Raw genomic sequence first — 68,828 nt, 5'->3', positions numbered from 1 at the left:
CGGGTTTACTAATGAGATAATTTATTGTGGCTGTCTGAGAGGCTGAGTGTACACAACTCCACCCACCCACACCACCACCCACTCCAAGCAAGCCCTCTGCTCCCAGCTGGAGGCTCCTCAGCACTGGACGTGGAAATACTCTGTTAGGTCTCCCTGTACCATCTTCCTCTCAGGACACTTGGGCAAGCAAGGGCCCCGTTTGCATCTAAATAATCCCCCCAAGAGTTTTCATTTCTTCCCTGCCCAAACTGCTAATCCATCTATTTTTCAGCCTAATTTTGATCTTTGATTCCATCAAGGAGCTTGGTTTCTGCCTCTCTCTCTCTCTTTCCCTGCTCCAGAAGATCCCTGCTTACATAGCTCAAATGTTAGGGCTTGCCTGCACTTGAAGGTTAACTGGATTAAGGGACATATAAATCTGCAAGACAGTAACTAATTTCTGAATAGTTTTGGAAAGCTTTGCTGAAAACCACTCATTTCTGAGCAACTCAGTGCCCTGGCTGGGCTGTGCATTCCCTCCTGTCAGCAGCTGGATCAGGTAGGACAAGGTTTGGAAAAAGCAGGTAGTTGTTGTTTTTTTTTTTCCCAACTGCTTGCTCCCTGTTGCTCTAAAAGCAGATAATGATCTCCCTCTTCAGAATTTGCCTCACTTAAAACCTCATGCTGTCACAGCTGTAATGTGGCTACAAAGGAATTCCCCAAGTGTTTGGATCACAAAGGGTTATTTCACAGGTAAGGAATGCGGGACCCGTCCTCCCTGGGTCTCCTTCCTGTCTCTGCTCCTCCATCAGGTGCCAGAGTGGGTCTGTCTTGATCAGCTACAGCTTCACAGGGCATTTCCTTCAGAGAATGGTGCCACCCACCCCTGGCATGTTGCCACAGAAGCCTGCTCCACACAACCACACCATGCTGCATCCCTGCCCTGTCCCTGCCACGGGCCCGCCACCAGCAGGTAGCCATCTGGAGATGCTGATGGAACCCTCCTGCCTCCTGAGCTGCAGGTTTGCACTTGGAGAACCCTAATTATTGCATGCAGGGGCAGATCTGGGCAGTGCTCTGGGTGTACCTGAATTTAAGTTATTTAGGTTAACAGCAAATTGCATGGGATGGTTGCTCGGGGATCTGGGCAAACTATTCAAAGCAGAAGAAAGCTTCTGATGAATTAGCCAATGTTTTTGTTTGTGGACAATGCCCCCCCCCAAAAACAAAACAAAACAAAACAAAACCCTAAACCCCAACCCAAACCAAACCAACAACAACAAAAAAACCAAAACCCCAAAACCCAACAAAACACCCAACCAGCTAAAACCTCTGGTTCTTACCAATGTGTTTGCTACTCCAAATTACTCCATGAATCATTCCTGACTGACTCTATTGAAGTTTCTTCTGCTCTGCTTTTGTTTTCATCTTTGAACTCTGGCAAGTCCTAATTCTGCTTGCACCTAGTGGCTGATTTCAGTCTCCCAAGTACCTGTGGAGCTTTCAGGACAGATGTTAACATGCAAGCACTACCCTTTTATCCCATAAAGGGTTGGGGGTTTGGTTTGGTTTGGTTTTTTGTTTGGTTGGTTTTGGTTTTGTTTGTGGTTTTGGGGTTTATAGAATCATAGAATAGAATCATAGGATTGTTAGGGTTGGAAGGGACCTAAAGGATCATCTAGTTCCAACCCCCTTGCCATGGGCAGGGACACCTCACACTAGATCAGGTTGCTCAGAGCCACATCCAACCTGGCCTTAAAAACCTCCAGGGATGAGGCTTTTACCACCTCCCTTTGTTTGTTTGCTTTTTGTTGCTGTGTTGGTTTTTTTTTTTTTTTTAAGCAGAATTTGCAACTTAAAACAAAAACAAAAAAACAAGCAAATTGTCACCACTAAGAGGAATTCACAGATATTTTTTTCCCCCCATAAGCAAAGGGGCACATTTTCCATAGCCCTGCCTCCCTGCCATCCCCCCAAGGGAGAACAAAGCAGGAGTGTCACAGGTAGGTGACAATCAATGGCATTGCCACGCAGCAGAGCACACAGCCCTGTCTCCCACTGGATGCCACAGGCTTTGAGCGTACCTTCCCCAGCCTCTTTAGCCAAAGGAGAGAAATGAAGTCACTGCACTGCGAGAGTCAGAGATGAGGCAAGGGAGGGAGGGAGAACTGCGGCGTCTGGCTGGAGGAGCTGCAGATGGCGAGGCCTGGCTGCAAGGGGAGGCAGGCACCACTGCAGCCTCAGTTCAGCTTTCAAGTCTCGTGCTCCCAGGATCTACATGCCATGTCTTGGATGTGGTTTGCCCCCAGGGCAATCTCAACAGCTGTGAAGTTTCAGGAGACGAACAATGTAGTTTTCAATAAATTTCACCAAGCAAAGGAAAGGATTTTTAACTCATTCATGCTGGCCCACTTTTGCTCTGAAGGCTTTTCCAGACCCCCCCAATCCATTCACATCATGAGTGCTTCCTGTTTGAATCCTAGGGCCTGACTGCTGGAGCACACCTGAGCTAGACTGCTCTGCTCTGGATTTCCAGAGGTCTCTTTCCCCATCAGAAGAGGCTTCTCTCAGCCATGCCCATGGGTCCTAGGAGGTGCAGGTACATCTCTGCATTTACCTGTGCCACTTAAACCTGCCCAGTTTGGTGACTGGAGGGTCTGAGGAATGAGACAATGCCCTTTGATGCCTCTCCCATGGCAGGGATCTGCCAGGTAGTTCCAGGGAATCCTAAGCAGTGAGCTCACACCCCTTGCAGGAGATAAGAGTACTGAGTGGGCCCTGGAGGGATCTCACACCTTTACAGGATCCCTGTTTACCTGCTGTCCTAGACTTGGGGCTTAGCATTTCCTCCTCACACAAATGTCTGCCTAGAGGCCATTTCCTTCCACTCTTACACATCTGCTTCCTGATCGGGCTGGTTCCCCCTTCTCTGTTGCAGACACACAGCGAACATCTCTGGAGAGCTGCACTCTGTGGTTCCACAAGCATGGCTCCAGGGGAGATGCCAACAGCTTCAAGGTGCCTGTAGTAAAACAACTCATAAGCAAATAAGGAAGCCAACATAAGGGCTGTGTGTAAGGCAGAGGCATCTCTGACCTTCTAGGAGGCTGTTAGCACCAACACATGAACAGCTACTGCTTTAAACTAGAAAACTACCTGCCCCCATCTCCCCCTTCCCATCGCCCATACAGCAGCCAGAGACATCTTGTGTGATTCTGCAGCCTCCTGCACAGTTCATAGCCACCTGGGGTTTAAGGTCCTTTGTCTTAGCTCTCCAAAAACATCTTAGGATTTTTAATTACCACACTGCTCCCCCCACCCTATTGAGGCTGTCCAGCCATGAACTTCTAACATCTCTTCTCAGCTGGAAACTAAATACTGGAGCCTGTCTTCTCTTTCCTCCATAGAAGAAGCCAGTGGTTAACAACCCAGAGTCAACTGGCAGACAGCACCATTTGTTAGTGGCAATCCAGCACAGGTCACAGATATGTCCTTCCTCACAACATGAGCTTGGAATTGCCTTCACTGCTGCATGAACTCCAAGCCATGAGAACCACTTTGCATCCCAATGGGAGCTAAGAACACATTCACACCAACCAAAGCTCACACCTCCCTCTGCACTGAGTCTGCTTGCTCTTTTCTGTCATTCTTCCCTCCTGGCTCACACCCTTACTGCTTTCATTCTGTCAGAGCCCACAGCACTGCCCTGGTGCCGGGCAGATGCCCTGCAGGTGCCTGTTTCTGCTCACCCAGCACCAACCAGCCCAGCTGCTTCCCTGCCATGAGCAGAGCCATCCCCAGTCCTGCCAAGATGCAGGGAGCACTCTCCATGCTGCTGTTGGCCTGTCTTGCCAAGCTGGCCTGTACATCCCGGGGATGGACACCTTTTTTCCACTCACCATGAGAACAGCACCGAGGGATGATGCCAGAGCACTGCAGAGGGGCATGAGGGTCGCAGCAGTGAGGGCCTGGGGAGTGGTACCTGTTCCAGAGAGGAGAGTTCAGTGCGTTTGTTGGGGGAAGGAGGGGAGATGAGGGGCTTGGCTGCTCTGAGCAGAAACGTGCGTGAAGAAAAGGCTCGACCCACGCCCTGAATTCCACAGCTCAGCTCCGGGGACAGGGGGAGGGAGGGAGGGAGGACAGGATGGGACATTTCCAGCAGCCCCGCAACTTGTTTGTAAAAGCCTCATCTCCTCAGCCCTGCAGCCTCCTCCCCCATTGCCCCCACGGCTCACGCTGGGTTTTATTAACGCAGTCCCCCTTAGGCTAGAGGGAATCACATCCCAGGAGACATTCCAGCCTCAGCTCCGCTTAGGAGGGGATCAGAGGCAGCCAAGGGTGGGGGGCGTTTCACCGGGAGGTTTCGTTTGCGGGGAGCTGGCAGGTTGAGAGCGCTGCAAGACAGCACTAGCAGCCTCCTTATCAGGCAGCAGGGCCTCTGCTCAGCTCTGAAGCTCTCCTTTCTGCTTTGCCGGCTCCGTGTCTCGGTCATTCCCGCCTCGCCTGCTGGCTGGAAGCTCTTCACCTGAGCTCTGCTGAGCGCTGGGGGGCACGGCTGGATATAGGGAGCCCGGGCAGGGAGTCTCACCCTTTTGTTCAGGTGATGAACGCAACTTGGCGACGTGCAGCCGAGTCTAAGCTGCCGCAGGGGCTCGGCCCGCGGTCAGCACCCTTCCCTCAGCACCCACGGGGCCTCAGCCGGCAGCTCCTCTCAGCCTCTGCACCGGTCGGGGCTGACACCTCTCGCCAGGAATGGGAGCTGGCTCCCCAGCGTCTGGCTCCTCAGGTGAATTGTGGCGTGCCCTGAGCCTATGCCAGGAAAATGCCAGCAGATGAAACTCCATCTTAAGCCAAGAGACACGAAGATGGATGTGTTTTCCTTGCCTGGCTTATCTCTCCGGCAGCGCTCCTCGGCGGAGCCCGGCGCTGTTTGTGTGCGCTCGGCTGCTGGCATGGGGGCAGGAGATGGTTAAAAAACAAACACTGTGGGTACCTCTGCCGAGGCTGCAGCCTGCGCCTGCCCTGCCCAGACCACGGAGCAGCAGGGATATGCTTCCCGGGAGCCGAATCCCGAGGCTGGCTGCTGCTGCTGCACCGGGGCTGCATGCAGGGAACGAGGGGGAGAGAAGAGCTGCACGACCCCGCAGCTGCTCAGGCACCTCATGAGCTGCAGTGTGAGCTACGCGGGGTACGGGGCTGTGGTTACCTTAGCTGCCTCCGCGCCCAGGGACCCATTCTTGGTCTGGGCTCTGTGCAGATGCAGTGCACCTCTGCAAGGTGAGGTGCAGGACAATCCTGCCACCATCTTGCTTGTTCCGAGGTTGGAGGAGGCAGCAATGCCAGCCCAGCAGCCCTGCAGGGAGTTGTGAACTCAGCCCAGTGGCTCTTCATTCGTTAAACCCCTTGGTTTCTTAAGGACAACACACCAGGCAGATCCCCACCTCACAGACCCTGCACTGCTGGGTCCAACCCAGAATTAAAGTCAATGAAGGTTTTGTTGTTGTTGTTATTGTAGTTGTTGTTTTGGTTTGGTTTTGGTTTGTTTTTTTTTCTTTAAAGGCAAAACCAAATAAATGCTGAAGAAGTAGTAGTGGATCAAGCAAAAACTCTTTGAAAATTCATTGTGAGACTGTTGCATTGGCCTAGCGAAGCTGAAGTCCATCAACCCCCCAAAACAGTCAATTCAGGCAATTTCAGGGTGGACTGCTTGAACCCATTTGAAAGCTTTTTAAAAAGATAAAAAGGGGGCTGAAGCAAAGTATTTTGCTGACCAACAGATATTTTTACATATTACTTTACACATTACTTTACCTTTCCACTTGTGAGTCCAGGCCAAGGGCCAAATTCTCCTGACTCCACATCTTCTTCTTGCCCTCTCCCCATGCCCATGCTGCTGAGGAGAAGAACCAGGTAATTCAAAGCCTGTTCAAGAAATACTCCTGATCCCTGGTATTTACAAGGGCAGTTCACTGTGCATGACCCCCAGCCTTGTTTGCATCTATCACCACCTGCACAAACACCCACTTTGGCTGCCCAGGAGAAAACAAGATGTCAGGGACAAAGAAAAAGGGAATCCCTAAAGCAAGAGGGTGAGAACAGAGACTTGTCTGATGGGGATGTGTTTCTGTTTGTCCCCCACTGAGCAATGATGCTGGAGACATCAATTCATGAGGCTGTCACCTATGGAGAGAAGAGGAAATACATTAGAGGAGAGAAATCAAAGGAGAAATCTCTCTCCTGGGGATTTGGCTCCTGGACCCTCTTCCAGCTGCTCAGGGAAATGCTCAGGAGGTGTAAAGCTCCATGCTGACTTTGCAGGGAACCTAAAATCAGGTCCTCAGCCACACAGAATACATCTGTGAAAGTCACCCCAGGGAGGTGGCAGGAAACAAAGGACTTTGGATAGACAGGCTTAATCCATTTAAATTCATTTTTTCTCTCACTTCCCCCCTCCTTTCCCTTTAGCTCTCATCAGAGACCTCTTCCCCCGCCTCCTCTCAGTCCCAGTTGCCTTACAGCAGTTTCACACCCATGGTCCATGGATTGAAAGAGTTAATCCACATCTTTGCTGCTCACAACAGAGCAGAATCAGACCTGGTCGTCCCTTCTTCCCTCTTGTACCGTCTCTTTCCACCACACACCTGCTGGGAATGGGCCTGCTGAGAGATGCAAGTCCCCATTGGTGATTCCTGTTGAGACTCACATCATAATGCTGCTTTGCCTGCCCAGTTCACAAGGTCCCTCCTTGCTGGAAAGCTTTAGAGGAGTGGGAGGAGAGCTTATGTTTGTGGCAGAAGGGCCTGGAAAACCCATAACATCTCTGCTGCTGGGAGGCATTGAGGCAGACGTGGAGCAAGGAGCGCCACACGTGGGGATGCTGTACCAGCAACATCAGCAACCAGCAGGGCCTCCCGAACACAAAGGCTTCCACTGAGCTCCTGCAGACAATCATGAGATTCCTGAACCCCAAATTTGGTTCCAGCCTGGCAGGAGCTGCAGGAAAGCAAGCAGACAGGGCCTGCACTGAGAGATGTCAGACTGTCAGTGCTCTGGGGCTGGGGTGGGAGCCCTGTGCTCATCTGCCAACAGTCTCTGTATGTTCAGCAAGCTGCAGACTGAGGTAAGGATGAGGGCTGCATGGACAGACAGTGGCTGAGAGAGCTCCCAGCACAGAGTGCTAGAAAAAAGACTTCTGCAGGCTGCACACAGGACCCTCTGCAAAAGGTGGGCACCTACCCATATTCCTGCTGCTAAACATCTACTTGCTTGGTTGGGAAATATTTGTAATCCCAAACATACCATGCACTTTCTTTTGTGTTAAGTGCCTTGGCATGAGCCAGCAGTTCTCTGACATTGTCCCATCTCTGCAGCAACCATGTTTCCCAGAACATCCCCTTCAAAAGTCTCCCTTTATTAAGAGCCAAGCTGCCTGTTACTGCCTCACAGGCTTCTCCCATGCCTCTCCCTCCTTCCTCAAGGCACCAACAAGCTCTAGCACCACAGCCTGGAAGGCACCAAGCTCCCAGAGACACCAGCATTCAAAGAAAAGACACTAAAGAAAAGAGACAAAGACAGGAAAGCTTTTCTTGCTGGGACCCAGCTGTCTGGCTCAGAGCAAGGCAAGACAGTAGGATCTGCTCTGCAGTCCCAGAGCACAGCCAGAATAGTAGGAGAAGGGTCAGTTCCACAGTGTAAAGTCTGAGTCCTATGAACACCAGCTCCTGGCTTTTTCCCTTTTGCTTGTTTTTTTTTTTTTTTTTTTTTTTTTCCTCCTTCCCTTTCCCCTCTTACAAGTGAGGCCTCAGGGACACTCCAAACAGTGCTCTGGTTCAGGGACATCTCACTAACAGCCCACTAAGCCAAGCATTGCAGCACCTTCCAAGCACAGCCACCACCCGGCTCTTTCTTCTCCCATCTGCTTACCCTCCCCAGTACTTACATCTTTGGTACGGTTCCCATAAAACAAACCATGAACAACTTGATCACAGACAAATAAAACAGTAACACAGCCTAGGATGTCAGGAAGCTTTACCCACTCCCTGCACACCAGCCCAGGCAGCTGGAGATCAAAGTTTTCTTATTTGCATACATTTCTTGAAACAATTTGCAGTTAAACTCAAGTCTACTGAGGGGATGCTGACACAGTCCAGGGCTTGTCCCATAGAAACAACAACTAAGAAACCAGATCTGTGCATTGCTGCCTCCATCTCCAGGTGGCTGAGCAGAGAAAGGCTCTGGCATCTCCAAATTGAGGGGGGAGGGCTGCTCTCTTCCTTCCCCTCCCTCAGCATCCCACACATGGAAAGTCTTCTTGTAAACTGTAAGTGAAGTTCTGGACGCACCCAGAGGGCTTCAGCAGAGCCCTCCACAGGCAAAGCAGGGATGCAGACGTATTTTGTACATAAAGCGCAGAAATTAGTGGGGACTGAGAGGTCTCGGCGGGCACTGAGAGTCTAAGAGGATTGTGGTACTTTTTGGCAGGAGAGGTTAAAGCCACTTTTATACTGCCCCGTTTAAAGCTATCTCAATCCAGACAGAAACCAGTTACAGGACTGGAAGCATCCGACGGCGAGGCAGAGTATCCCTCCCAGGGGAGCAATGCATGGCGCCGGGGACCCCCACGGTCTGCTCTCTGCGGGTGACGGAGGCCAGGGGCCGGTGCAGGGCAGGAGCGGGAGGCGGGGGGGGATCCCGTCCGTCCCGCCCCGCTCCGCCCCGCCACCCCCAGCGGCGGGGCGGAGCGGGGCGGAACGGGCGGGATGCCCCCTCCCGCGATGCCGCCGGGCCGTGTCCCCCCGGCCCCGAACAGCCGCTGCTCAGGGAGAACAAAAGGCAGGAGCGGGGAGGAGGTGCGGGGAGGAGGGCAGGCAGCCACGGGGGGGGGGGAATAAAAGGCTCAGCGGGGACCCCCACCCCCCCCACTCCGCCTCATGTCCGAGCTCTCTTCGCCGCCCCGGTAATGGCCCGTCCGCCGCTGCCCGCCGCCGCCGCCGCCTTGTTGGCCGCCGCTCTGCTGCACTGCGTGCCCGCCGCCCCCGCCCGCCGCCACAAGCCGGTGAGTCGGGACCACCCGGTGCCTTCCTCCGCTCCTCCACGGTGCTCTGTATGTCGTGTGTGTTCCCACCCCGACGAGCCCCAGACGTCCCGCAGCTCTCTGGTAACAGTCCCGAGGGGAGCATCTCCCCGGCCGCCCCGCTGCCGAGCAGGATGAGCTGCCCACCTCCCCATCCATCCGTTCCACCCCTCGAAAGCTGCCCTCGGGATGCTGGCACGGGCAGCACCTCTGGTCCTGGGTTCAGTTTTGGACCCCTCACTGCAAAAAGTATATCGAGGTGCTGAAGCAGGTCCAGAGAAGGGCAACCAAGCTGGTGAAGGGTCTGGAGAACAGGGTTGGTAAGGGGGCAACTGAGGTTGTTTAGGCTGCAGAAGAGCAGGCTGAGGGGAGACCTTCTTGCTCTTTACAACTACCTGCAAGGAGGTTGGAGTGAGGTGGGGGTTGGTCTCTCCTCCCTCGTAACAAGTGATAGGACAAGAGGAAATGGCTTCAAGTTGCACCAGGGGACGTTTAGGTTCGACGTTAGAAGAAAGTTCTTTGCTGAAAGGGTTCTCAAGAACTGGAACGGGCTCCAGTGTTGAATCCCTATCCCTGGGGGCGTTTCAAAGAGGTAGAGATGTGGTGCTGAGGGACATGGTTTAGCAGCAGACTTGGTTGTTAGAGAATGGTTGGATTTGATGATGCTGAAGGTCTTTTCCAACCGAAACGATTCCATGATTCTTCAGAGCAAGCCAGGGAAAAACAAGAAGCCGGACAGGGAGGGTTTAGGAGAGGACACGGGATCCCCCTTCCTTTAAAGGCAGCAGCAGAGCCCTGCTAAAAACACCCCGCGCCGGCTGTGCCGGCAGTTCCGAGAAGTGTTACAGGGAGAGGAGACTTGAGGGATGAATCAAATGCTTCAGGCAGGAGGGGAGCAGCAGGGCTCATTCTTCCTGCTCATGCCTGCCAGATCCCAGCACCTGGGCTAGAGCTGCGAGCAGCGGGGACGGTGGCCGCTGGAGCAGAGCAGCGGCGTGCGGGGAATGCGGGGGCCGGGAGAAGACAGAGAACTCCTTGTGCTGGGGACGCTGCTCTGTTGTAATCGCCTTATTGTGGCCCTGCGCTGTGCCGGCGTGCCATAAAATAATGACAGAGCAAATGCCCGGTAGCAGCCCGAGGGGATTAGTTCAGGTTCCGCCGATGGTTTTATTATCAGCTCTGTCATCTGAGCACTTTCTAACTTGGCTGCTAAATGCGCTGTGGGCTGGGACTTGGCACAGCACAGCCTTGGCCCCCAAGGTGCCTGTGTTGTTCCAGAGGAAATGTCACTGCCCTCGGCTCCGCTCTGCCTCTGAGGAAGGTGAGGGCAAGCGCTTGGGCGGTGACATTCTGCACCCTGCTTAGGACACCGCTCTGCAGATGTCATCTCCATCTGCACGCAGCAAGCGGAGGGGCTGGGAGGACAGAGTTCCACCTGCACAGAGCTGGAGTCTGCCGGTGTCTGCGGGGATGCTGGCTGGGCTGGTGGGTGCCTCATCCTGGTGCTGTGTGCAGGCTGTGAAGCTGCTGCTCCTGGAGGCACCTGCACAGGCTCTGGCCACAGTCTCACTGCTAGCAAGGAATTGTGCAGGATTCCCGGGGAAGGGAGTGCCAGCCTGGGTTTCACACTGTCTGAACTTGGGTCTGCTCCAGCTGCAGCTTGCACTGCTCATCTCCTTTTGCTGACTGACAGCAGAAGTTAGTGGGGCTCATCTGGTTTGGCCACTAACCCTTGAATGGGGAGAGCACATCGAACTGCTGGAGAGCACAGAGTTAATGCAGGGGTTCTGCTCCCAGTCCATCTAATCCACCACCATCACACTCCCGAAGAAGGTCCCCCGAGCTGGCGGTCTGCTGCTCAGAGATGGTTTCTTCCTCATCCCAGGCTAATGCTCTGTTGTGATTCCTAGTACTTTACTCTAGGCTGGAGTAACTCCAGGAGATGATCCTACAGGTATGTTTTGCTCAGGGAACACATTGTGCTTGTGTGTTTGAGCAGCCATCTGGAGCTCAGGTTTCAGATCCATGTATTTCACTCTTTGCAGAGGTGGTGGCTGCCTGGGTTTGGGGTTGGAACTGAACAGGTTTCACAGCCTTTCAAAGAGCAGATCTCTCATCCCCAATGGCTGCCCTTCTGGCTTCCTTATCTGGTGTCTGAAGGTTATTCTGCTGCCTCTGAGGTAAAGCCAGTGGTTGTTTTCACACAGGACATAAGTTGAGAGTAGTGTACCCCATTCCTCTCCTGGCTGGGGTACATTAGTATGGACTGGCTGAAGTGGGACAGCTAGGCTGACAGTGGCCTGTGCATGTGTTTCTGGCCTCAGCCCTTCTCTTCCCTCTCTCACTGGAGAGCTCTGCCATGCCATTGCACATTCACTTCCCTGGCTGCTTTGAGGTTTTCTGAACAAAGAGCTATTTCCCCATGTCTAACAGCATCTAATTTCCTGTCTGGGCACCTTCTGCTCTTGGGTGATGAATGAGAAAGGAGCAAAGGGGCTGAGCTGGGAAAAGAGTGTTGCACTCCTACAAGATAGACAACACTGACTTCCTCGAGCTGTGCAAGTAGATGGGGTGGGGAAGGACCATCCCAGGCAAGGCAGGATGCTGCCCTGTGATGATTTGCTGCTTTAGGAACAAGTCACAGCATCAGTAACTGACAGGGGAGGGAATCAAGGGCTAAGATTCTTTTTGCATCCAGGTTGCAGAAGGACCTGTGTTCTTTGTAGCAAACCCTGCAGATCTCCTTTCCCTTTACATTAACGCCTAAAGAAAGGAAGAGAAAACTGAGAGCAGAACAGAGGCTGTGCCTGCTGTCCACTGCAAAAACTCGAGAACAAAAGCTCCGCAGTCCTCGGGGCAGTGCAGGCGCAGACACAGAATTCCTGCATTGCTCTCGGCTCCCCTGGGAAATCGGAGCCAGTCCCTTTGCCGGGAAACTCTCTCTCTCCGGAGAAGCGGCGGGCACCCTCCCAGCTGCCAGCGTAGTCCCTCGGGAGCTGCATCTTGCAGCTGTCACCCCGACCCCGGCAGGTTCTGCCCTGGAAGCACGGTGCCCGGGAGCCGGGGAGGCTGCCTGCCTGCTTGCCTCGCCCGGGGCTCCGGCAGCTGCCGCCGCAGGAAGGGTTTGATTTGCTCTCCTTGCTTTGGCTGTTCAAACACAGCAGTGAGCGCTGGGGTAATTTTAGGCGTGTTTATCCTCTGCTCTGGGAGGGACTAAAGACACATGTAAGCAGTTAGTCTCCAGCGGCTTTGTGGGTTTGTGCTTTCACATGCAACATACAAGCACAGCCTGCGGTGTGGCAAGACTGAAGGTGTGCAGCTGGCAAAGTGGGCTGGAGAGGAAGGAGGGAGCAGGGAGGAGCGAGGCCCTGTGGGGAGGATCCCCCCCACTCCAGCTCATGCATATCCTGCCCTTCCTTGGCAGAGGAAGATGTGAGCTGTGTAGGTCTGGTTTTAAAAGTATCTTCCATGGGAAAAAAACTGTCCTGAAGAGAATTTTCACACCAGAGATGCTGTCAGCTCTCTTCTGCTAATCCCCAGCACACAGGCAGGTAGATGAAGGGCTCCTGGCTATTCTTACCCTGGGGATGGCTGAGTGCTGCTCAGCCATGAATGGAAGCACTGCTGAGGCTGCCATAGCTGTACAGCCAAATGAAAAACAGAGCACTTCAGGGTTTCACTGGAGGCCACAAAGGTGTTTTTGAGATCCTGCTGCAGATGAGACCCACAAAGATGGAGAGGTGAGCAGACCTCCCTCCTTTTAGTGGGATTTGTGCAGGAGAGAGACATTACCATCTCACAAAGGTGGCTCTGTGAAAAATAGTGGAGGGCAACTCCTCCCAGACAGCTCCAAGAGAATGGGCAGGGACACAATGCTTGTCTCATGGGTTTGGAGATGCCACCTGAGCAGAATGTGCTCCTTTATGGTAGAACATCCCTCTATAGCTCTGGAGAGGGCTGCAGTGTGCCAGGTGGGAGAAGTCCTGGCTGTTGTATTGGGGCTGGGCACTGATAGCTCATTGCTCACCCAAACTTGGATGGGATTGCACAATGAACAAAACATCTTAACCTCCTTCCTCCTCTGCCTGGAGTCCTCCTCTGCTGCATCCTAGAGCAGTTGCTTGGTTTCAAGGGGATTTCTAGGTCATAAGGGCTTTTGAAACCTTTTGCTATCCCAGCATCCTGGGGCTTGTTTGCTTTGTACTCCTGCTTCTGGCACACTGTTGCTTGGGTGACACCAGCAGCTTGGTGGTGGTGTTTTTGATGGACTAGACTCACAAACTGTCATGTAATTAAAGTGTCTGATAATCAAAATAGTCCTGCAGTGTTTATTCATTTGCCTTCTCTTTTTACATCAGAGCCTGGGTCCTCTCTTTCTCTCCATGGGCAAAAACATTTGCAGTCCATCATGTTTCATGTTCCACATTGCTTAGGAAAAATAAACATTTTTCTTCTCTTGTTGCCAACAACAACTACCACCAAATAATCCGGAAACAAACTGTCAGGCCCCAGGAGGTAGTGCCTGATGGTGCCACGGAGTATGGGAAGCAGAGAGCAACCTCCAACTGTGTATGCAAGGCCAGTCCTGTAGCAGAAGTAGTTAGTGTAAGCAAAGGATTCATAGTTAGAGGCGTTGTGAGACTCTATCTTGTTCTGGGGGAGGTAGGATAAACCTGGAGGCTTTGTCTAGGCATTGTTTGCCTAACTAACAAAGCCTTGAGCCAGGAGCATGCTTAGCTCAGGGTCTGACCAGGTCACAGACATAATCTATTTCTGCCCTGAAATTTCAGCTGCAGCATTAGAACCTTCTGAGAGCAGTCTGCTTCTGGGACAGAACCTGGCTAGAATGGGGCTGGCTTCAGTTTTACCACTAACCATCAGTTATTAGCTGCACATTCAAGTCCAAGCCCTGCAAATCCATGCTGGGCTGAGAGGCAGCCTGGCCAAAAAGCCAACCATGGTACTCTGTGCATCAGGACCACAGTGCTGATCTCAGACAGGAACATTGCTGCAATCTGTTAAGGGGCTGCAGAGCCTCTGGGGGCACAGCCACCCCACAGCAGACAGAAATGGGATGAGAGAACTGTCTTACATGAGAACCTGCAGGATAAAAGCATCTCTGCTTTCCTTCCCCACCTGCTGAACTAAAGGCAGGAGGCTTATAGGTAGGAGTTGGATAATGCTCCTGGCCAGAGAGGCAGCAAGCACTGAAGCCTTGACAAACACTGAGTAACAGAAGGAAAAAGCAGGGAGAAATGGAAAAGCAGCAGCAGAAGGTACAGGGAGGTGGCAATAATGCCCATGATAGAAAAGGAAACAACCCCCAATGACAAGGGAAGTACCCAAGACTGATGAGATTTGTGTTGCAACTTGTCCAGTCACTCCTGTCTGACAGGGAGGGGGGTCTCCTTTCATGTGTCTGCTGAAGAAGCAGACAGGAGCCCAGGTAATTAGGTGCACAACAGAGGAGACAAGTTTAAGTTCAGGGCAGGCAGCACAGGTTGGACTCAGGCAGAGGAGGGCACTGGGTTTGTCAAGTACCAGGTACTAGCCTCACTCCTGAGGTTATCTGCTCTGCTGCCCTGGCTGCTTCTCCTCCTGGGAAGCTCTGGAGGGCAAGTGCTGCCCAACACAATGAGGTTAAAGATGCTTCTGGCTCCTTGGGATGGCTGGGATACTTCCTGGGAAGCTTGGCTGGTGTTCATCTGGTCCAGGCAGACCCATAAGTGATGGCTGTTGTATCACAACACTTGAGGGCTGATAAAGCTGTGAAGAACTGAGTTGGCAGTCAGAAACCTCTGCTGTGATTTCTGCTTTCCCACTGGATCTGCTGTTTCCCTTCTGTTCCCTCTCAGCCTTTCAATCACAAAGCTGCAGGAAAAGGCACTTTCTTTACAAAGAGCTGTGGCCAGCCTGCAGCATGGCCTTCTTCATGTATAGCTTTGCTCCTCTGCTGTCCTCACTGCCCTCAGTCCCTACCTTCAGGCCTGGCAGCCCCTCTGCCCTCCTGCTGTGCAAACACTTTGCTGCTCGGTCTCCATCGCTAAGCCCTGGCCTCTTCCCTTGCCTAAAAACTGTCCCCATGCCCAGCAGCCAGCCCTGACTGCAGGTTGCGCTGGAGAGATCAGTGCACCTGGCTGCACACACTCAGCCAGAGGCTCAGATCCAGCTCTGCACTCAGCTGGTCTGAATGCCTGCCCTGGACTGCAGGCATGTCCCTTTGCTTTTGTCTTCAGTAATCCTTTTGCCTCTGGTGGTGGGATGAGAGGAGTGGGGATGCCTTTGGTAGCTACCCAGCAGCCAGTGCCCTCCTCATCCTCTCTTTACAGGTCTGTACCAGATTCAGCAGCAGCACAGTCCTAAGCAAACCCCTGAGCACACAACTGGGGCTTGGAGAACAAAGCAGGATCTCACCAGGAGAGGGTGGCTTCAGCACTAGGTGGGCAGGATGCAACCTTAAGTGAGAGGACATTATCTAAGCCTTGGGGAAGTGCCTACAGTGAGGTGTGTCCAGCCAAGGAGATCAGAATCTCCAGCCTGACGTATCTCCTGAGCATTGTTTGGCAAAGTGATTTCTGTCTGTCACATTTCCCCTTCCAGGCTGTGCCTGCAGTGGCATTTTCCAGCCCTTTCCTGCCATGGTGTTAATGGCAGTGCAGTGACGACAGGGAGAGAGCCTCTGTTTGTCCAGGGGCACAGCTGGGCAGCAGGGCAGGTCCTGCCTCCTGCCTCCACCCAGAGGAGTTTGCAGGGCCACGCTGTGTCCCCTCCCAAGGTCAGGTCTCTGGCAGAGGACAGGCAGGAGCAGGGAGGGTGCTGCCTAGGGCAAGGAGGGGCTTGGATGGCTGGAAGCTGGGATTCACGCCAGTAGCCTTGAGCTAACTGAAGAGGGGAGAGAAGAATCTGCCGCTGAACATGGGATGACTCAGGGTGAGAAGGAAACAGGCAGTTCCTCTTCTCCCTGCTCCTGCTCAGGGTGATCATGTTCAGTTTATGCCAGTATCCCCAGCTGGTAAAGCAAAAACTGGTTTGCTGGGGGACCAGGGGCTGTGCCTAATGTAGCCAAAACCAAAGAAACAGGAGTAAACCCATCTGGGTCAGCTTCAGCCCACTCACCTACATGGGCAACTCCTGAGGGTTTCCCAGTGCTTCCAGTTCCTTGGGTGGCAGGCTCTTGAGTACACCCAGGAGCAAGGAACCAAGCAACCTGCCAGGCTGTGCTTAGGTGACACCACTTGGCAGAGTCTCAGTGGGGCTGGGATCAAAGTGTTGGCCAGGACATGAACTTTATCAGCTCCTCCTGCCAGCTGTCCTGCACAGGAACTATCTGCCAGCCCAGGCAAGGTGCCAGGTGGCTCTTAGACATCTCCTCTTAGAGAGACAGGTACCTCTGGCCTGGCGGGGCTCCAGCAGTCAGCAGGAACAGCCTGGTGCAGGCTCCCCTGGGATGGGCCAACCTGTGCCCCTTTCTGCCACTAAACCACTGGATGGGTTCTCAGTGCCATGGCTGATGGCTTGGGTAGGCTTTGCTGTTCAGGATGTAAAACAGCTTCCTCTGTCTGCAGGTGTTGATGGTGCAGTTCCCATGGTATGTGCAAGTGCACTGAGGCACCAGGATTGGGTTGATGGTTTCTAAGGCAAAGGCTGGCAAGTGCCAAGCCACCAAGAGTGTCTAGCTGGCTGGGGAGGACAAGCCAGCAGTGGTAACAGAGAGATGAAAAGCTGGACACCTAAACTGCACCTTGTGTGAGCTCCCTGGCTCCTTTGTCCCTCTGTGCATCGCTCAGAGGCACAGGGCCACTGCGGGGCTGAGAGCTCGGTCGTGGAATTAATGCCAAGGGCTTCACACTTCATTCCAGCCTGCATGAATGGCTTCATTGTGGGAGCAGAGTAGTGGCAGCACGTGGATTACATGGCATCATGGCAGCTCTGGCATCCTGCCATCCTGAGCTTCGTGTCCCCAGCAGGGCAGCCAGCACAGCTGGCCTGGAACAAGGCAGCATGGGAAAGAAGGGGACCCCTAAACCCTGGGTCCTTCTGGAGACCTGTGGGATGCAGCCTGCCTAACCAAGAAGAGATGTGGCACTGCTGCATCTCCAGCATCCTGACATTTGCCCTGCACAGGATCAGGTTGAAATGTCTGTGTTTGGACCTCTGGCTTGTGCAGCATGGTGACAGAGGGACCAAGTGTCTCTTACTTCATGTGCCTCACTTGGCTCATGTTTCATGGTGGTCCCATAGCCCTGCTGTCACCTAGGGAACCAAAGGAACTCAGCTAATTAGCATTAATGAATGTTGCTGAGAGGAATTGTGTTTTGCCAACTAAGTGTGGGGGTGCTCAGGTGATATTATCCCCAAGCAAAGTCACAGGTGCAGTGAGGCAGGGGGGTATGGTCCTGTCCCTTCCTCAGGTAGTGATAGGGGCTGTTGCTCTCTGCATCATGGGCTGGGTTCAGTCACTTACCAGATCCCTATGTCCTGCTCTCCAGCTTGCAATGTGGCTCTCTGTGCTGAGAGCCCGCTCACCATGCCAGGACAGCAAGGGGACACCATGGAAGCATCAATGGTGAGCACAAGCGTGCTGGGGATTAAAGACTTCTTCCCACTAATGTCACCTCTATCCAGGGCTGGGAGAGAATAAAGGATGGATATAAACTACAGCACAGGAAGTTCCACCTCAACGTGAGGAGGAACTTCTTCACTGTGAGGCTCACAGAGCACTGGAACAGGCTGCCCAGAGAGGTTGTGGAGTCTCCTTCTGTGGAGACTTTCCAGCCCCCTCTGGATGCATTCCTGTGCAACCTGTGCTGGATTCTCTGGTCCTGCTCTGGCAGGGGGTTGGACTGGATGATCTTTGGAGGTCCCTTCCAACCCCTAACAGCCTGTGATCCTCTGTGATCCTATGATGTATGGCAAAGGGGGAGAATTTAGTCCCTAGTGATTTGCTTCATTCTTGAAGGGTCTGGTTCTCATCCACAGCTTGCAAAAGCATTTCCTGCCGGCCAGCTGCCAAGGCAAAGTGGGACAAAAATAGCCCAGTGCTTAGGGGGTGCCATGGCATGACAGTGCCTCACCAGGTGTGACCTGGCTTTCGAGTAGCAGGGCCCAAGGAATGGAGGGTGCTTGTGGGGAGCAGTTTGTAGCCTAGCAGCAAGGAACAGCCCCAGGCCGAGGTGGAACTCACCGGTGCGGGACTGCTGTGGGCAGGCATTAGCCGGCGGGATCAGGACGTCTCTTTGCAGACCCTCAAGTCACAGCTTTACTTTTCCCTTTTAGGACGTGTCCCGAAAGCATCACACCTGGAAGGAGCAGAGTCATTGGCTGTCGTCCTTGCTGAACGCGGTGGGGACCGGTGGGCCTGCCAAGGGCTTCCCGGGGCGTGTGGAGGAGCAGGCGGCTCGCTGGAACCCGCCCCGCTGCGGTGTCCCGGACCTGCCGGTGCTGCCGGATGGCCAGAACGGGCGGAACCGGCAGAAGCGGTTCGTCCTCTCCGGCGGGCGCTGGGACAAGACCGACCTCACCTACAAGTAAGAGAGGCCCGAATGAGCGTCAGGCTGATTCGCTTCTCCCCCCCCAGACCGCTCAGCCTGATGTTGCCTGCGGCACAGCGCACTCCGACGTGACCACAAAAGCTGGAGGGCAGCCAAGGGGGCCACAGGCTGAGCCACCAGCACCTCCACATCCCCTCACACACGCGGCTCCCATAAACGCAGCTGCCCGTCCCCGCTGCCCACACACATTCCAGACAGCCACTGCAGCCCCCCTCTGTCTGTCTGTCCCGCAGCAGCACCCACCCCTGCATCAAACCCCTGACAGCCTCCACCACCAGCTCCTCTTCTGCTGTGCCTTTGCCCCCAGAGCCACCCCGCTGTGGGCTCACCTCACAGTTTATGTTAAAAAGAGCTCTTTGCTCAGCTGTTGTTGACGTTCCCATAAACACCACTGCAATGTCAAGTTTTGCACGGATCACCCCACACCTTCTCAGTTGAGAATCTGCTTGACAAGCTTGAGGAGCATTTGTGCTGCCTCCCCACAGGGGCATGAGTGGAGAAGTGAGCACACTCATATGGACCTTGACAGCATGGAAATCTTCTTTCTAGCTAAGAAAATGCAGGAGATAGCTCCTCATAGCGTTAGGGGGCTGTAGGTAATGAAAAGGCATCTTCCTTTTTTTTCCCCCTTCTGTCCAACAGTGTTAAGAACATAGCAGAGAGGAACACACCCCACCAGTGTGAATGGAAGAGGAGGGGAGCTCACTCTGAGACAGACCTTACAGTCTGCTTATGTTAGAGGAGGGCAGAAGAGGCAGCAGCTGCTCTGAGTGAGCCCAGGTTTCCAGGGTGAAAAATGCAGAGACTGAGAAATCACATCACACCACTTTCCAGGCACCTCTGTGGGGGTGGACTCATGGGGGACAGACTTAGGAAATGTCACAGCACTTCACTCCAGGAAAATACAAAGCCCTCCTGGAAAGCTCCCTCCCCACCCACCAGTGAAAGTGTTTCATCACTGATGGGATTTATCTGCTGCACATCTTGCTTGGCAGAGGGTACCAGAGCAGTTCTTATATGGATTGGAGATGTCCTGGTGCTGAGAGAGGGGCAGCCCTAGTGACACTGATCCCACAGCTAGCACCTTAATGGCAGCAGTGCCCATGGGACAGCGGCTGAGCTCTCCTCATCCACTGTCTTGTTGCCATTCAGAATTATCAGGTTCCCATGGCAACTTGTAAAAGCTAAAGTGAGGAGGACCATCGAGGAGGCTTTGAAAGTCTGGAGCGATGTGACCCCGCTGACCTTCACGGAGGTGCAGGAGGGACGGGCTGACATCGTCATTGATTTCACAAGGTGAGCCTGGGGAGGGGCAAGCAGCACCCTCCCCCTGGGGCAGCCTCACACACAAGACCCCCCAAGCCTCCAGAAAGAGCAGAGAGCTGCCAGCACACAACTTAGGCATTTAATGGAGGCTTGTATTTATGCTTTCAAACACTGGGATTCTTTTTTCTTTTTTTTTCTCTTTCTTTTTTTTTTCTTCCTGTCAGTTGTGGGCTGCTTGGTATAAGTGCAGCTGTTCCGTGCTGGCTGTGCACAGTACCCTGTCTGATCATTCATTAATTTTCCTGGTATATTTACGTTTCTCTGCCCACAGGCTGTTTTCCAAAGTGTTTGTTTTGACTTTCCATCCTCAGGTCCTCCATCCTGTCCCTTGACTGAACAACGAAACTGTCTGCTGAAAGACAAATATAGTTTCTTGGTTAAATTAATCTTGGCTCCTGGCCTGAAACTAAATTTGGCAAAATACTGATGGGGCAAAGACTTCCCTCTGCTGCGTGCTCGCACAGAGCTAATACAGGCAGTGGAGACCATCCAAGCAGTGATGTGATTTGCATGCTGTGTATTTGCCTGTGCTTCCCTCAGCTCTCTGAAGTGGCCACATCTCTCATGGGTTTCCCTCATTAGCCAACAGTGGGCTTGGCTTGAGTGAGGAGCTGAGGCTTTGGCTGGATTTGCTGCTGGCTGCCCTTCCATGTCCCCCTACCACACAGCTACTTCGACTTAATCCTAGCCTCAGCAGTCAGCTTCTTAATTCTTTAAGCTCCAGGGCCAGCTTTGGACTGGAAGCTGAACAGAGGGAGGAGGGAAACACCCCTGAGAAAACATGAATTCCCAAGGGCTTGGTGTGACTGAGCTCTGCTTCCTCGGTGACCTGATCCAGAAGGGGGTTTGTGGCAATCAGAAGAGCTCTGAGCAGTTGATCTGAACTAGTGGGATAAAATTGGGATGGGAGTGAGAGCTGCTGTCCCCTTCCAGTGGCTCCCCACCTTTGTTGACCAGAGGTACACAGCCCTTTGCCTGAGGTGCCACATGTCTTCCCTGCAGGTATTGGCATGGAGACAACTTACCTTTTGATGGGCCTGGAGGGATCCTGGCCCATGCCTTCTTCCCCAAGACACACCGGGAAGGAGATGTCCACTTTGACTATGATGAGACCTGGACGATTGGGAACAACCTGGGTATGGTACTCCTTTGGGGAGGGCAGCTGTGCATGCTCCAGGATGCTTATCAGTGTGCTTGGAAATGATTCCATTGTGGTGTGCACCAGGACCCTGTAAAAGTGAGAGGCAGCAGGCATTTCTGTGGTGTGCACTGTCATCTCCCATCTCCACCATTTACAAGCCTACTGTTAGTGTTCTGGTCTTTTCTTGATGTCTTTCAGCCACAGCAAAGACTGTGCCCAGCATCAGGACTCTGGTGGGCTACCCCTGGGCTCCTCTGTCCAGCCACATGCCCTGCCACTTGGGAATTGCACCTAGCATTGGCAGGAGCCATTAGAATAAATCAGGGAAAAGATGAAGGGAACCAGAGGTTGAAGCACTGGAGCAGAGAGCTGTCTTCCAAAGTAGAGCCTCAGCCCCAATCCTTGCACATACTGTTCACCATCTGCCCTCAGACAAGTCCATAAAGGGAAACCACCCAGGCTCCAGCTCTGTCCCTGTGGCCTGGGAATGCTCTGACTATAAACAATGTCACATCAAGGCTCTTTCCCCCCCCCCCCCCCTTTTTTTTTTCTTTTTGCTAATAATAGGTCCAAGCTGGTAGCTCTCTGCTTGGGCACTCAGGGTCTGGTGTCACAGTATCTCATGAGATACTGCAGTACCCCTGAGACCGTCTGGATCAGTGCCCAAAACATCAGTTTCTGGAAGACCCACAAAAATTAACCCACATCAGCCCTTCCTCCTCCTTCCCAGTTTATCTGCAGGGACATTGAAACAATCACAAAGCCCAAAGTTAAATCCCTGTCTCTCCGAGGGTTCCCAACCATTTTGCCCACATCAGCGTTCAGGGCTCAGATGGACTCTGCCAAAGTCCACATCATGATCACCTGTACACCAACTTGACTCTACATGGGACACAGGACCACTATGTCTCTGCCTGTGCTCCTGCTGACCCAAAACGAGAACCACAGAGGACCAGAGCTTTCTGCAGAAGTGGTTTTGCTCCTGAGAGAAGAGTGGGCTCTGCCTTTTCATCCTCTGTCAGGGCTGCCTGTGCTGTTGGAAGAATTTCCTCCATTCTCCCACAAAGAGTGTCTGAGGCAAACCAGGAACTGAAAACGAGTGGTAGCTCCCATCAGAATCCAGCCCTACTCCATGGCCTCCTCCCCCACCACATCTTCCATAAATAAATGTTGTAAAAGCTCTTTACAGCTAATTGCCCTTTAACGTGCTGAAGAGAGCTTTATGATATAAACATGGATAAATCCTTGACTCAGCTCTCAGTGAGACAGGAAAATCTTTAGCCTCCTTTTACAGGTGGGAGAGCAGAAGTACAAGGAGGGCTAACGTGTGCCCTGGGGTCACCCCAAAACCATGCAGGAAGTGGGATTCCACGTGGAGGACCTTCTGTGAAGGACACAGAGATGGTCTCCAGCATAGCTCCTTCAGGCACGCTGTAGTTCACCTCCCCTGGATAATCTGACAATAGCACAGCTGATCTGCCAACACTGGAAAGCATCAAGTGAAGAGCCTGCCAAGCTAAACAGAAGTGCCTGAAAGTTTGTAATAAATCACTGACACAGAAATCTCTTTCTCAGCTGACCTACATGTGTTGATTTAATTGGGTCAGTGCCGTGCAAGTTCAGTGCTTCAACATCAAGCCAACCAGCAGCAGAGAAAGACAGAGGCTCACCTTCCCCTCCACCCTTCCCAGGCCTTCCTCCCAGCCACATCTCCCTTGTCCTGTCCCATCCTGGTGTTGAGAAGTGACCTGCTCCTCTGGAAGCCAGCAGGGAAATCCTGCCTGGAGCAGCATGGCTGGCTGACTCACAGCCCTGCCTTTCTCATCACTTGGGCTCTATCTTGGAGGATTTCTGGCTGAAGGCAAGTGAATGAATATGTTGGGACTTGTCAACAAACAGCCTCTGCTCACAAGCTTTGCTGCTTAGTATGCCTTCACTTCCAGCTTGCCCTGGAATTTACCGACTTCAAAAAAGGATCCACAGAAAGCTAAAGACCACCTGCCAAATGACACATTTTTGCACACTGAGATCCACTTCCCCTAGCACACCCTCCCCCTACCACGTTCCCCACCCTCCTTTTCTAAATGCTCCAGGTCATGTATTCATGGTCTTCCATAAATCTTCTTGAACCTGGTGAAGGGCCAGGGCCTTGACACTGGATCAGTTTTGATGGATTTATTTCTAAACGTCAGCTTCTTGAGGCGACCCACACACAAGAAATGAGCCCCCTCTGCTGTCTGTGTGACAACAGCCATCGGCAAGTTTTGTTCCCTTGCCGAGTCTGGTGCCTTCCTCACTGGAGGTGATCTAAAAGGGACCTGACACCCTGTGGCTGCAGCCAAAATCTGCTGGGTGGACAAACCCCGACCTTACCACCCATCACCTACATCTATGGGCCAGACTTCCTTCTCTGTGCAAACTTCTCTCTTCCAAAAGCACAAGGAAAAATTCTCTTCCTGGTAGCTGATGGAGGTGCAGGAGTCCCCGGTGATAGATTCAGAGATTATCGACATGCCCAGGCTAACACCTGAGTGTATGAATTCACTCACAGTGCTCCTCAACCAATGGATCCCTTAATTGTGCTCTTTGCTTAAAAAAGCACACAAGCAATGCCTGGGAATAACAAGCTGGGAGCACCGTGGTGGAGGGAGGTTTCCCTTGTGTTAGAATCCCACACTCCAGTGCATTGTCAGTGGCTGGTAATGGGTAGAAGTGAACCCGAGGCAGCTGTCTGCTCTGCAGGTGTGCCTTGCCCATGGCACACCAGCAGCCCAAACCTCTCCCACCTCTTCCCTTTGCAGGCACTGACCTCCTGCAAGTGGCTGCTCATGAGTTTGGCCACGTCCTGGGCCTGCAGCACACGGCTGTCTCCAAGTCCCTGATGTCTCCTTTCTACATCTTCCGCTACCCGCTAAGCCTGAGCGAGGATGACAAGCAGGGCATCCAGTACCTCTATGGGAAACCCAAACTGCATCCCAACCCAACCCCAACTCAGCCATCAGAGCTCCCCCAGCCAGACCTTGAAACGAACGAGATCACCAACGTGGAGGTGAGTGCACAGCTTGGCCATGCCCTCCTTGAACACCACAGCTGGGAGGCCAGCAGCAGGCTTACACACGGTGTCTTCCACCCACCGTGCTGCTAAGCCTCTGTCTGTGCCTGCGTCAGTGTGAGCTGAAATTCCCCCCACACCAACCATCAAACCATCACAGTGCCCCACGGCTGGCACTGCCACCCAGCCTGGGACGTGTGGGGAGGGGCATCAAAGTGGCTGAAGGCAGGGCAGTTGCCTGGACACAGGCTGAGTGAGGAGGATTGCTCCCAGCAGTGCAAGGAGCTGACAGGCCATGCTTTGGCAGCCTGCGCAGCCCCAGGCCTGCGGCACAGCTTTCGACGCAGCGGCCACCATCCGAGGGGAGCTCTTCTTCTTCAAGTCTCGCTATGTCTGGCGGCTGCGGGCCAGGAAGCTGCAGGACGGCTACCCAGCTCTGGCCTCCCGCCACTGGCAGGGGATCCCCAGCTCTGTCGATGCCACCTTCGAGGACCCTCTGGGCAATATCTGGTTTTTCCAAGGTAAGAAAGAGTTTGGACTGGGATCAGACAGCTTAGAAATGCATCTCCTTCACTTAAGGATATTCAGGACCCAACAAGTTCCTGGGAGGATGAATTTTCTGGGCTTTCTCGGCAATCCCATGATCCTTGCTAGTGGTTTTCTTCTCTGTTGAAGCTTTTTAGCAGATTTTGAGAGGGGAAGAGAGAAGGAGGGTCACTTTTATATTAGACACAACCACAATATCCCATTCTCCTCCTCAGGAACACAAAGATTTGTTTTGAGTCTTTGCCCTGGCACTGCTGCTGGCAGAGAAGGAGGGAAACACTTGCTCCATCTCTCCAGCTGTTCTGGGAAGCACTGCGCCAGAAGGAAGCCCCAGGCGGCTTCACCAGTTATGAAACTCCCTTACCTGTGCCCCCAAGGCCCTGCTCAGGGAAGGGATATGGTCTTCTCTGCTCCTCAGAGACTTGGATGTGGAGCTTCCCCAAAACCTTGAGACTGAATGAGCCTACAGGGAGCCTGTGTGCAGAGCCAGGCAACCTCCATTCACCACAGAGATTAAAAAACATCATTCTGGCCAGCTCTGGAGTTCAATAAACTCAACTTCATCTCCAGTGTTTTCTCTGCTGCTCCAAGTATAGGGGTGCATGCCCTGCCTGTGCCCTGTGACACCGAGGTACCAGCAGTGCTCCTGCACAGATTGCTAAGCACCTGACCAGCATGCAGGGACTTACAAGGCTAAAATTGGCAGGCTCCTAGCACAAGCTGAAATGAGATAAGGGGAAAGTATTACAAGCCTTAGGCTAATTACAGAGATTCCCATTTTAATCTAATCTGGAAATATGCTTCCAGTCTCCACTTCAGCTTGGCAACTTCTTGCTGGTTTCTGTAGCTTGCTCCTTTATAGCCACGTGCCCCCTCTGTGCCTCTGCATGCCCACTTATGTTCTCCTCCAAGCACTGAGTTTGCAGGGCAGAGGCTGGTGCCTCCAGCCAAGTCTTTTATTATAACTCCCCCAAACAGACCTGGTCTTCCTCATCCCACCAGAGACACCCCTGGGTTCAATCTAAGTGGGAAGTCAACTCCTCACACTGAGGGCACTTTGGGTCATGGAAACTGGTGGGGTTTTTGACTCTCAGGCACAGCTTTCTGAGGGAGCTTTGCCAAGGCACCAGCTCCAGCTGCACAGATCACTGCCAAATTATCAGACACCAAAATGCTTCTCACTCTTTGTCTGCCTTTATCTCTTTGCCAGATTCTCAGTACTGGATTTATGACGGTGAGAGACGGGTATCTGGTCCCACCTCAATCACAGAGCTGGGCCTCCCTGCATCCCCTGTGCAGGCAGCTCTAGTGTGGGGGGCTGAGAAGAACAAGATCTACATCTTCAGTGGAGGCAACTACTGGCGCTTCAACCCTCGCACCCGCCAGGTGGACAACATCTACCCCCGGACCATGGCTGACTGGCGAGGCGTCCCTCAGGAGATTGATGCAGCTTTTCAGGATGAGTTTGGTCAGTGCAGCAGGGACACAGCCTGCCCTGGGGTGGGCACTCAGACTGGCACCACTGCCCAGGTGGAAGAACTGGGCAGATTTAGACATTTGGTAGTAGTAGACATGGCCCAGCCACGGCACATGTCAGAGAGAGAGAGGCAGCTCCTTCCCAGCAGGTAGGGAACTGAGGCTTCTCCCATAAAAGTGAGAAGTTTAATGGTTATTAAATGTAACACTCAACAGCTGCCTGATAGAGGGAATTCAAACTTCTGACCAAGAATGCTAGCAAAGAACTCTGAGCTGTGCCAGCCCTGTCTCCCCTAATCTTTCCTCTTTCACCCACAGGTTTTGCCTATTTCCTGAGAGGCCGAGATTACTGGAAGTTTGATCCAGTCCAGGTGAAAGTGCTGGAGGGCTTCCCACGCCAGATCAGCCAGGACTTTTTCAGCTGTACACCTGCCTCCAACTCCTTCAGATGAGGGGGATGCCTGTGTCCTCCGTGCTCCTCTTTCATCACCCTTACTTCCAGCATCCATACAGAGGCTTCTCTCTGCCATTCCTGGCTTCCTTCCAGGCTCATCATCTGACACAACATGTGCCTGCCACAACAACTGACAAAGTTTTTGCTCCTTTCAAGTTCCAGCAGCCCCAGCTTCAGTTGCTATCAATGTAAAAGCATCTGCCATGTTCTTTGCAGGCAAAAGCAGCCACTTAAATGTTCATGTGGCCATGCTCTCCCAGCAATAGGATCCCAAAAGCCATCAAGCCAGCCTGGAATGGGATCACTTTCCTGCCTAATCTGGACTCCATCCTGTAGAACTGATCTGACATAATTTCCTATGTTTACATAGCTGACAGCAGCCTTTGCAGCTCCAGACCTCGGCCTGGGAGGAGGGCTTCCAGTGAGACCGCTTCCCTCAGCCTTAGCCAGGGCCTTTAAAGGACACTGACTGTACCCGTGGAGGAGTGCAGACGTGCGGCTGCTGCCAGGGTCACCTCACCGGGGCTGCACCGGTGACGGCCAGGACCCTACCGCAGCCCTAGTCCCGCTTTGATGTTGTATCACCGGTATGCCTTAGGATTTTATACCGATTTGTACATAGCCAAGGGGCCCTCTTCCTCCCACGGTGCTGGGTGCCAGTGCTGGACACTGGCCCGTCACTCTCTGTGCTCGGACCGAGTTCGGGTCCCCACCCTGGCTTGTTCACCACTGCACCGGCCGGTCTCGTCCCGCCGTTCACCGGCCGACACGGTGCAGCCCCACTCCGGCTCTTTGCACACCCCTCCAGGCTACATCACCCAATGCCAAAGAACTCAACGGGGCTGCTTCCAGGTTCTTCCCTTTTCACTTTTCAACTGGCCCCGTGTCTCCCTCGCCGTTCCCCGCCGCGGGTGAGCGGCTGGGGCGACAGCGCAGCTGGCCCGGTGCCCGACGCCCCGGGATGGGAGCAGGGGGGGAGGTGCGGTGCCGGCCGCCGGTGAGCGGTCGGTGTGCGCAGAGCGGGCGCGGTTCCGCAGCCGTTCCCCCACGTCTCCGTGCCAGCGTGTGAGCGCTGCCTGTGTATTTATGTCTGCCAATAAAGCTCCTCTTTCCTAAGCGACCCCCCGCTAAACGGCCGCTCCTGGGGCGGGCTCCTCCTTCAGCCGGCGCCGGGCGGGGCGTTCCGGTGCATGCGCGGAGCAGCAGCTGAAGTAGGCCGCGGCGCTGCCCGTGCTCGCTCCGCTCCCTGCCGCCGGCGGTGCCTCAGGCCCCGCTCAGAACGCTGGGCGCTCCCGCTGCCCCTCGCCCGCCGCCACCATGATGATGATGGCGCTGAGCAAGACCTTCGGGCAAAAGCCCGTCAAGTTCCAGCTGGAGGAGGACGGCGAGTTCTATATGATCGGCTCCGAGGTGCGCCCGGGCAACAACGGCCCCGGGGCGGGAACCGGGTCCAGGGGAAGCGGCGGGACGCCTGGCCGGGATGGGGGGGGGCTGTGGGCAAGCCGAGCTTAGGGTGGGAAAGAGGCGCGGGGGAGCTGTGTCGGGTGTGGGGGGGTTGCGGCCTTCCAGCCCCCGCGGGTCTGCTCTGCCTGGCTCTTGCGGGCGCTGCCGGGGGCGGCGGGGTGCGGGCTGGGCTTGGGGGCTTGGACGGCGAGCGCTGCCCGACAGCCTCAGCTGTGCCGGGAAGAGCGCTCCCAGTAAGAGCGGCTCTTGGAGACGGCACAAGGGAGCGGATCCTCGCCCGATGGCAGCCTGAGGGCCCCCGTTCCAGGCCCCGCTCCCTGACTGTTACAGTCTTAGGAATTTTTGTAGCCCTCTCGCTCCAAGAGATTTGGATTATTTCACGTGCCGTGAGGTACTGAGACCCGCACCTAGGCCTTTGTAGTAACCACACGAAAAGCAGCCAGTGCAGCTTCTTCGGCCGTGTGCAGATGAGTCCTGCCGGCAAACGCCGGGGGTGCAGTGTTCCAGCACCCCCAGTGTGTGTGTGGGGAGCCTGCTCCGCCTTCCTGAGCAGGAACCTGTCGAAGAAAGAATCGTTGGTGCTTCGGTGCCAGGGAGATGATCGCAGTTGCAAACTGGAAGAAAAAGGCGTAGGCCCCACAGCCTTGATGCAAATAAGGAAATGCTGGATACGTTAAGCTGCCAGTTGTCTAGGTTGAGCAGGGGCTAAAGGACCCTGCTTATGTGAAATGTGAAGTCTGGAAGAAGATCTGTGAGTGCGGTCAGCACCACACCAGACACAGGGAGAGGGGAAAAGGATTGGTTTTCTCATCTGCCGTTAGTTTCTGCTTGTTGAGTATTCTAGAGCAGAAGATAGGATTTAAAAAGTACCTAAAAGGAGGTGTTAAGATCAAAATGAGCCTTGTCAAACAAGGACTAAAAGCCTTATAGTGTAGCAGTCTGACAGTGCACTGCCAGTCTGAAAACAGCAATTATTTCAGAGTCTAGAAATAGTTCTGTGGTTCAGCAAGTCCTGCTGTGGCTGTCAGCACAGCTGAGGATCTTGTGCCAGGGGATAACAGAAGTGGTTTAGAGATGCTGAGCGAATTTGAAAGATGATTATTGGCAGTGATCACATTTTACATGATCAAAGGGTTTAAACCAAAATACAAGGCTGTCAGCATTTGTTGTATTTGACCAGTGTCTGGATGGCACAGAGGTTCAAAGTAAAATGGTAACTGAGACATCTGGGTGCCCTCCTGAGCACTGTGCACTGAAACACAAGTTGAGTAAACAAAGGTTAGACTGCTCCAATGTACAGGAAAATGAATAGAATTTTTTTTTTTTTCCTATTAACTGGATTCTTGAAAAACAGTGGGGGATTTTTTTTGCTTAATTGGGCTACTTGAAATCAGTGCTGATAAAAGTGTTGGTTTCTGTGTTGCTGCAAAAAGTGTGATGCTGTGTGGTGCCAAACACAGTGCAGTCAGTCTGTCATGAAAGACAGCCAAGTAATCCTCTTAGGAGATTCCTCTTCACAGAATCACAGAATGATAGGGGCTAGAAGGGACCTCTTGGAGATCACCTAATCCAACCTCCCTGCCAGAGCAGGTTGCGCAGGAACACGTCCAGGCAGGTTTTGAATAACTCCAGAGATGGAGACTCCACCACCAACTTGAGCAGCCCCTTCCATTTCTTCACCACCCTCAGAAGTAAAGAAGTTCCTTGTCATGTTTAGATGGAACTTCCTGGGTTCAAGTTGGTGCCTGTCACTAGGCACCACTGAAAAAAGCCTGGCCCCATCCTCCTGACACCCACCCTTTAAGTATTGATCAGCATTGATAAGAACCCCCTCAGTCTTTTCCAGCCTGAAAAGCCCCAAGTTCCTCAGCCTCAAGAAAGATGTTCTAGACCCCTAATCATCTTTGTAGCTCTTTGCTGTACCCTCTCAAGCAGTTCCCTGTCCTTCTTGAACTCTTTGACTTACAAAGAACAGAATTTGGTTCAGTTTCTACTAAAACTCTCTGGAGCACACCAGCAGGCCATGCTGGAACACTAGGCCATGTCTCCACTTTTCTTCTTGTAGGTGGGGAACTACCTGCGTATGTTTCGGGGTTCCCTGTACAAGAGATACCCCTCGCTCTGGAGACGACTGGCCACGGTGGAAGAAAGGAAGAAGATAGTGGCCTCTTCACATGGTGAGATGATGAGTAATGTTTGTCTGAAATTTTGCCTTCAAAAATAATTTCTGGTGATTCAGAAGCTCATGCACCTTGAGGGCTGTGCAGATCACAGGATGTTAGGGGTTGGAAGGGAGTTCCAAAGATCATGAAGTCCAACCCCTCTGGCCAGAGCAGGACCATAGAATCTAGCATAGGTCACACAGGAGTACATCCTGATGGGTCTTGAAAGTCTTCAGAGAAGGAGATTCCACAACCTCTCTGGGGAGCTTGTGATCCTCACAGTGAAGTTCCTGCTCATGTTGAGGTGGAACCTCCTGTGCTGTAGTTTATACCTATTACCCCTTGTCCTATCACAGGAGCAGAGTGTGTCCCCTCCTTCTTGACACGCAGCCCTCAGATACTTACAAATATTTATTAAACCCCCTTTCAGTCTTCTCTAGACTAAGCAGCCCCAGGGCTCTCAGCCTCTCCTCACAGGGCACTGCTCCAGTCCCTCAATCATCCTGGTAGCCTCCATTGGACTCTCTCCAGCAGATGCCTGTCCCTCTTGAACTGGGGAGCCCAAAACTGGATGCAATATTCCAGTTGAGGTCTCACCAGGGCAGAATAGATTGGGGAGGAGAACCTCCTTCCATCTGCTGGACACACTCCCATTGACCCTCTTGGCCACAAGATTTCCTCAGGGATGGAGCACTCTGCACCAGGTAACTCCTGGTGCAGCCTGCCACCAAACATCAACTGATCAAATGTGTTAAAAGACCAAAACATCCATCCTGGCTCTCCCAGAGTTGGCTGCATTCATCACAAAGCATAAGCCACATCTCTGAGTCCATCCCACAGCCCAGAAGGGACTGTGACAGCCAAAGGAGGGTCACCTCCTGTGTCTCTTTAGTCAGGTAGGCAGCAGGGTTGAAGGACGCCCTCCCGGTGAAAACGTGTGCCTCTGTTTAACTCTGCTTCTCACAGGGCCTGAGCATTTCTGTCTGCCAGATTTTGTTGTGGTGTGTTGCTTCTGATGTGCCTGCCACAGGGAGAGTGTAGCTGCCTCAGCATGATTTTTGGTGGGAGGCAAACAACAAGCAGACTTGGCAGTGTGACTCGTTGTACACTCTTTGGACTAAAAGCATAATAAAAACAAAGAGTTCATTCTGGACTTAACGTCTCCTTCCTCCTAGTATCCTGCTGACCTGTTGCTTTCTTTTCTTTCTTTTTTTTTTGTTTCTTTTTGTTCTCCCAACAGAAAATCAGCGATCTCACAGTCCCAGAAGATGTAAGTCTTATCTGCATGTTATTCTTAGCTGTGCTGGAGGAAGAATGTCCACTGTGACCTTTGCTGCTATTACAATATATACTAATAGCTAATCCCCTTCCTCTGATCTCTCTGTGTGGTTGCCCTAATTGTGAATCCTGATCACATGCTTCTTTCTCTCAGAACCTTAGTGGGACTTTCAAGTGCAGATGTAATTCAGCAAGAGCAATCTGGAGGTTTCTCACCCTTTTCCAAGTCTCATCAGCTTTTCTATTGATCATTGTCTCTCTGTTTCCAGCCTTTTAAGTCCACTGGGAATTTGATGTGTTCTGGGCTATTCCTCCCAGAAGGCTGTGAAGAGTTTTTACATCATTTTGGCAGGTGTAGGTGTGCAGGGCTAAACCATGTAATTGCAATGTGCAAGTCAGGGTAGGAAGGAATTGTTTTCCTGATCGACTTCCTAAGTAAAAGCACATTAGATAGATTTAAGGGCTTTTTTTTATTATTCTGAAGTTTTGTTTTTGTAGGAGTCACTTCCATCTTTAGTCATTTCATCTGTTAGGAAATGTGCTGGAGCCTATAAATAAGTTGCAGTCCACAAGGAGGTTCATCCAGTGGTAGTACCTGAGGGAAACCCATGTAATTCTAACCCTCCCTGTGCCAGTCCAAATGGAAGGTGTTTTTAGTGGACTATGGCCAGGATAGCTGTAGGAAGTAAAGATACTGAAACCTTTTGCAAATCTTTGGTCTCTCACTATGCAGCCACTCCAAGGTGCCATCTGCTTTTGTCTTTTGATTTGTATTCTCTGGGTTTTGTGGTGGGGATTGCCATATATGGATTGAGACATTCCACCTCTGCTCCCAAGAGAGTCAGGTTTGCTGCTGCTGCTGCTTAGATGGATGTCAAAACCTGATTATGTTCCTTTAGAGCTATGCACTGTGGCTGGGCTTCTGGTCACTCCAAGTAATCTAACCCAGCGGCAGAGCATTCTGCTGTGTGAGGGAGAGTGGAGCCTTCTGGCAGCTCAGAAATGACAGTAGCAAGTTTTGTCATAGCCATTTTTTTTTCCCCGTGGGTACAAACTGCCAAGGTCAGAACCTTCCTCTGCAATTCAAATGTGTGTAAGAAGAGAAAAGAAGCCCAGAGGGCTTTTGGGGCACACTCTTGTGCCATGTGGTAACCTATTGTAGTCCTTCCTGCAGGCAGCATCAGGGAGGGCTTTTCAGCGTGCAGCCTGATACTGCTACATTGCTGTGTAGTGCTGTTCCATGTTAACTGTTGGCATCTCTCCTGGTACCAGATCATGGCTATACAACATTAGCCACTAGTGTGACACTGCTGAAGGCCTCTGAAGTGGAAGAGATCTTGGATGGAAACGATGAGAAGTACAAGGCAGTGTCTATCAGCACAGAACCTCCTACCTACCTCAGGTAAAGGGCATCTCTGAGGGCCAGGATCAGAACAGAGCTGCTTGGAAGATGTCAGCTTGGGCAGGAAGCACAAAAGGCGGCAATCAAACCCAGAGCATGGTGCAGGGGGTGCTCACCCATCTATACCCATCTATATATGAAGGTCTTGGCAGTGTAGAGCAAGTGAAGATTTCCAGAGCATAAGGGTTGGGTTGCTGCCCACATGCAACAGGAAGAAAAGCAGAAGTGTTTGATGATGCAGCTCCTCTTGCAGTTGCTGCCTTCCAGCTGTAGCAGATGTTTTCAGAACATACTCTCTGCACATACTGCCTCTGGAGACCTCATGGTTCTCAGCTAGCTTTTTGTAAAGCAGAGACAGAAAATCCAAATGTGAACCTGGTATTTGTAATGGTGCTGCTGGATTTGTACCTGATGAGTAATTGTGAGCTGCAGAGTGGGCTTCCCAGTGTGGAACAGGAGTTCAGTGGAACAATATTATTGAGGGCTCCCAGAATGAAATAGCAGGAATTCATAATAGGACTTTAGCCCATTCCTTTAGTAGCAGTGGTGCTCAGGATCTGCAGTTTAACATCCAGTCTCCTCCTCCAGAGAACAGAAGGCAAAGAGGAACAACCAGTGGGTGCCAACCCTGCCCAACAGCTCTCACCACCTGGACGCAGTGCCGTGCTCCACAACCATTAACAGGAATCGCATGGGCAGGGATAAGAAGAGAACATTCCCACTGTGGTAAGACAGCTTCCTGCTTCCAGAAAGTGGGAACAGTTACCGAAATGACACCCTCCCAGGATCAAACTGAGCAGTTAATACAATGTTGTGATTCATCTCTAAGTGATGAAGGACTAGGTTGGAGGTTCTCAGTTAAACTGTGGGTCTTGAGGCTCATCCTTACAGCAGCCAGCCCATAGCTTGGAGAGGAACTTTCCTCTTGTGAGTCAAAACAGCTCATTCTTTTCCTGATGAGTTCCTTCTTTCTGCTGATTTGCTGAGCAATTACCATTTGAGGAGCCTGAAAGCTCTCTGTGAAGGACAGGCTGCCTCTCACTGACATATTCCAGCAACTTTGATCTGATTTATTCAATGGAAGGCACTGCTGTGGCTCATGACTAACTTTTGTTGTCCATTATAGAAGTTGAGGAAACCAAGATAAATGTAATCCTGGAAAAAGAAAATCCATGTTTTATTTGCAGGAATGTGTTACAGATGTAATGAAAGGTGATAAATCCCTGTGTTGGTTGCCATATCCCCCATAGGCTTGCACTGAGGAGTCTGTCTAAAGACTGACTGGGGAGTTGGAGCAGGGAGTAGGGATTGCTTCCAACAAGCTTTGCCTTCTCTCTGAGGATGCCAGAAGTGTCATGTGCTAGTTGCATACAGTGTGGTGTTGCTCTTTGTTTTAGCTTTGATGACCATGACCCAGCAGTGATCCATGAGAATGCATCCCAGCCAGAAGTTCTGGTTCCAATCAGGCTTGATATGGAAATTGATGGGCAGAAACTCAGAGATGCGTTTACATGGAACATGAATGGTATGTGGGAAGGAGACTATCCTGGGCCTGGAGAAGTAAAATTATATCCATCACCAAACTTGAAGAGACAACAAGCGTGACTGTCTGTGTCCTCACCCCATATACACAGAGCTTTGAAGCTCTCCCACTTTGGACTTTGTTCAGCTGTCATGTCTCTTAGCAAATGCTCTGCCACTTCATGGCTTGCAGGCATTCCTGGACACACGTTGAGATGAAGAATTTAACTGGCCTGGTCTTATGGCCCAGTTCTTCTATTAGTTGAGATACCTTAGTCACAGCACAGCTGATGTGTATGGCTCCTTTATGTATCTGATCAGACCAGAGCTGTGTTGTCTCCTTGGAGTTGAGTAAAGGCAGCTGTAATTCCCTGTGTCCTTGTCCACATCCTTACAAACCTGTTGGGAAACACCCTTGAAAAGCAAAAGGTGATGGGTTTGGGATTCCCTTTGTCAATGCTGCAGGGTGAATTTTGTGTGTTCTTCAGGTGGCAGGCATTGATTATTGTCTGTTCATTCTTGTTCTGTGTCAGAAAAGCTAATGACCCCAGAAATGTTCTCTGAGATTCTTTGTGATGACCTGGATTTGAATCCTCTGACTTTTGTCCCTGCTATTGCCTCTGCCATCCGACAACAGATCGAGTCGTACCCAACCGACAGCATCCTGGAAGATCAGTCAGACCAACGAGTCATCATTAAGGTAATGCAGGGAGGCAGCAGAACCAGGGGGGAGCCACTTGGGCTTCTCTGCTCATGTCATGGGAGGGGTAAGGGTACAAAGGCTTCCCATGGAGCAAAGGAGCTCTTAATTCCAGTCCTCCTTCCACACTGTATTTTTGTCCTTTGTGTTGAGAACCCAACCAAGGTGGCAGATTAACTATGCATGTGCCAGCTCCTGAGGTGATTAAATAGTTCAGTTAAAGCATTGTCATCTTCTTTTGGAGGAACTGAGCCTTGGTGAGCAAAGCTGAGTTGTCTTCATGCTACTGGAATTAAGAATTCAGTTAGGAACTCTGCGGAAGCAGTAAACTAGGAGCTCCTGCTCCAAACCTTGGTGAGCAAAGCTGAGTTGTCTATGTGCTACTGGAATTAAGAATTCAGTTAGGAGCTCTGCAGAAGCAGTAAACTAGGAGCTCCTGCTCTGCTGCTCTTTAACCTCTGTCTTCTCTGTTAAATCAATCTTGACAGACTTGTGAGGATGGAAACAAATGACCTCTTTCTTCCCTTGTCTCCAGCTAAACATTCACGTAGGGAACATCTCCCTTGTAGACCAGTTTGAGTGGGACATGTCAGAGAAGGAGAATTCACCAGAGAAGTTTGCCTTGAAGCTGTGCTCAGAGCTTGGTCTGGGTGGGGAGTTTGTCACTACCATTGCCTACAGCATCCGGGGACAGCTGAGTTGGCATCAGAAGACATATGCCTTCAGGTACAGAACTGCCCTTCTGGTGTGGCTGGGGAGGGGTCTTTGTACTTCATGGGCATTCACATCAATGAGTCTTAGAACAGCTGAACTCATGCACAAAGTCTCACTTGAAATGGGTCCTTGTGGCTTGCACCCATTCTGTCCTCCCTGCAGTTTTTGTGCTCATGCTCTGTTGTGTTTCCCTGCTGGGTGTTGCAGAATTGTATTTCTCTTGCAATTAACAGTCACTGGGGGTCCTGCAAGTAACAGAATACCTTGGGTCTCCCTCTTCTAGTGCATGCTGATTGAGAGCCTCAGGTACATTCTGGTTTTGATGGTGTTGCCTGATTTGTGCCAGCTACTGTCTCAAGATGTGGTGTTTTGAACTATGATTGAAGCTGTAGCTCTCTGCCCTGGCTGAGGTTAAAGCTGGCCCTTCTCTCAGCTGGGATGCAGCAGTGTCAGTTTGAGCAGACAGCTTTGTAGCTTGTCTCCTAGAGATAATGGTCTGCAGTTGTGCTGTGCAGCCTTGTGTGGTGTGTTACTGCACTGATGTTATCCCCAGCCTGCTGCTGACTCTGCAGGTTGTGCTATCCCTTCATCTGTGCTCTGAGGTTTTGTGACCTGGGGTCATGGTGACAGCTGAGGAAGTTGGAGAGTTCAGCACGTGATGTATTTGCAGAGGTGAGGGAATGGTATTGTTGACACCAGTTGTGCAGACATCAGTTCAAGGAAGCAGAATGAGCTGCCTGGGCAGCTAAGGGAAACATGTACCAGCCCTGTCCTGCCTTGGGAGAGGACAAGAAATAGTTGATGTAGGGGTAAGCAAGGAGGAGCTGGAGGCTGTGGGGGCAGCTGGCTGCTGCCATGAGCTCTGCTCCTTCCTTCGCTGCCATCAGGTTTCCTGTCTGGTCAGCTTTCTGTGAAAAACAGGCACTGATCTGGTCTGGATCACTTGCTCTTTCACTAGTCTCATTGCTTCCTCTGGAGGTTGTTTTCACCCTGAAAATCTTCCTTAGCAACTGCTTGGTTCTAAAAGGATCCCTAGGGTGGTTCATATTAGAAAATGGAAGGGGATCCTTTACCATGTGGGAATTAAACTCTCCTACTGAAACTGTTAGATTGTGTGTCCATCCCAGTGATGCCACAGAGGTGAGGAGGTGACTTCTGTTTTTCCAACCACAATAGCAGATCCAGCACGGGACCACATCCAACTGTAAGTGGGACCTCGGAAAGTGGTAGATGGGAATCTGGTACCTGTGGTGCTGCTTCTTCCCTGCAGCTGAATGTAGTCTGTGACAGAAGCAAGTTAGCGTTGCCTGCACTGTGGCCTGCAGGAATGCAGAGTGAGTGTCCCTGCAGCTAGACACAGTCTGGGGGCCCACTGTGGAGCAGACTTTAGTCTGCAGTCCCAGATAGCAGGGAGCAAGTTGATTTCTGCAAGGGTTGGGAGGATTCTGTGTTGCCTGAGCATTCCCAGCAGTTTGAGCTGCTCTACTTCTATCCTTGAAGTAGAGAGGTGGCTTTGTTCACACCACACTGGCCAGGAAACCCTCTCTTCTGCTGAGGATTTATTTGCCATCCCAGTTAATTCACTTTGACAACTTTTTACCACACTGCTTCCCAGCTCATGAGACCTTGGTGTGTCAGAGGCAGGCTTTGTCCACATTTGATGGACACTGAAGGTTCTCCTTCCTTCCTGTACTTCTCCATCAGGTGCCCAAGTTAAGGAATTCTTCTATGTGCATGTGAACTCTTGTGAGGGGGCTTCACTTCTCTCTTTGCTTCTTATCAGTCTCTAACTTGCAGCAAGTAAAGCTTTCAAAGGTCAGTGCTGCCCAGGTCCTCTCAGATTTATTAATGCCAGCTTCATGCTGTTCTCTAGAACATGGATCTGGCCATGGTCACTACAGAGTGTTTCCTTTTAGAGGTAGTTCAGACAGACATGGGCTGTTCGGGAAGGAACAAACCTCTAATTCAAACCTTGTTTTGTGTCATAGGACAAATATGTCCTCCTCTTCCCTTTCTTCTTCAAGCAAAGGAGCACTTCTGAAACTTCACAGTGATTAATGGTATTTGGGTTCTGTGGTTGGTTTAGTTCCTGAATTCCCAAACCACAGGAGGGGTGGTTGCTCCAAAGTCATTCCATTGATGTAAAGAAAGGGTCTGCTTTAGATGTATCAAAAGAACCTTAATATCTCAAGAGACTGGGGGTTTAGGAAGTCATGTGCCTCTTAATCATCTGAGGGAGAGGTAAAACTGTCTTTTAGTTGATGAAAGCCAGGGAAGTTCTTTCAGCTGGCCTGCTCTGCAGAACAAGGAGGGCCTGAAAGCCCTTGGAAGGGGCAGAGCTGGAAGCAGACAGGTAGCTGATGCATTTCCAGGAGCTGATGTGGCACAGTGATTCCTACCTCGGTGCTTAGTGCTTCTAGTGGTGGCACACAGCACTCCATACCCAGAGGGCTGCCTTTCAGGCCTGAATGCTGGCTCAGGTTCTCTCCCACACCAAACCTGTGTGCCTGAGGGAGTCACCTTTTCCAAAAGACTGGTGACACCACTGAGACCTGGGCCCCCAGCAAAGGAAGTGTCTTGCTGTAGTGGAAGCCCTGCAGCTGGCAGAGCTTTTCAGTCATCCTGCCAGCAGCACTTTCATCTTCATCAGAAAATAACAGGGGAGGAGGAGCTGTCTTGCTTTGGAGAGCAAGAGATGAGGGAGGGTTTTTTCAGTTTATCTCTGATTCTTTGCTGGAGATGTGGTATCTGAGCTGGCTTTGCCTGTAAGGTGTGTGCACAAGGCCAGATTTCCAACACCCATTTGATTCTAGTGGGTGCTCAGAGTTAAGCATAGGAAATGAGCTAGTGACCATGCTATCAAGTAAAAAAAAAAAAGCCAGTTAAAAATCTAGCAGTTAGCCTGGAATGTGCAGCAGTCTGGGGCTGAGATGAAATTCCTGGGTTTGAGTGTTGCTTAGTGGATGTCAGCAGTACTGGAAGCAGATTTGACTAAAGCTTCCTCTCAGGATCAGATACCAAAGGCTCTGGGTTAATTTTTCACTGCAGCACTACTTTGAAGAGCTGCTCTTCCAGATAAAAGGCTGTGCTGCAGATGTTGGCTGTTCCATGGTGGTTACCAGTTGTGTTCCCTCCCTGGGGGGAGCTGAGGGCTGCCCAGGAGCCCTGCAGGGCTGTGCACAGCCACGTCCCCGGGGAGGGGGCTGGACATGCACGCACCTGCTGCGGGCTCCCCACACACAGACTCCCTGCAGCTCAGGCTGAGCCACTTTCTAGAGCTGAAAGCAAACGTTTACATTCTGAGGCTCCTCTGTATTTATGCTGGGCTTCCGGCCCCACTGTCAATATTTGGGAGGCTGTTCCTGGTCAGTTCCTGTTGACTTTTACTGGAAAGTGGCTAGGGAGGCAGTAAATAGTTTTGTGTGTGTGATAATGCAGCTGGGCAGGGCAGGGAGAACTCTGAGGAGCACATCTTGTGATCTGGGACACAGCCTGGTTGCAACAGCAAGTCCTAAAAGACTGCCCTTTTCCATGGCAACTGGGAGGACAGTGCTTGCTTCACTATTGGGCTCCCATCCCACCAGGTCCCCAGGAGCACAGATGTCTGCCAGAGGGGTGCTGGGCAAACTACAGCTGGGGAGAACACACTGGACTGAGAGCCCTGCTACCAGTCCCTGCTCAGCTGCTGCTCTGGGGGAAGTGCTCCCAGCACTGGGGAGCTGTGCTTACTGGGTTTGACTGCTGTCAGCCAGTTACGTAGTGGCCTTTGTGGGAGAGAGCTGCATCAGCTGCAGTGGCTTTCGCAAACACCTTTCTAGTGGTGGGAAGGACAGATGGTCATAGTTGGTCTTGCACTGATTTCAGGCTCCACAAGTTTGTAACCTCATGTGCTTCTGGAACCAAATTAAGTGGGGCAAAGAATGCTTAAGCCTGTAACACTGAAAATGCTGCTGTGTTCTTGTCCTTCCCACCTTGGCCTGGTAAGCCAGAGGAGTGCTGTGGGAGCACTGATGGATGTTGCTTTGTTGCCTTCTGCCCTGCAGCGAGAACCCTTTGCCGACTGTGGAAATCGCCATTCGCAACACAGGGGATGCTGACCAGTGGTGCCCCCTGCTGGAAACGCTGACAGACGCTGAGATGGAGAAGAAGATCAGAGACCAGGACAGAAATACAAGGTACTGCCACTGGTTCAGACACTTCTCCTCCAGGCCTGCCTCTGAGACACAAGTTAAAAGCTTTGATGTTTGTCTTTCTCTGCTGAGAGCCAACTGGCAGGATTTCAGATTTGCACACCAGAAACTCTCTTTGGCTGCAGGATGTTAAACTGTTATCACCTTGCTTCACATTCAGATCTCCCCTTTAACTATCCTCTGCTTGAAGCAAAGTTTCCCTTTTTCCTTCTCCATGGGCTGTTTGCCTGGCCAGGGGAGTTTGTTTCTATAGGAAGGCATTCATCAAACATACTGGAATTTCATGCACTGTCATGCTCCTTAGAATCCTGCCACCACCCTGCCTTTTATGTAGGGTGAAGTGCTGCTTCATGTAGGAATGGGTCAGCTCCTGGCTCCAGCCTGACCTGTTGTGATTCCAGGAGGAGCTCAGGCTACCAGAGATGTGCTCAGCAATGTTTGACAAGCAGTTGAGAGCACCTGCTCCTACTTGGTGAAACTGCTCTTTGCAGCCATAAATGAATCCAAAAGATATGCTGTGGGAACAGTAGATATGCTGCCTTTCTTTAGGATTTTAATTCTTTTAATGCTGAATAAAAGATTGGTAGTTTTAGCTGAGAAGCAAAATATAATTATCTAAATAGTTCTCAGTAGTGATTGGTTGGATCCAAACTAACAAGCAAAGGTGGCCTAAAAGCTGTTACTGAAAAGAGTGTCTTAGCCTTATTAACAGGCACTCTCAGGTGATCAAGGAAGCTTCTCTAGGTAATAAACCTTGTCTGCAGAGCTTACAAAGCTGCAGCAGCCTCCCCAGAGTCAGAAAATCACAGAATTGTCAGGGTTGGAAGGGACCTCAAGGATCAGCCAGTTCCAACCCCCCTGCCGTGGGCAGGGACACCTCACACTACAGCAGGTTGCTCACAGCCACATCCAGCCTGGCTGCAAACACCTCCAGGGATGAGGCTTCTACCACCTCCCTGGGCAACCTGTGCCAGTGTCTCACCACCCTCATGGGGAAGAATTTCTTCCTCACATCCAATCTGAATCTCCCCACTTCTAGTTTTGTTCCATTCCCCCTGGTCCTATCACTACCTGACACCCTCAAAAGTCCCTCCCCAGCTTTGTTGTGGCCCCCTTCAGATACTGGAAGGCCACAAGAAGGTCTCCTTGGAGCCTTCCCTTCTCCGGGAATGAGAAGGCTAGTCTCAGTAAGACCTCACATGACTAACACACCTTTGTCTCTCTCTGTCTCCTAGGCGCATGAGACGTTTGGCCAATACTGCTCCAGCCTGGTAAACCTCCTGTGACACTGGTGCTCTTCCTACAGACTTACCCCTCCTCCTCTCCCCACATGGATCTAGGATTGGCAGGGGTCTTTCTGTCCCTGAAGGGGACACACATTCCACTTGCCAAGAGTTCCCAGTCCTGCTGACTTCTGCCCCTACCCCCTCCACCTAAATGCCACGTGGCAAGAACGCTGCGTTGGCACGTTGAGCTAGCTGAGACCCGTGGCAGCTGTTGGAGCCCTTATTTACCTGTGTGTGGACAGTGTAAAGATTCTTTTGTATAGGTGCAACATGCACTCTTAGGACAACTTTTTAAATAAAAGGAATGCATACTACCTAGGTTGAGTTCAGGAAGTTTGAGTTAGTAGTTGATCTCCCTATGGTTTGTGCTCTCCTGGTAACTGAGCTGCCCCAGGGCTTTGGGGGGGCGTATTGCTGATGAATGCTCAACGTGCACTCAGATTTCCAGGAGCATGGTGGAGAATGAGTGCTTTCTGTCAGTGGATGGAACACCCCAAAACCTATTGCTGCAGGGGAAAGTGGCAATGAGACTTAAAACCAGAAGCAGCAAATGAATCTCTGAAGGGCTGGCCAGGTGCAGGCTGCAGAGAACGCAGGGAGGTGTTGCTAGCTTACTTGGCAAGGGTAGAACAGGTGAACTGAAGCCATAAACCAAACTTTTCTGGTAGTTTGGTGTGTGGTGAACCCTTTTTCCTTTTTTTCTCTCTATGATAGATCACAGCTGGAAAACAGCTAAGTCTCTGAACTGGTGCAAACAGCTGAAACCTGCAGTCACTGTGACTGCAGCATCTCTTCAGTGAATGGTTTGCTGTGGTCATTGTCACAGAGCAGCCAGAGCAAAGTGTCTTAAATGTCCTCAGCACTACAGCCCTGTCTTTCCCTGGGGAGTTTAAAACCAAAATCCATTGAAGTGAGATTAAAACAAATCGAGGTTGCTTAAAAAAAAACAAAACTAAGTAGACTCTCCTTTGCTGTTGAGGCACAGCAGCCCTTTGAGAGAGCTCCTACCATTCACTGCCAGAACTGAGGAGTGTTGCAAGCAGGGCAGATTTTGCTGGCAGCCTGACAGTTACCTTCAGGTCTTTTATCATAAAGCCAATAGGTTTTTATGATCCTTGCTGATCCACCCACACTGCTAGCACAGTCAAAAAACCCACTTTCTGGCCTTAATTTATCATGTTTAGAGTTGAGTAATGGCAGAGCCAGTTCCCATTCCCAGGTGGGAGGGAACTTTTTCCAGATGTTAGCCTGTAGGAACCACAAACTTGCAATTTAGCAGTAATGTTAGTGCAGTGTTATCCTAGGCTCCTGTAGCAGAGTGGTACTCTGGCCATTAGTCCTTGTTAGAGAGGCTGAAAGGTTGTTTTGGCAAGACAAGAACTTGGGGCTCCTGCATTGTAGCCTCCCATGCAGAAAATGTGTTTTCCCTCCTGGACATTAAAAACTCCTCCCTGAGAAGGCTTCAGCATTTGTTATCATCAGGTACTTCTGCAAACAGCTCTCTCAGGGAATGTGACCAAAACAAGCACAAAACTGTTGTGGCCTTCAACCTGTGGTGCAATTGTTCAGTTGCACAAACAACCTGAACTAAAGTTCAGCACAAGGTATGGACACATGAGGACTGCAGCTTCTACTGTGGGCTTCCAGGTACCTTCTTCTGCTGCTGAAGCCCCAGAGAGGCTGTAGGAACTACCTCTCCAAGCAGCCAGGCACAGGGCACAGCAGCCCAGGGGGCAAAGTCCCAGAAAGGGGAGCACTTAGGCCAGCTTTTTGTCATGAATTAGGACTACTAAGGAAGAGCTGGGAGCAGCTTTCCTGCTCTATAATCACAGCTCCTTGGGTTGATCTCTACCCTAGCTAAAACACCTTCTGCATTGCAGAGTCCCATTTCAGAAGCAATTTAAACCAGAACAGCTGCAGAGTTTGAAGCCAAACTCTTCCCTGGGACTGAAAGCCCAGCTCTATGTTATTAGGTCATGAGCAAAGCACAGGGCAAGGAGCTGTGTGAGGCTGCTTAGCCTTTGGTACTGCTGTGGCTTCTAGAACAAGATCATCTGTGCAGGTCTTTCCCAGAGGGACAGGGAAGTGCAGCAAACCAGCTTGTTCAAATGGAGTCTAATGTTCAATAAAAAAAAAGATGTTTTTGTGGGAAGCTCACAGAGGAGAGGGGAGTGGGGAAGCTATGCTTGAATCATCCTTTGCCACAAGGCTTCTAGATCATTAACTGGCTGCTGGTTACACCTCTTTAGGGTTTTAGTGGTGCTTTGCAAGCTCCTCTCACTGGGCAGCCAGCCCCCTTACCTAAGAGAGAGTGCAGGTTCCCTCAAAGGCTTAGGGGTGGGGATGAGCACAGGTCTGTGCTGCCTCAGCAGGAGTGATCTCAGTGCAACTGTGCAGGGCAGGGATGAGCTTGCTGAGTTTCCTAAAATTCAGATGTTTTAGAACTAAAGAACTCACCAAGAGTGGAATCCCACTGTGTGTGCAGACAGCCTTTATTACTAGTGCCAAGTGCTACTTCCAGTCACTGCCAGCATCCAAGTGTCCAGCTCTGACCCCTGTCCTAACCCAGGCATCTTTGTCCAACTTGACTCCCCCACCCTTCTCATGCTCTGCAGTCATAGAATTGTTAGGGTTGGAAGGGACCTCAAGGATCATCTAGTTCCAACCCCCCTGCCATGGACAGGGACACCTCACACTAGAATCAGTCCTGCTGACAGAAGAGGGTAAGGACATCTTCCAGTTAGCCTGAACCATGCTTTACCCATGTTAAAAAAAAATGCAAAGCCCAAGGAAGGAGCCTGGCAGCTTTGAGCAAAGTCCTGCTGAGCACTGCTGCCTGGCTGCCTCTGCCCCAGGCAGAAACAGACACACAACTGAAAAATAAAGACTTTAATGTAAAGACTCTTTGGAAACAACAACAAAGGAGTGGGGGACTCAGAGGAAAGGAGGAAGCTGAGCTGCATTCTACCATGGTAGAGGAGGGAGTACTACTTCATTGAGAGCCCATGGAGAGGTCTCACAGCAGTGAGAGCCAGGAGCACTGGCCTTTGTACAGAGGGCAAGAGTGACCTGGCACACAGCAAGAGGAGTAGCTGTTTTAACACCTCATTTGATTATTTGATCCCCACTGGGTAACTGAGGAAGCCACCACAACTTCCAGGCCCTAGAACACCTGCAGAAGCCTTCATCAGTCCTTGTGTGCAAAGCTCTGTGGAACCACTTGGTACAAGGGGAAGATGAGTCACCCATACAGACAGTGAAATATTACACATTGGCATGGCAACTGGTGTTATTCCAGGAGGATCTCTGGGCCATGGCATGAGTCCAGCCAGAAGAGAAGCATCTGGTCACATGGAGAAGTCCCCTGTGTTACTGTGGCTGCTGCTGCTGGTTCTGGTCTTGGTCTCTAGGTTGGTTTTCTGGATGATCCTCAGGGAGAGGGTTATAGTTGGGATCCTCTTCAGGTGTGTCAAATACCATCTTCCTGGCAAGGGACATGCCCATCCCACCAAGCAGGCAGGTTAGGAAAGGAAGCTGAGGATAAACCCCCAGGCCTCCTAGGGACATCCTAGCCTTTCCCAGGGCCTACTGCACCAGCACTCACTGTTCTTTTGCCAAGCTCAGTAAGTAATGATGGCAGTGCCCATCTCCTTGATCTCTAGGTCAGCTTTGATCCTCAGCACAAAGCAGAGCATTCTGCTTTCTTAAAACTACAGAAATACATCAAGCAAACAATCCCACCTGGAGCTAGCATTTCCACCAGCAGTCAGAACACTGCCACTAGCAAAGCTTAAGGTACCAGCAGTTGCTTCATGAACCCTGTCTACATCTGTAGATAATGTGCAAAGCACCACTGCTTTCTGCAGCAGAGGCATAAACACATCTGCCCAAGGTGCTACCAGCATGCAACTGTGTCCCATGGTCAGGCTCTCACAGACCACAGCTGGCTATGAACCAAGGCTGAGAAGCAACCCAGCAAAGCCCAGAAAGAATCAGCTTTACTTACAGGAAGCCAGGGGTCAACAGCAACTTCTTTCCTCCAGGCTGGTTTGGGAAAACATCTTCCAAGAAATAATAAATGTGACCCACTGCAATCCCTGGGGAGAGATGGCAGCAAGGTCAGGCCCAGCTGTGACTCCTTTGCCAGCTGAACCAGAACCTTTGGGAGCTTAAGCAAGATGAAGCTCCAAGAATCCCTCAGCCATGTACCCATGCTCCAGCTCCCACCAGAGCCACCTGCCAGAGGGCAGCCTGTTAACTGTGGCCAACTTCTGCCCCTGAGGAAGCCACAGCAGCAAAATAAAGGTCACAAGCAAGAGCTCAACCATGAGGATGTCCACCCAGCAGCCTCAGCCAGCTCACTTTAAGAAACCCACCACCTTAATTAGATGAAACCAAGAGATGGTGCTAATGGCCCAGAAGCATCTATGAGACCAGAGCATGCAAGGTGTCCTCCCTTGTTCCCAGCAGTGCCAGCTTGGACCTACCCAGTAAGTCGATGATGATGGAATTGCCCAGGAGCAGAGAGAATCCCATCAAGACCCAGGGCAAGAAGGGAGCCTGAAAGTTAAGAAGCCCAAAGAAGTTCATGCGGATGTAAGGGTTCCTGCGGCTCCACACGTACACCAGCATGATGGTGAAGGCCTGGCCCAGGAAAAACAGGCTGGCAAAGAGGCCAAACAGCTGGCAACTACCGAGTCAAGGAAAGGGCTGCCCACCCTGTGCACCACACCTCCAGGCAGCACAGGGTGTCCTGTGACCAGGAAACCCAGAGCCACAGGCAGCTGCTCACAGCGTGCAAGACCTTGCCCATGTCACCAAACCTTTCCTGGGCTGGCTGAGAGGTACTGACCTCCCCCTTCTTCTCCCTCCATTTCCCTCCCTGACACCTCCCAGAACAAGATATTCTGGAGCAGCACATAGAGGTTGCTGTCTACAACCACCAGAGACCAGGGAGGTTGCATAGAGACCTCTGCAAAGTGACCTTCTTCAGAAAAAGGCCTTCACTTTCTTATACCACTTGGGATGTGGCCCATCTGAACAACTCTCTCACATCCAGTATCTGCCTTCTGCAGGAGAACTTCAGCAGTGAGATGGCTCTGCTAATTCACAGCCTTCTTTTTCAGAGCTCAAGGAGACAGCTAGAGGCAAAAAATTCCGCTGCCATTGTTATTGTTGGACTCCAAATCCACCTAGGGCCAAGTGTGGATGAGATGCTGCAGGTACCTGGACACTGACTTAGCTGAACACCCAAGGATGGCCAACAGCCATGAGAGTCACACAGCTGCATGCAGAGACTGTGGGGGGAGCAGCACTCGGAGCTATCAGCACCAGACAGAAGCAAGACACTCAGAAAAGGTTTTCTGATTGGAGAGATTTCTCCCCCTCAGACTATTTGGTCTTACAATAGAAGAACTTTAGATGTGTGATGGTATCTGCAGCCACTGACAGGCTGCAAGGTCAGGGCTGGGCTCACACTGCCTGACGTGCTGATGGCATCCCACTCCTTGCCCTTATGTCTCTGTGTTCTCCCCTTCAGCTGCAGCTGGCTTTTCTGAGCCTGCCTCATGCCAATGGTAGCAGTGCTCCACTCTGCTCCACCCACCAGAGCTCAGCCACCCTGCTGCAGCTGGATGGTTTCTCAAGGGCTTTCCTTTCAGGCTGAGCTTCCTGAGCACACTGCCACACATTCTCTTCTGGGATCACGCAGCCCATCCCTGTGCCAGACACCAGCACACACACTGGCAGCTCCCCCCATACTTTGCTCCCACTCTGAGCATACTGGGGGAGGCACTGGCCAGGAGACAAAGGTGAGCAAGACAGGGAGCACAACCCATGCTACACAGGCAGAAGGTGTCCCTCTACATGCTCAGCAGAGCTCTCCCAAGCCTCAGGGATGAGCCTGGCAGGCGTGGGGCACAGGACTGTGCTCCATGACACCAAGGTTCACAAGCCAGCAGGCTGGCACCTGCTACAGACCACACAATACAGCTGGGACACAGACAGCTAGCAGACCAGCCCCACAACAGCCACAGCATCTCAGGAGACACCGAAGAGCCTTGCCAACTCAGAAGGATACTGTCATGAGGAACCCTCCAAAGAGGAACATGAAGACAAAGTCAGCTGTCCTTCCACGGAAGGAGCCTTCCTCCAGCATCCGGCAGTACCTGTACCTGAGAGAGAAGGCAGGGGTTGCAGTATAGGAAATTAACACCTGGCCACCCTGTGTCCCCCACAGCACCACTTCATGGGGAATAAGCCAGCTACAAGCTGTTTCATCACAGGAAACCATCAGCCAGGTGGCCAAGCCCCAGAGGAGAACACTGCAAACCTCACCTCCCACCACTGAAAAGGAAAGAAAGAGGCATCTGCTGTGCTCCAGCCAGAGCTCATCCCAGGAACAGGCACTGCTCTCAAGCACAAGCCACAGCAGCACTGCCAGCTGCTTCAGCCTTTTGGCAGGGCCTGCCCTGCAGCAAAGCAGAGTTGGAGGTGCAGGAGGTGGCCACAGTTGTTGGGGGAGTGGCTTTGGTTCTGGCCAAAGGAAGAATCCACAGCCCTAGACTTCTACCAAAGCAAGTCAGCCTGGGGAGGAAGACAGATGGAGGGAATTGCATCTAAGCCAAAAAGAGAGCAGAGAGCTTCACTGAGACCAAAGGATACAGAAATATCATGTTGAAAAAGAAACTGAATCCCAGGGGCCCAAAAAAGAGGAAGTTGGTGATCAGCCTCCATATCTGAAAGAGAACAGAGAGTAGAAAAGGAGGTGGACAGACAGGCCTCTTCCCATCACATGTACAGCAGCCCATCACCCTATCCACTGTGGACACCCAGTCATGCCCTCCATCCACTCAGAACTCCCCCAGGACACCAGACAGCTGCACCACCTTGACATGGGACCTCCCTCCATTGCCCACATCAGAGTATCTTGCCCTTCCAGGTGTGGGAAAGATGATTTCTCTGCTTTTCTGTTCATGTCTCTCTACGGTAAAGCATTCTCCACCCAGCCTGATGTCAGCTTGCCAAACACCTTTGTGTCACGGAAAAGGAGGAGACAGGTGCAAAGGAAAAAAGGGAATGTCAGGATGGTGTATGGCAGGGAAAGGCTGGAAGAAGCTATCTCCATCCAAGTGTCTGTGACATCAGGGAACACCACACTGGTGACCCAGCTCCCACCAGTCAGCAAAGGCTGAAGAGGTAGGAGGGATGCCCCCTGGGACTTACGGCGCTCCCTGGCCATCCTGAGGAGTGGGACACGCGGGGCCCAGCCTGTCGCCCCCACCCCTTGTTGGGAAGGGGCAAGAAGGGGCCCGAAAGCCCGGTCAGGGCCTCACCTGGAACTTCCTGAAGATGAGGTCGGGGTTGAAGTACAGCTGGAAGGGGGTGATGAACTCCAACTGCTGTGAGAGACAGACAGAGCTGCCACCCGCTGCCGGCCACCCACCGCCCTCAGCCAGCCCCCCGGCCCCACAGCACCCCCTCGGGGACCCCGGTCTCCCGCCACAGCCCCCTCCCGCAGGGACCCGTCCAGTCCTCACCACGGCAGCGGTGGTGAGCACGCAGGCGGTGGTGTAGGCCCGCGTCACGGCCGGCATGCCCAGGTACTCCTGCGCGAAGCCCTGGTACGCCATGGCGCACCCAGCGACAGCGCCCCGCCGCGCCGCCACCGCCCCTTTAACACCCCCACGCGCCGCCGCCGCGCCACGCCCTCCCGGCCGCGCCCGCCCAATCCCGACGCGACAAGGCGGAGAGAGCTGGCCAATCGGAGCGCGCCTCATGCCGGCGGCCCTCCCCGCGCCGCCAACCCGGAATGGACCCGCTGCAGCAGGTGACGGGCTGGGAAGGGGAGAACCCCTGGGTGCCGCCCTCTGGAGGCGGGGACAGCCTCCGCAGCCAATGACAGCGGGCAGCGCCAATGACGGGCGGCTGAGGGAAGGCAGGGGGAGCGAAAAGGTAGGTTACGTGTCTGTCAGCGCAGGGCCAATCAGAGCGAAGCGGTGGAGCCGAGGAAGGGCCAGTGGGGCGGGGCCCTGCCATGCTCCGGTCATGACCCTGGCTGTTCGTCTCTGGGTCTGCATCCTGCCTGCTTGTGGGAGCCAGCGGGCAAAGACGCTGCGGCTCCCCCCAGGGCTGCTGCTGCGAGTTGAGGGCACCCGGGTGCTTGTAGGGAGAGGGACACGCTGCTGAGCGCCCCAGAGCAGGGGCACTCTGGCAGTCCCGCAGTTGGTGGGCCAGATCTAGAGCCGGTCGAAAGGGTCTCGCCTTCACTACTGCACGAAGGGCTTTGGCTTTGTGCTCAAAACACTGCTTGCTCTCGGTCGGAGCCCGGAGGCGCTTCCCTGAGCTGTGCGAGCTCACAGCGGGTGGCACAAAGTGGCTAGCAGGAGCCAGGAATCCGCCACCGGCTCGGGGATTCCCTGGGCAGTGACGATGCCCTTGATGTATTGCATTCAGCCCTAAGGGTGTCTGCTCCTGTCTAACATTTCACAGAGCACTGCGAAAAGGTGACCTGATAGAGGGCTGCATAAAGTTGGCATCCTCTGTCCTGGTGCTTTACCCTGTTTAATACCTTACAAAGCACTGTGAAAGGATGACCTGATTAGAGGGCTGAATAAAGTTGGCATCCTCTGCCCCGGTGCTTCTCAGATCTGCTTGCCGTGCTCGGGGGTCGGCTCTAACGTCACAGCCCATGCTTTCAGGCCGGGGAAGGGGCCTGGTGCTGGGTTTCCGCAGGAGAAGGTTGCACTGTCAGCAGAGCATTAATGAGCCCAGAGATTTCCCCTTAAACCCGCGGTTAATGGGAAATGAAATCTGCGGTGGGGGAGGGAGCCTTTGTGTTTTCCACCACCTCCACTCTGCCCTTTGGGCGAAGAACAAAACCCAGCTGGAAGATGAGGGAACGGGAAGTTAAAGTAACGTATGGAGGAAGGGGAGAGGGGAGAATACAAGAGACTCAGATGGGTGCTGCGTCTGAGCGCCGCAGACACTGCACTGCTGAGAGCTGTCTCTGACCTGGCTGCTTTGGGGGGAAGGAGAAACCGCTCCAGGTCTGAGCTGCAGCCGCGGAAGGAACTTGAACTGCAGCAGTGCCAATAAGCTTGGCTGTCTTGTTGTAGGCTGGGGTGGATGAAAGCTCTGGGCAGGTGAAACGATCTGCACTGAGCAGACAAGGAAAGACAGCTCCTTGTCTAAGGAGCAAAGGGCTTCCCAAATTCCTGTGGCTGTTCCAGCCCAAGTGCCCTGCCGCTGTGGCTCAGCCCTAGGAGAAGGAGCACTGGAGTCAAAGAACTGAGTTCACGTTTTGCACCTTTGCAGTGGTGCTGACATACCATCTTCTGTAAAATCATGGAATCTAACTAAAAGCCCTCCCCCGAAGCAAACCCAAACTCTTTGTCTCAGCTGTCAGAAGAGAAACACTGCTCCGGAGTTTCTTTCCTGATTCCTCCTGCCGTGTGCTGTTGTCCTTCCCCATGCCCAGAGATCCAATGCAGGTAAGCACAGGTCTGAGCAGCATTGATGAGTCCTTGCTTTCTGCCATCTTTTGGGTTTCCCCTTCCTTTTGGAAGAAGTTGAATTCATGCCATGTACATCATCGAGTTCAAAAACCCCAAGACATCAGAAACTCACTGTTTCTGTAAAGATGTGTTGGAAGCCCAGACTTTAAAGTCCATTTTGAAAAGGTCTGTGGATTAATTCGATTTAAAAATACCTCTAATGCCTGAAAGGCAATGGTTTTGCACATAGACAGTGACAGCCACTACAGGACCCTCCTGTTACCTCTAGTTTTGTTTTCCCCATTTCTGGGGTATTCTAAGGAACACAGAAGCATTTGCCTGGGGCTGCAGGTAAGCTTAAGCTTGCAAGAGAAATGCAACAGCTTACTGTCTCAGTTTCTGCAAACCAAAACAGCAAAGAGTTAGAAAACAAAGGGAAAAAAAAAGCAACAAACCCTAAAAATCCCAACCAGCTATTAACTTTCCCCATGAGTTACATAGCACATAAACCTCAAGGAGGCACATGAGCAAAGATAAATGGGCTGTTGCAGTGTCCATCTCTTTTGTTTGTAGTAAATTATGGTGTGTAATTCATGTTTCCTGTCCATAAATGCCAGAGGAACTGAAAGACATGAATCCATTCCAATTTAGCAAAGGCTAAACCAACTCCTTTTGAGCCCATCTGGAGCTTGTTTTTGTAGTGATTGTTTTGGGCTCAGTAACCAGTTCAAGATCTAACTGCCCTCACTGATTGTTTCAAGACCAAACAGATGCTGTTTAAAGGCAGCAGCTCTTATTTTGCCCGGCACAGCACTCTCTGGGGTCGCAGGATGAAAGGAGCTCTCTGCCGTGTCAGCAAAGACCTTAACGAGCCTTGGCGCCCTTGCCAGGGTGCTCACTCAGTCAGCATCTGATGGGGCAGGAAACCAGCCCCCTGACACCGTTTTGTCCACCAGGGGAAGAACGATTAAAAGTGAGCTAAAGGTTGTTGCTGCCCAGCTGTGCTTAAGGAAGTTGAGGAACAAAGAAAAATGTCCTGATTTGTGTCCCTGGTGGGAAGAAGTAGGAGAAAAAACAAATAAACAAACAAATCCCTTTGCTTTGGCTTAAAGAGAAAGTGAAGAAAAAAAAAAAGGGGGGGGGAGGGAAGGCAAAAAAAAAAAAAAAAAAGGCAAGGAAAAAAAGGGCAAAAAAAGGCAAAAAGAAAAAAGAAAATCTGGGAAAAAAAAATTCTACCATGCTTCAGTAAAAATGAGAAGGTAGGAAGAAAGACAGGGAATACATTAGAGAAATAAGTAGAAAAAATTGAAAAAGAAGAGAAAAAAAATGCATTTTGTAGAACCCCAAGTGAAGAAAAGTGAAAGAAGTTAATGGCAGAACAGTCCTCAGGTGGGAAAAAAATGACCAAAAACATGGAAAAGAGTGAAAGAGGAAAATATAGATAAAGTAAGAATCACACCCTTAGAAAAAAGGATCCATTTTGTCTTGGAAGGCAAAATCCCCAGGATCTCCTTCCTCTCCTCCATTTGTATGTTCTCCTCCCCATGTCCTGGAAGCCCTTTTATGTCAGCCCCTGGCTACTGGGTGAGTGGTGCAGATAATGATCAGATTTAACCCTTCTTTGAAGCTGGGTCATATCTCATAGAATGTGTTAGGTTGGGCTGAAAGGGACCTTAAAGATCATCCAGCTCCCACCCCCTCTGTCATGGGCAGGAGCACCTTCCCCTACACCAGGCTGATCAAGGTCCTGTGCAACCTGGGAGGGGATATCCTTCCAGGCAGGGGCCATCCATGGCCTCTCTGGGCAACCTGTTCCAGTGTCTCACCTCTCTCACTATCAAGAATTTCTTCCTAAGCTCCAATCTAAAGCTGCCCTCCTCCATCTCAAAGCCATTGTTCCTCGTCCTGTCACTCCCAGCCCTTGTCAAAAGTCCCTCCCCAGCTCTCCTGGAACCCCTTCAGATCCTGGAAGGCTGCTCTAAGGGTTCCCTGGAGCCTTCTCTTCTCCAGGCTGAACAGCCCCAGCTCTCTCAGCCTGTCCCCACAAGGGAGGTTCTCCAGCCCTCTGATCATCTTTGTGGCCTCCTCTAGGCTTGTTTCAGCAGTTCCAGGTCCTTCTTGTGCTGGGGGCAGCAGAACTGGAGGCAGTGCTGCAGGTGGGGTCTTAGCAGAGCAGAACAGAGCAGAGCAGAGCAGAGCAGAGGTCAGAATCCCCTCCCTGTGCTGCTGCTCTCCCTGCTCTGGATGCAGCTCAGCACACAGCTGCCTGCTGGGCTGCCAGTGACCATTGCTGGCTCCTGGGAAGTTTGTCACTACCTGACAGCCCCAAGTCCTTCTCCTCCAGCATTGTGCTGGTTTGAGGCCAGCCAGAACATCTCTTGCCCCGAAAGGGACAAAAGAATGACACACACAAATGGATTGGAGAGTGATGGAAAGTTTAAATGGAAAAGCAGATTGGTGAAGCTACAGAAAACTACAAACTATAAAGCATAGTGGAAAAGAACATCCTAAAGCATACAGAACCCCCTCACAGAATTCCCAAAAGCTTCCCAATCCTCCCTTCCTCCCACCTGAGGGTCTACCCAATCCCTCAGGGCTCTTCCTTCCCCCCCTGCCTCCCGCTGCTAGGCAAGTCTCAGGCTGGCCAGGTCTGAGACTGCCCCCACCCCCTACCTCCATTCTCCTCCTGGCATTAGGCCTAGTCAGGCCTAAGAGGCCTGAGATACTCCCCCGGCATTACCCAATAAGAGAGGACATCTCCCATGGGAGCAGAGAGGGAAGAAAGAGGAAGAGAATGACTCTGCAGATGGCCTTATAGGGCGCAGGATTTATGGGTAGAAATACGCCGTTTCCTGTGTCCACCCCTATTGGGTGAGCACCCAGGACACCAGAGGTGTATCTCATGCAGCAGTGGCAGGGGGCACCCAGCCCAAACTGCCACATACCACCCCTTATTTCATACCCATAATTTCTGCACCCAAAACATATCATCAGATCAGAGACAGTCCTTAGATGACATGTCTGGCAAAGTCCAGGTCCTCATCTGGGCGTCCTTCCGAAAGGTCTCTCCCTCGGGCTCAGGTCACAGTTCATTCCAGCTCTTCTCCCTCATCCTGTGGAACCTCCCAGCGACGCAGAGTTCATTCTTCTGCACGGTGAACTCTTCATGGATCCGATGGACATCCTGGCCACCTGGAAACAACCTCACAACTTCTCAATCAAACATCAATCTCCATCCACTCAAGCGGCATGTCTCCACTCCTTGGGGCAATTGAGTCAGAACAATCAGGCTCACCGACTCGACTCCTTCCACCCCTTGCAGGCAACAGCACGCTGAGACTTTCCAGAGCTGCACGGACCTTTCCCAAGCCCAGTGCTGACCGCTTCCAGCCGCGGCCCGAGGCTAATACGGATGCACACCGCGCACAGGCACACCGCTCCCCCTGAGCGTACGCATGCCGAGGCATGGAGGCATCCGGCTACACAGCCCTCCCCGGAGAGGAAGTGGCTGCACTGCAGCCAGCCGAGAAGAGAGGCGGAGCCAGGTGCTAGGCGCCATTTTCGGAACGCGTCCGAAAGTCAGGGGAGAGATAACAGCGAGAGCCGCCGTCACCTCTGCAGCCGCGGTACAGATCCAAACCGCCGCCACCCCTCGGGCCACACCAGCGGCTTTTCCAGCCAAAGCTACCGTCGCTCCCTGGGCCCTCGGAAGCAGCCTTTGAACTGGAGCCACCGCTCGCCTTCTTGATTACGGGAGCCACTGCTCACCTCCCGCTGCGGCCAGCCCCCACCGCCGCGGGACAAGCCGACCCTGGTCTGCTTCCGACTGTCCCTCCCCCTTCCTCGCCTCCGCGCCGCCCTGCTCGCCGCTGGTGCCGCGGGGAACAGAAAGGAAAGAGACAGGCACCGCATTCTTAAGCTTTTCCCTCCGAAGCAAATGGCTACAAAATCACCGCTGCCGCTTGGAAGGGCAGACGGGATTCTACGCCACTGCTACGCACCAGGGCGTCCCCTCGGAACCCATAAAACGCTCACACGATCGTGCCAGCACAAAGCCTTGAGCCCAGCCACCAAAACCAACAACGCCCAGATACCATTTTAACTTTTCCACCCCTGCAATTCTCCAAACCAATTTGCAGAGTTCCGCAGGAACCATCCTCTGCTACCAAAAATCTGTGCTGGTTTGAGGCCAACCAGAACATCTCTTGCCCCAAAAGGGACAAAAGAATGACACACACAAACGGATTGGAGAGTGATGGAAAGTTTAAATGGAAAAGCAATTGGTGAAGCTACAGAAAACTACAAACTACAAAGCATAGTGGAAAAGAACATCCTAAAGCATACAGAACCCCCTCACAGAATTCCCAAAAGCTTCCCAATCCTCCCTTCCTCCCATCTGAGGGTCTACCCAATCCCTCAGGGCTCTTTCTTCCACCCCCTCCCACTGCTAGGCAAGTCTCAGGCTGGCCAGGTCTGAGACTGCCCCCCCCCCCCCTCCATTCTCCTCCTGGCATTAGGCCTAGTCAGGCCTAAGAGGCCTGAGATACTCCCCCGGCATTACCCAATAAGAGAGGACATCTCCCATGGGAGCAGAGAGGGAAGAAAGAGGAAGAGAATGACTCTGCAGATGGCTTTATAGGGCGCAGGATTTATGGGTAGAAATACGACGTTTCCTGTGTCCACCCCTATTGGGCGGGTACCTGGGACACCAGAGGTGTATCTCTTGCAGCAGTGGCAGAGGGCACCCAGCCCAAACTGCCACAAGCATGCTCTTCATCCACTCCTCACCCAGCTTGGATTTATGCTTGGGATTGCCCTGACCCAGCTGCAGGACCTTGCACTTGGCCTTGTTGGACTTCATGAGGTTAGCTTGTGCCCACCTCTGCAGCCTGTCCAGGTCCTTCTGGATGGATCCCTTCCCTCCAGTGTGTCAGCTGGGTGACACAGCCTAATGGTTTCACATCTGAAAGACTGTCAGACAGAAGGTTCTTGGCCATGAAAGCTCTTTAGGGCTCGGGAGAATGAGAATAATGGTTGCCATGAAATGAAGAGCCTTATTGCTTAATATTCCAGTGCATTAACTGTTGTTTTTATTCTTTTTTCCCTATTCTCTCAGCAACTTTAATAGAAACATTGAAATGATTTCCAGGAGTTGTTTTTACAATAGGTGAGAGCCAGTAATTGCCTGACACCCAACACATTTCATGCTTCCAGCACGAGGAGGACTCCTCTTACCCGGCTCGGCGACGCACTTCAAACCTGCCTCGGCGTTTTATGGAGTGCAAATGGCCTCTGAGTTTGCAGGTGACAGCTCAGTAACTTCTCATTTGTGGCAGTGTTAATGCTAAGGAAACCTTGCACAGCTCCAGGTGATAAAGTCCTGCTCTTGCCCTGGCCCTGGGGCACTCCTGCAAAACCAAACTCACAGTGGTTGCTCCGTAGAACCAAAGGTTGGAAGAGGGAGCGGATTCTGCTGCCACGCAAGGGTGCTGGCCTCGGAGGATACTTTCACTCCTAGAGAATTTCTGGTGCTTTCTGTGGCAAAAGGACACTTGATTGTAGCAGCTACCAAATCCTCTCAGGACTGGGAGTGGTCACCTGAAAATACATCTCTGAGAGAGTCACCACTCCATAGAACTGATTTGTAGAGTCAGAGAATCGTTCTGGTTGGGTAAGACCTCTAAGATCATCGAGTCCAACCATTAACCCAGCACTGTCAAGTCACCACTAACCCATGTCCCTCAGCACCACATCTAGACAGCTCTGAAGCCTTTCCAGGGATGGAGACTCCACCATTGCCCTGGGCAGCCTGTTCCAGGCCCTAACAGGGAAGAAATTGTTCCTCGTGTCCAACCTAAACCTCCCCTGTGGCAACTTGAGGCTCTTCCTTCTGCTCCTATTGCTTGTTCTGTGGGAGAAGAGACCAAGCCCCACCTCACTGCAACCTCCTTTGGGGGAGGTGGGCACCATGACATTATAGTTGAGGACATTTGTGGGTGTTTAGTGGAGGTCTCCACTATAATGCTGCAGGGGAGCATGCTTTGTGTCCTGCTGCTTTGTAGGAGCTGCTGGGAGAAATCAGTTTCTTGTGTTTTGTTTTTTTTTTTTCTTTTTCTTTTGTGGTAGTTTGAGGCTATGCCTTTAAAATCCAATTACCTGCAGGAGATGAGTATGATGGGTTGGAATAATGCAGAATTCTTGTTTTAATTAGGAGTGTGAAGTACATGGCAATCAGGCAAGTGGCAAGGACATCTCTGCAGCCACTGAACCCTGCACTGGAGCTCCAGTTGCAGCCACAGAGCCACAAATCAAGCCACAGGCAGATGGTAAGTGCCCAGGGCTGTGTCCTGTGGCCTTTTACTGCCTGTGGCCATGTATGCAGGATCTCCCCAGGAGGCACACAGGCTTCAAGCTGCACCTTGGGGGACATTTAGAGTGGATAGTAGGAAAAATTTCTTCACCCAAAAGGATCATCAGGCTCTGGAACAGGCTGCCCAGGGAAGTGGTGGAGTCACCATCCCTAGAGGTCTGTAAAAGATGTAATAGAATGATAGAGCGGTTTGGGTTGGAAGGGACCCTGAAAGGTCATCCAGTCCAACCCCCACTGCAGTCAGCAGGGACATCCTCCACAAGATCAGGTTGCCAAGAGCCCTGTTGAGCCTCACCTTGAATATCACCAGGGATTGAGCCCAAACCACCTCCTTGGGCCAGCTGTTCCAGTGCTCAACCACCCTCATTGTAAAGATCTTGTTCCTAAATGAGGATGAGGAGTCTCAGGGACATGGTCTAATAGTTGTGTACAGAGATATGTTAGGTTCAGGTTGGACTCAATGATCTTGAGGGCTTTTCCAGCCAGGAGATTCTGTGATTCTAGGATCTTGCCTCATATTAGCAGGCTAAGAGCATGCTTGGAGTTAATGTGGGCACCTGGGCTCTCTGCAACTGGCAGATGTAGAGCAGCTGCATCAGTCATCGTGGGAAGGAAGGCTTCTCACCCCTAGATGGCAGGTCAAGTGGAAGATTTCCTTTGTAGATGATGGTTACTGGAGATGAATGGCACTCTGGTGGCTTGTAGCTAACCAACCATCCCGAAGCCACCTCTGCAGGGATGCTCCTGCCCACTAGATGGCGACTCTGCTCTGCACACCACCGGGCCCTGCCCAGCACCAGCAGAGCGCTCCGAGAACTGCAAAGGCATCATGGAAAGGCAGCAGGTCCTGCTTGCCCGGAGACTTGGAGGGTTTTCCTCCTGCAAAAGCAACAGAATATAGAGCAGCAGGAGCAGCAATCTGAGCCAGAGAGGCAGCACTAAGTGTTGCTAGGTGCACCTGGGTGGAAGGATCTGGCTGCAGGTTAGCAGGGAGGGAGGTACCTCTTCCTTCTGGGGCAACGTGGCTGAGGGCATCTCGGGGTCACTCAGCCCTTTTGCCACCCCCTTTGCCTCCAAAGGCTGTTTTCTTAGCACTGCCTTTTGGATTTTTCCATCACCTGATGGTGAGAGCTGGCTGACCTCTGCAAGAGCAGGAGGATGTGACATGGAGGAATGGTTCCTGTCAGGGCTTGAATAATAGGATTATTAGAGTTGGAAGGGAGCTCAAGGATCAGCCAGTTCCAACCCCCTGCCATGGGCAGGGACACCTCACACTCCAGCAGGTTGCTCACAGCCACATCCAGCCTGGCTGCAAACACCTCCAGGGATGAGGCTTCCACCACCTCCCTGGGCAACCTGTGCCAGTCTCTCACCACCCTCCTGGGGAAGAATTTCTTCCTAACATCCAGTCTGAATCTCCCCACTTCCAGCTTTCTTCCATTCCCCCTGGTCCTATCACTACCCAACACCCTCAAAAGTCCCTCCCCAGCTTTCCTGTAGCCCCCTTAAGATAAGTGGAAGGCCACAAGAAGGTCACCTTGGAGCCTTCTCTTCTCCAGACTGAACAGCCCCAACTCTCTCAGTCTGTCCTCATAGCAGAGCAGCTCCAGCCCTCTGCTCATCCTCATGGCCCTTCTCTGGACACCTTCCAGCACCTTCAGATCTTTCCTGGATCAGAGGCTCCAGAACTGGACACAGTGCTCCAGGTGTGGTCTCAGCAGAGTGGAGCAGAGGGGGAGAATCCCCTCCCTGGCCCTGCTGGCCACAATTCTCCAGCTGCAGCCCAGGCTCTGCTTGGCTCTCTGGGCTGCAAGTGCTCACTGCTGGCTCATGTTGAGCTTCTCATCCACCAGCACCCCCAAGTCCGTTTCTTCAGGGCTGCTCTCAAGGCAGTCCCTCCCCAGCCTATATCTCTGCTTGGGTTTGCTCACACAGGACCCTTCCATCATAACATCTTTGATATCAGAACCTTGGGTCCAGCACCCAAACCCCAACCCATGTGTTTTGGACTTACATGTAACGCCAAAAAAGAAGGGTAAGGAACAGTCCTGAAGATTCAGATTGGATGTTAGGAAGAAATTCTTCCCCATGAGGGTGGTGAGACACTGGCACAGGTTGCCCAGGGAGGTGGTGGAAGCCTCATCCCTGGATGTTTTTAAGGCCAGGCTGGATGTGGCTCTGAGGAACCTGATATAGTGTGATGTGTCCCTGCCCATGGCAGGGGGGTGGGAACTGGATGATCCTTGAGGTCCCTTCCAACCCTGACTGATTCTATGATTCCTTACTGCTGTTTGCCATCTTTTTCACATCAAATGGGCTTGAGCAGAGCAGGAGATCTCTCTCAAAGCCCATCCTATCCCCCAGTGAAACCTCACATGGGTTTTACCTACACAGCCAGAGGAACGTGGAGAAAAATCTCTCCCATAAACCAGCAGATTTACACAGCCAGCCTCAGAAGAGCCATGGGAGGTTTAGAGCAGAGCATGTTCCTCTTGTGCCTGTTCATCTTGTCTCTTTATTGGCTCCCTGCCCTCTCAGATTTGGACAGAGGTGTGGTTTTACCAGGTTCAATCACATGCTCAGAGTCTGAGTGAGCAGCTCAGAGGGGATGTCCTACAAAGCTGTCTCTTCATGGTCCTCACTTTAAAAGCAGGTAGAAGATGTTCCTCTCTGGCAGGACCAACCCCTTCCAGAATTGCTGGCTCCTGAGTGCCTGGACTGCAGTGTCTGAGGGGCTGGGAAAAAAAATTCATGCTTAACATACTCCAGTTATGAATCGTCATCACTGCTGACCCTCATGGCTGGCCTGTGAGGCTCTGCGCAGGGTACACCCCAAGGAGAACTTGGAGGTTGTGTCATCCTCTGGAGCAAGGGGGAAGGAAGCATTAAAAAAAGCTGTGGCACCTTTTGTGTGCGGTGACCAGAATGCTGATGCAGTGGGAACTTGTTCTCCTGTGTAGGAAGTGCCTGCAACAGAGAAGCAAATCCAGTTTCTGCAGGGTACAAATTCCACCACAGAGTTCGAAGCTGAGCTGCAGGAGTCGAAGGAGCTGGAACTGAATTAGGGCTGCTGGAGAGAGGCTGCAGCTCTGAGGTGTGAGGGGGTGTGGAGGGGACATGCAGCCTTGGGCCAGGTGGAGGGAGGTTGCTGGAGCACAGCTGAGACTCTTGCAGGAGAATGAAAGGATGGAGGGAGAGCACTGAGCTGCGTGGGGGATAGCAGAGTGATGTGATGCTCACCAGGCATGGCTGGAAAGCAGCAACCACCAGAGGTAGAGGAAGGAATACCTCTGGGTTCTGATGGTGACAAGGTGGGAGCCAGCAGTCTCAGGGAGGACTTTCTGCCTTGTATGTCTGCCCTCCAACCATGGTGGACTTGGCTCAGGAATGGGGTGAGGGAGGAAGCTGTGGCAGTTTGGGCTGGGTGCCCTCTGCCATTGCTGCATGAGATACACCTCTGGTGTCCTGGGTGCTCACCCAATAGGGGTGGACACAGGAAACGGCGTATTTCTACCCATAAATCCTGCGCCCTATAAGGCCATCTGCAGAGTCATTCTCTTCCTCTTTCTTCCCTCTCTGCTCCCATGGGAGATGTCCTCTCTTATCGGGTAATGCTGGGGGGGAGTATCTCAGGCCTCTTAGGCCTGACTAGGCCTAATGCCAGGAGGAGAATGGGGGGGGGGCAGTCTCAGACCTGGCCAGCCTGAGACTTGCCTAGCAGCGGGAGGGGGAAGGAAGAGCCCTGAAGGATTGGGTAGACCCTCAGGTGGGAGGAAGGGAGGATTGGGAAGCTTTTGGGAATTCTGTGAGGGGGTTCTGTATGCTTTAGGATGTTCTTTTCCACTATGCTTTGTAGTTTGTAGTTTTCTGTAGTTTCACCAATTGCTTTTCCATTTAAACTTTCCATCACTCTCCAATCCGTTTGTGTGTGTCATTCTTTTGTCCCTTTCGGGGCAAGAGATGTTCTGGCTGGCCTCAAACCAGCACAGAAGCTAAAGAGGAGGTTGCTTGATGCCTTGGTGATCAGTGAGGTCTTTCCAAGATCACCTCCTTGGCTCAAGGCAGGAGATTCTTAGGGGGTTGTGAAAAGTGGAGGAGGAGGAGGGTTCCTGTTTGAGGAACATGTCTGTGATCAATCCCTCCGTGGGGCAGGACACCAGACAAGTCCTTGTGCCCTGCACACATACTGCAGCTGCCCAATGACCAAACAGTTCTGCTCCCCTCTGCTTCTGGAGAGCTGAGTCATCCAAAGCTGTTGTGTGCCCACCTCATCCATGCCAGGTGTGGCCTATCCCCTAAGCCCTTGCCTGATTTCCAGTCCCTTGGCACCACTCAGATGTTGCACCTACATGGAGATCTGGCTACCCTGTCCCGCAGCATCCATCTCAGGTTGGAGGTAAGGAAGAAGTTCTTCCCCATGAGAGTGGTGAGAGCCTGGAATGGGTTGTCCAGGGAGGTGGTTGAGGCTCCATCCCTGGAGGTGTTTGCAGCCAGGCTGGATGAGGCTCTGGCCAGCCTGCTGTAGTGTGAGGTGTCCCTGCCCATGGCAGGGGGGTTGGAACTGGCTGAGCCTTGTAGTCCCTTCCAACCCTGACTGATTCTATGATCTTACAGGTGGAGAAGGCAGGTGGCAGAAAGGGCCAGCAGCAGAAAGGGGTGGCTGGAAACAGCCTGGTTTGAGGTCCCTGGATCTCCTATCAGGAGCCAAGCTGTCCCCTGAAGACCAGAGGGACACCCAGCCCAGTGCAGTCAGCACACCTGTGCTGGTAGATCATACAAGCACCACTGGCTACCCACATGCTTACTTTTGTCTTTCACAAGATGAGGTTTAGTGTCTGGGGAGTGAGAGACATTTTCCTAAGGTCATCAGCACCACCTCCTGAAGGGCCACTCTCACCCTGCAGTGCCCAGGGCTAGCTCAGGCATTGCACACCTGTGGTTTTGTCTTTCTCAAGCACACCTGAGCAGGAAGCTTTTGGAGAGCAGCTCTGAGACCAGCAAAGAATCTAGAGGCAAAAGCACTGAATGAAGAGGATGAGCCTGCAGCAGAGAAGCCCAACCCATGTTTGCTGTCTGTGAAGAGGAGCTTAGAGAAGTCCTGGGCCTGAACCTTTCTTTATGTGGGAACTAGTGAGAAAATGTGCCTCAAAGTGATGTTTCAGTAGGGTGAAGTTATATAAAACAACTGGAATTTATCTGTTGTGGTTTAAGCTTTCCCAGAGTCCAAAAGCCCCAATGGAACAGATTTAGACTGCCTCCCCTCTCCCTTTTTTCTGGTAGGGTAAAAACAGATTAGGCAGGAGAAAAAAAAAGAGGTGAAATCACAAAACAAAAGAGTCTGGAACAGATTCAGAAGTAAAAAAGGTAAGTTTAACAAAATACATGTGGCATTTGAGTAAAAGGGAAGTTACAAAGGTGTGAGGAAAAAGGGTAAATGAACAAAAAATGCACAAACCCAGGCCCAGCTGGCAGAGGATTCTCTGCATGTAAATGTGGATTCTCTCTAGATGCAGTCCTAAGGAGCTGGGATGCAGCATGGAGCCTCACCATGGGGTAGCAGCAGGGGCAGCTTCACAGGCAGGCCAGGAGCAAGAGACAGGAAGATTACTTCCCCTTAAATAGGCTTCTGGACAGGAAGAGGGAGTGGAATAGACCTTGACCTGGGGACCCCTCCCCCTGGGAGGGGGACCCAAGCCTCTCTGCCCACCTGGGTCAGGTTGCTTTGTCCACCCTGTGGGCTAGGGTTGTTTTCAAGCCACCTCACCCCTCCAGGGATGGATGTAACCTGCCAGAGTGAAGTTATAAAACAACTCCACAAAATAACCAGCAGCAGTCTGGGAGTCCTGGCTGGCATCCAGTCAGGAGGTCTAAAGGAGTTCAATGATGAAATAGATAAACTATTAAGTGCATTAAGGCTGCTGTGGAACCTCTCACTGCAGTGTCCTCCCTAGCAGAGGGAAAGCAAGTGGTGAGACCTTGAATGTGAAGAATGCTTCTGAGCAGATCCAGGACCAGCAGATTAGTAAAACTGTGTCCAAATGAGGTGCAGCTGCAGCACCCCAGTGAGGCAGCGTGAGTGTGAATGGAATCCCTGCCCTAGGAACTCCTGAAGGAGACATCAGGGAATCAAATGGCCCAGAGACTGAGCCAGCTGACTTAACCTGCTTGGACATGCTGGCGAGTCTAAAGGAGTTTTTGAATCAAAGGAGTAAGAAACCTTAAATGATCCCAAAGTCACTATGAAACAAGAAGGGAGGGCCTTCCACAGGTGCCTCAGATTAAACACTAGGAAAGAGAGGGAAGGAGGAAGAGATCAGTCTTCACAGTGATGATCTCCACAAGGCTTCACCTTCCTAATGGTTGAAAAATCCAGGCTCTGGGATGGACCCCCAATGGAAGCATAAGCAAAAATGAAATCAGAGAGCTACAGTCCCATGCTGGAGCAGAATAACCACAGGGGCTGCAAGAAAACTGGGGAGGGACTTTTTAGGCTATCAGGTAGTGACAGGACCAGGGGGAATGGAACAAAGCTGGAAGTGGGGAGATTCAGGCTGGGCATGAGGAAGAAGTTCTTCCCCATGAGGGTGGTGAGAGCCTGGAATGGGTTGTCCAGGGAGGTGGTTGAGGCTCCATCCCTGGAGGTGTTTGCAGTCAGGCTGGATTTGGCTCTGGCCAGCCTGCTGTAGTGTGAGGTGTCCCTGGCCATGGCAGGAGGGTTGGAACTGGCTGAGCCTTGTGGTCCCTTCCCACCCTGACTGATTCTATGATTCTATGACAAATACATCTGGGACATCCTCCACAAAAGATGAAGTCAAGAGGCACAAGGGCAAAGCCCACAAGAGAGGACAAAGCCTTAAATGAGAACCTTCTGGCCACCTGGATCCTAATCTTAGTGCTTGTACATCCCTGACTTCTCCACAGCTCTGCTTTGTGGGCTGGCCATAAGCATCACCCCAGCAGTTTTGTCCTGGATCCAATGAGCTGGAGCTGCAGTGAGCACAGCAGTCAGTGCTCAGGGAAGCCCTGGAGAACACCATCAGCCTGTGGAGATGTGATTTCCTTGGCTCTCTCAGCCTGTGCCTTGTGGAGTCCCTTTGACTTCACTTTCACAGCCCTTGATCAGATAATCAGAGAATCATAAAATCAGTCAGGGTGGGAAGGGACCACAAGGCTCAGCCAGTTTCAACCCCCCTGCCATGGGCAGGGACACCTCACACTACAGCAGGCTGGCCAGAGCCTCATCCAGCCTGGCTGGAAACACCTCCAGGGATGGAGCCTCAACCACCTCCCTGGACAACCCATTCCAGGCTCTCACCACCCTCATGGGGAAGAACTTCTTCCTCACATCCAGCCTGAATCTCCCCACTTCCAGCTTTCTTCCATTCCCCCTGCTCCTGTCACTCCCTCACACCCTCAAAAGTCCCTCCCCAGCTTTCTTGCAGCCCCCTTCAGATCCTGCAAGGCCACAAGAAGGTCTCCTCAGAGCCTTCTCCTCTCCAGACTGAACAGCCCCAACTCTCTCAGTCTGTCCTCATAGCAGAGCAGCTCCAGCCCTCTGCTCATCCTCATGGCCCTTCTCTGGACACCTTCCAACACCTCCAGATCCCTCTTGGAACAGAGGCTCCAGAACTGGATGCAGTACTCCAGCTGTGGTCTGAGCAGAGTGGAGCAGAGGGGGAGAATCCCCTCCCTGGCCCTGCTGGCCACACTTCTCCTGCTGCAGCCCAGGCTCTGCTTGGCTCTCTGGGCTGCAAGTGCTCACTGCTGGCTCCTGCTGAGCTTCTCCTCCCCCAGCACCCCCAAGTCCCTCTCCTCAGGGCTGCTCTCCAGCCACTCCCTGCCCAGCCTGTATTTGTACTTGGGAATGCCCTGAGCCAGCTGCAGGACCTTGCCCTTGGTCTTGTTGAAGCTCCTGAGGTTGTCCTGGGCTCACCTCTGCAGCCTGTCCAGGTCCCTCTGGATGGATCCCTTCCCTCCAGCCTGTCTGCTCCACCACATAATGTCTGGGTTTGCTTCCTGATTGCTCTTCTCAGTCTTTTGTCTGTCTTTTGGCACTGGGATGGGGACAGGCAAGAGGACCATTTTCTACTTGCAGGTGAACCCCAGTGCTTTACAAGGCCAGGTTCTGTTTCATCCTCTCTTTGTTCCCAACTTTCCATCCCGTCATTTTTTGACCACCACGGAGGGCCACACCAACATTTCCACAGAGCTCTTGCTCCTGAGAGGGAGTCTTTCAGAGCCCATTGTGGTGTAGCTGAAGTTAGGATTTCTTTTTCTCACCTGCCATGCTTTACGTTTTATCTGTGTTCAGTTTCCTCTGTTCATTTTGTCATCTGCTCTCTCAATTTTATGAGCTCCTTCTGACACTCTCTGCTGGCAGCTCTTGCCTTTACTGCCTTCAGTGACTCAGTTCAGCAAATTGTGTTGTGTTTCCATCCATTTCCTTCACAGCTCATCCATAAGTGTCCTGCCTTAGGCAGAGACCCCATCACAAAGCCACCTCCTTGCACTCCAGAAGCAGAGCACTTTCCCCAGTCCTTTCCTTCCTGCATTGTAGGCAGATATTTATCATGGAACCAGAGGATGAGTTGGGTTGGAAGAGACCTTAAAGGTCATCTAGTTCCAACCTCCCCTGCATGGATTGAGGCCCCCATGACTGAAGCCCCTGATGTGTTACCAACACTGAGGACCTGTTTGATGCTTGCAAGCCTTTCTTACAAGTGACCTACCTCCACCTCCTACTAGACCAGGTTGCTCAAGGTCCCATCCAATCTGCCTTTGAACACTTCCAGGGTTGGACTCTTCAGAACATCTCTAGGCAACCTGTTCCACTGCCTCCTCCACCTTCATGGGCAAGAATTTCTTCCTAATTTATCTCTGAGGACACTTTCTTATTGCATCCTAGATGACCCAGAAGGTTTTGGTGGGACCATTTTCTTGCTTCAGAGGCGTCTTGCAGGTTTCTGGGCTCTGCTGAGGCCTTCCCTTGAGCTCATGCAAGGCTTCCACACTTACACCTTTCCTTGTCCAGGATGTCAGGCAGATCTATGGCTCACTGCATGAAGAACAAGCTCTTGTTTGTTTGCTTTGACCTTGGCTCTTGCTAGTAGAATGTGATGTCCCTGGCTGTTCTGTAAGAAGAGAATAAAAAGCCAAGCCCTGTGCATCCTCTCAGGGCTCTCATGATTTTGTTGAGTTCCTCCCTGTGTCCATGATGAGCTCTTTTCTCTGCTGAGGAATCTTGTCCTCCAGTTCTCCTCATACAAAAGCCATTGCAGACCTTTGATCACCTTCTTGTCCTCCTCTGATATTTTCCTGACTCAGGTATGTGTCTGAGCTGAGGAGACTGCATGCAGAAGCAGTCTTCCCTCCCCTCCCTTCTCTTCCCCTCCCTTCTCTTCCCCTCCCTTCTCTTCCCCTCCCCAGTATTGCAGGTGTGGTCTCAGCAGGGCAGAGTAGAGGGGGAGCAGAACCTCCCTAGCCCTGCTGGCCACACTTTTGTTGATGGTGCTGCTGAACATGGTTCATCCACCAGATGAGTTAATGCAGTGCTGGCACTCCTGGTTTATATGCTCAGCTTTGTCTAGCACCTCATGATTTGCTGCACCACACTCCTCTCTTTCCCCCAGGCCTTTTTCTAGGTACAATTTTCTCCTCTTCTCTTCCAAAGCTGCCTCTGAAGTGCAACCTTGCAGCCTTATCCTCTTGCTCTTTCCTTGTCTGTGAGAGGAGGCCATGAAGCAGAAGGCAGTAGGGAAGTGCATGTTCAAGCTGTGAATATTGTCCCAACATCCTTCCTTGGCATCTAGGGCTGTCCCTCTGTACAACACAGGATCATCAGAGGCTCACAGGATGCTAGTGGTTGGAAGGGACCTCTGGAAGGACCCCTGCCAGAGCAGGACCAGAGAATCTAGCACAAGTCACACAGAGGCACCACATTGCAAGGTGAAGTGGGAAGGCACCTCAGCTACTTTTGAAGGATCTGTGGAGCTTTTTCTCTTTCTGATGAGAGAAATCTTTACATTGGCCCCTGACATCCAACGAATGCATGAGAGCTGATGTTAAAAGCCTGAAATTTCCTCTTCATTGGGGAAAAAAAAAAAAAGGGTCATTTTGAGAAGTGCGAAAACTTTGCAAAGCTTGGAGAGGAGATGGGAACCACCTCTGGCATTCCAACATCTGCACCCAAAAGCAGCCCTCGAGTTTCTCAGGGGTTGCACTACACTCCCCCTGCCTTCCTCCACCTTTTATGCTGACCTCTGAAGGATGCTCTGAGTCTGTCTCTTGCTGCTGAGGCTTGCAGTCTCCTGCACTGTGTGTCAGGTGGACTTGATCTTGGTGGAGCCACACAGTGGGGCTGTTATCCCACCTGAGGAAGGATAACTCAGAGAACCAAAGCTGAGCTTGTCTGGGCCCTTCCTGCAGCTGCATTTTGAACACATCCCTCCTGTGCAGCTCTTTTCACCCCCTCAAGGTATGTGCAGCACTGCAGTGCCTCAGGCTTTTCTCCTCTGCAGAGCTGGTGACCCCTCCAGGCACCAGCATCTCTGCTACCCTTTGGGTGCAGGCAGTGGTGGAAGCTCTCCTGCTGTCACAGGATCAGTCAGGGGTTGGAAATGACCCAAATAGATCATTGAGTCCAACCCCCCTGCCAGAGCAGGACCAGAGAATCCAGCACAGGTCACACAGGAATGCATCCAGAGGGGGCTGGAAAGTCTCCAGAGAAGGAGACTCCACAACCTCTCTGGGCAGCCTGTTCCAGTGCTCTGGGAGCCTCCCAGGGAAGAAGTTCCTCCTCCTGTTGAGGTGGAACCTCCTGTGCTGCAGCTTACATCCATTGCTCCTTGTCCTATCCCAGGGGGCAAGTGAGCAGAGCCTGGCCCCTGCCTCTTGCCCCCCAGCCCTCAGCTCTTTAGAAACATTTCTTCAATCCCCTCTCAGTCTTCTCTTCTCCAGACTAAGCAGCCCCAGGGCTCTCAGCCTCTCCTCACAAGGCACTGCTCCAGACCCCTAATCATCCTCATAGCCCTCTGCTGGACCTTCTCCAGCAGGTCCCTGTCCCTCTTAAACTGGGGATCCCAGAACTGAACACAGTACTCAAGATGAGTTCTCACCAGGGAAGAGCAGAGGGGGAGGAGAACCTCCCTGGGATCTGCTGGACACACTCCTCTTAATACACCCCAGGATCCCATTGGCCTTCTTGGCCACAAGGACACATTGCTGACCCATGGATGACTTGACCCATGGATGACTTGTCCCATGGATAACTTGTCCCATGGGTGACTTGTCCCATGGATGACTTGTCCCATGGATAACTTGTCCCATGGATGACTTGTCCCATGAATGTCTTGTCCCATGAATAACTTCACCTATGGATAACTTGTCCCATGGATGACTTGTCCCATGGATGACTTGTCCCATGGATGACTTGTCCCATGGATAACTTGTCCCATGGATGACTTGTCCCATGGATGACTTGTCCCATGGATAACTTGTCCCATGGATGACTTTCCCATGGATATCTTGTCCCATGGATGACTTGTCCCATGGATGGCTGTCCATGGAGGAGGCAGCAGAGCCATTCCTGGTTTGGTGGGGCATGGTGGCTGGTTTTAGAAACTGCTCTCAGTAGGAGCCAGCTTCAGAGTG

The 68,828-nt window shown here is 52.1% G+C and overlaps 3 protein-coding genes across 6 annotated transcripts; 2 read left to right on the top strand and 1 right to left on the bottom strand.

Moving 5' to 3' along the window:
- The first annotated feature begins 8,938 nt into the window (after positions 1-8,938).
- Positions 8,939-26,596, top strand: MMP11 (matrix metallopeptidase 11). The gene is made up of 8 exons (XM_054392750.1): positions 8,939-9,034; positions 18,329-18,579; positions 19,756-19,899; positions 20,932-21,065; positions 23,872-24,119; positions 24,430-24,643; positions 25,879-26,136; positions 26,463-26,596. The coding sequence occupies exons 1-8, from the start codon at positions 8,939-8,941 to the stop codon at positions 26,594-26,596; spliced, it is 1,479 nt and encodes a 492-aa protein (XP_054248725.1).
- A 1,319-nt stretch (positions 26,597-27,915) lies between these two features.
- Positions 27,916-41,462, top strand: SMARCB1 (SWI/SNF related, matrix associated, actin dependent regulator of chromatin, subfamily b, member 1). 3 transcript variants are annotated; one of them, XM_054392625.1, is made up of 10 exons: positions 27,916-28,008; positions 30,128-30,239; positions 31,907-31,915; positions 32,775-32,904; positions 33,493-33,630; positions 34,302-34,429; positions 34,959-35,125; positions 35,661-35,851; positions 39,883-40,014; positions 41,265-41,462. In XM_054392625.1, the coding sequence occupies exons 1-10, from the start codon at positions 27,916-27,918 to the stop codon at positions 41,302-41,304; spliced, it is 1,140 nt and encodes a 379-aa protein (XP_054248600.1). In that variant the 3' UTR covers positions 41,305-41,462. The 3 variants fall into 3 exon arrangements, with proteins under 3 accessions (XP_054248600.1, XP_054248598.1, XP_054248599.1); XM_054392623.1 differs by lacking the exon at positions 31,907-31,915 and adding an exon at positions 31,465-31,494; XM_054392624.1 differs by lacking the exon at positions 31,907-31,915.
- A 3,184-nt stretch (positions 41,463-44,646) lies between these two features.
- On the bottom strand, positions 44,647-48,946 carry LOC128975672 (derlin-2-like). Of its 2 annotated transcripts, none has more exons than XM_054392675.1 (7): positions 48,854-48,946; positions 48,650-48,715; positions 47,979-48,052; positions 47,395-47,488; positions 45,803-45,998; positions 45,322-45,412; positions 44,647-44,799 (listed from the first exon to the last, which is right to left on the bottom strand). In XM_054392675.1, exons 1-7 carry the CDS (start codon positions 48,944-48,946, stop codon positions 44,685-44,687), a joined length of 729 nt encoding a protein of 242 aa, XP_054248650.1. In that variant the 3' UTR covers positions 44,647-44,684. The 2 variants fall into 2 exon arrangements, with proteins under 2 accessions (XP_054248650.1, XP_054248651.1); XM_054392676.1 differs by having other exon boundaries at positions 48,650-48,712.
- Positions 48,947-68,828: the final 19,882 nt, after the last annotated feature.

This window comes from Indicator indicator, chromosome 26, assembly GCF_027791375.1.
Source record: "Indicator indicator isolate 239-I01 chromosome 26, UM_Iind_1.1, whole genome shotgun sequence".
Lineage (NCBI taxonomy): Eukaryota > Metazoa > Chordata > Aves > Piciformes > Indicatoridae > Indicator > Indicator indicator.
Note: the sequence above shows the minus strand (reverse complement) of the source record. Positions and strands in the feature narration are given on the sequence as shown.

Bases quoted from the DNA above. Each gene is read 5' to 3' on its own strand.
- MMP11 (XM_054392750.1), top strand. From the start codon at position 8,939: ATGGCCCGTCCGCCGCTGCCCGCCGCCGCCGCCGCCTTGTTGGCCGCC. The intron at 18,580-19,755 runs GTAAGAGAGGCC...GTTGCCATTCAG, and splicing joins AAGACCGACCTCACCTACAA to AATTATCAGGTTCCCATGGC. The intron at 19,900-20,931 runs GTGAGCCTGGGG...TCTTCCCTGCAG, and splicing joins ATCGTCATTGATTTCACAAG to GTATTGGCATGGAGACAACT.
- SMARCB1 (XM_054392623.1), top strand. From the start codon at position 27,916: ATGATGATGATGGCGCTGAGCAAGACCTTCGGGCAAAAGCCCGTCAAG. The intron at 30,240-31,464 runs GTGAGATGATGA...TTCTCCCAACAG, and splicing joins GATAGTGGCCTCTTCACATG to AAAATCAGCGATCTCACAGT. The intron at 40,015-41,264 runs GTACTGCCACTG...TCTGTCTCCTAG, and splicing joins GACCAGGACAGAAATACAAG to GCGCATGAGACGTTTGGCCA.
- LOC128975672 (XM_054392675.1), bottom strand. From the start codon at position 48,946: ATGGCGTACCAGGGCTTCGCGCAGGAGTACCTGGGCATGCCGGCCGTG. The intron at 48,716-48,853 runs GTGAGGACTGGA...TGTCTCTCACAG, and splicing joins TGCTCACCACCGCTGCCGTG to CAGTTGGAGTTCATCACCCC. The intron at 48,053-48,649 runs GTGAGGCCCTGA...GTTCTCTTTCAG, and splicing joins TCATCTTCAGGAAGTTCCAG to ATATGGAGGCTGATCACCAA.